General features: G+C 38.8%; 5 protein-coding genes across 15 annotated transcripts in view; 2 read left to right on the top strand and 3 right to left on the bottom strand.

The window, feature by feature from the left end:
• Positions 1-3,631, bottom strand: part of FASTKD2 (FAST kinase domains 2) — a 10,898-nt gene extending 7,267 nt beyond the window's left edge. Inside the window, exons 1-4 of one of the 3 annotated variants that reach the window (XM_035331675.1) lie at positions 3,510-3,631; positions 2,593-3,360; positions 2,114-2,217; positions 714-822 (exon numbers count right to left, since the gene is read on the bottom strand). In XM_035331675.1, the coding sequence (XP_035187566.1) occupies positions 714-822; positions 2,114-2,217; positions 2,593-3,279 (900 nt within the window). In that variant the 5' untranslated portion in view covers positions 3,280-3,360; positions 3,510-3,631. Of the gene's footprint in view, positions 1-713; positions 823-2,113; positions 2,218-2,592; positions 3,361-3,505 lie in introns of all 3 variants that reach the window. The other 2 variants (XM_035331673.1, XM_035331674.1) reach the window with 2 other exon arrangements.
• Positions 3,532-11,509, top strand: MDH1B (malate dehydrogenase 1B). Its single transcript, XM_035331676.1, has 10 exons — positions 3,532-3,708; positions 3,834-3,946; positions 4,930-5,064; positions 5,224-5,366; positions 6,040-6,542; positions 7,054-7,195; positions 8,100-8,263; positions 8,926-9,065; positions 9,790-9,874; positions 10,742-11,509. Exons 1-10 carry the CDS (start codon positions 3,552-3,554, stop codon positions 10,771-10,773), a joined length of 1,614 nt encoding a protein of 537 aa, XP_035187567.1. The 5' UTR covers positions 3,532-3,551; the 3' UTR covers positions 10,774-11,509.
• A 3,966-nt stretch (positions 11,510-15,475) lies between these two features.
• Positions 15,476-32,223, top strand: DYTN (dystrotelin). The gene is given in 16 exon segments (XM_035331678.1): positions 15,476-15,602; positions 17,727-17,801; positions 19,235-19,436; positions 20,677-20,776; positions 21,644-21,733; positions 22,426-22,497; positions 22,822-22,985; positions 23,556-23,667; positions 24,981-25,011; positions 25,014-25,125; positions 26,749-26,938; positions 28,592-28,662; positions 29,682-29,841; positions 31,077-31,560; positions 32,079-32,164; positions 32,167-32,223. Coding segments are annotated over 16 exon segments (2,025 nt in total). The 5' UTR covers positions 15,476-15,583.
• A 4,895-nt stretch (positions 32,224-37,118) lies between these two features.
• On the bottom strand, positions 37,119-44,644 carry FAM237A (family with sequence similarity 237 member A). Its single transcript, XM_035331677.1, has 3 exons — positions 44,504-44,644; positions 41,504-41,925; positions 37,119-37,459 (listed from the first exon to the last, which is right to left on the bottom strand). Exons 2-3 carry the CDS (start codon positions 41,916-41,918, stop codon positions 37,320-37,322), a joined length of 555 nt encoding a protein of 184 aa, XP_035187568.1. The 5' UTR covers positions 41,919-41,925; positions 44,504-44,644; the 3' UTR covers positions 37,119-37,319.
• A 12,855-nt stretch (positions 44,645-57,499) lies between these two features.
• Positions 57,500-71,032, bottom strand: part of ADAM23 (ADAM metallopeptidase domain 23) — a 73,495-nt gene continuing 59,962 nt past the window's right edge. For 3 of the 9 annotated variants that reach the window (XM_035331669.1, XM_035331665.1, XM_035331666.1), the window contains 3 exons: positions 67,258-67,348; positions 65,149-65,203; positions 57,500-60,770 (listed from right to left, as the gene is read on the bottom strand). In XM_035331669.1, the coding sequence (XP_035187560.1) occupies positions 60,642-60,770; positions 65,149-65,203; positions 67,258-67,348 (275 nt within the window). In that variant the 3' untranslated portion in view covers positions 57,500-60,641. Of the gene's footprint in view, positions 60,771-62,608; positions 62,818-65,148; positions 65,204-67,257; positions 67,349-70,762; positions 70,854-71,032 lie in introns of all 9 variants that reach the window. The other 6 variants (XM_035331670.1, XM_035331672.1, XR_004752345.1 and 3 more) reach the window with 5 other exon arrangements.

Raw genomic sequence — 71,032 nt, 5'->3', positions numbered from 1 at the left:
ACTATATACTAATTCTTAAAAATGCAGCAGAAATATAATTAGCACAGTTGATTTACTTTATAGGACTGCAATTACTATTTTGGACATGTGCAAGAGTGGTAAGCTTTCAGCACGATTCAACAGCATACTGAGTGGCATATCTTTAATACAAACACCCAGCTACTGATGTGAACAGAGGCACAGATGATGCTGCAGAACAGACTTCATTTACAAAAGCAGCAGTTAGACTGATATAAGTGACAGTAGAAATGATACTACAAAGTTTAGCTTTACTGGTTATTAAAATGCAGTATTCTTACTGCATGTCTATTAACGGGTAAATACAAAATGCATCTACAATATAAATTACACAGTATTTTGTCAGTTTTCCAGCCACAGTTTGGGCAAGGGAATCACAGAACAGCCTATTAGTGCTTCTATGAAATACCATCTGGCCAACCCAAAGAAAAGGTGAAGGCACTGCTAATTTACTGTCTCAACTCCTTTTGTACCATCTCCATTGCTTCCTGCCCCCTTTCACGCGGTGATATTCCCAGCTCCAAATTTAAGTTCATCTTGTAAATATAGCTGGACTATGCTTCATATAGCAAATGCAGTTAACTTTTGTATTATACATTCTCTTTGTGCATCTGGAAAGAACCACACACAGTTCATAAAACAATGCAAGAGCACAGGCTTTGTGGAGGTAAAAATGAGCCACCAGCCAAGTTCACCTCTAATTTCTTTTTCAGGAAGACTGGAGCATCTTTTCCCATGCATTTCATCAGGTTTTGCAGTATAAAGATGTCTCTGATACTTGGGATTCGCTGCTCTGCTAGTAATCTGATGAAGAAAGAAATGCAAGGCCTTGAGATGGTTTCCTTGTTTCAGCAGAAACTGGTATGTACCCCCATTCTCCCTCACTGATATAGTCCCAAGTTACAGCTGTTATTCTCTGCTCCTCTCCTGCCTACTTTTTTCAAGGCTGGCACAATTTTATGTGATGCAGCTGCAGCACAGATTTTTACACATACAGAAATAATTATATTGGTATAAATATATGGTTTCTTAATGTTTCCTGATATGTAAGTGTTGTCCCTGACACATTCTGAACACTAGGGTCACCTGCCCAGAATACAGGTGACTGCGCAGATGTGAGTGCTGTTAAGCCTCACGGTATTAACACTTTTCTGCGGAAAATATTGCACGTTTTTATCATAGAATCATCTAGATGGAGACAAGTTCTGAAACAGCCAGGAAACCTAGGAATGGACATTGGCAATGACCTGGAGCAAGTGAGAGAAAAAAAAAAGAACAAACTGTGCTGTGAGCTGCAGGAACACAAAGGGATATCATAGAACAGAGGAAACATGAGTATGTGATGAAGGAGTTTCTGTTTTTCCCCTGCTTTCCACCAACCTACAAGAACTGCGTTCCTGAGCTTAGAGGACAACCTGCTCTTTCTGTGTCACTAGCACATCCACCTTTTCAAAGCAGGACCTGACTTGGGACCAAAAGTACTGATCTATTTCAAGTTTTGTGACAGCCTCCATAAAAACAAGCTCATGGGAGTAAGCAGATTGGTTACCCACATACATCTCATCAGTCTAGAGAAAACCATTACAACCAGAGAAGTTATTCCCATAAAACACTAGACAGAAGGCTATGCTGTATAAAAAGATGAAGTCAAAACTTATCATCTTAATTTTTCCTTACTAAACTCAAAGGAAATAGTCCCTGGCTTTCAAACAGCATTTTTCATCATGTTAAATCAAAATAGTTAATGAATTAAGCTAGTCTTATTACCTCCTTTTTACACACAGGTAAAACAGAGGCATAGATATGCAAAGGGACTTGACCAACATCACAAAAAAAGTGGTGGCAATGCAGTCAGAATATGTATCAGCTGGAGACTGGTCTAGCTTCCTATGCCATCAGAAGCCTTTCTGCTTGAAACTGCAAAGACAATGCCAAAAATCACTGTCATGTACAGCTGTTATCTCATGTAATAATTTAAATCCTAAAACCAAAGAATGTCTTTTATGTGTAGATATTCCCTCCATGACTTACGTAAGACATAACATTCAAACAATATTTAAATAATAAGAACATGTGAAAAATGTATTTTTCTCACTGTAATCCAGCTTGAAGAGCGCTCACATTCTTGTCTTTATCCAGTCCTGCTAGAGTAGTTGCCAAAACCGAGATACACCGGTTATCAAGTTGATTGAGCTTTTCCTGTTAAAGAGTTTCACAATGTTAGATTACTTCAGACCAGTAAACATTTCAGAGAAGAAAACTGACCACCTGCTATCCTGCCTTCCCCCCAAGAAGTCAATTCCTAAGACTCCATTGTCCTACAAGGTCTCCCATCAGCCACATTTAGCTGATTTGAAAAGGGTAATGATTTTTCAATTAAATCTGTGTGAAATCAGCCAGTGGTTTCAAAAATGAAAGAAACGAGAATTACACACGGATTAACTAAGGGAGTCCAATTTCCAATGAAGATCAGATTAAACCAGGGATGTAACCCAAATCTCTCTGATGTTGGGCAGCCTCCCAGAACTAACCCTGACACTTCAGCCCAAATTTAGAAGAGATTTTCACACTCACCTGGCAAACCCTCAACAAAGTCTGGACTAGGAGAGTGTTCTGAGGAACACCGAGGTTCACCACAGCATGCAGACTGAACACCAGGTCAGCCCGCGTCATCCTTCTGGAGTCTCGCAGCAGGTGCTGACAAAGCTTGACAAAGGCTGGGTGCTCAAAGATCAGCTGCTTCTCGTAACGCTGCTGGTCTTCAGACAGGCTCTTGAGGAGTCTCCATACTGTAGTTAAACAGTTTGTGAAGTGCTTAACGGAAACAGCAGACTCTGAAGCCAGATCCAGCACATCGCTAGGACAGGTGCATTTCCGGAGACTACTAAAGAAATGTTCGTTATGATCCAGAACAGGCTTCGCCTTGAAGCCCCCAGAATCATCTTCCAAGTTTTTCAATTCCAAGGAGATCTGGGGAGCCTGCTCGCTCCCCAGAGCCTCTGTACTCTTCTCTGGTTGTATTTCATCACCTGTGCTAAAAACATCTGCCTTTTGAGATAGAAACCGAAGAGATGATCCATGTGGAGAGGGAAAAATATTTAGAAAAGATTTTCTGAAGTTCACATTTTCCGGGGGATCCTTGTGCCCGCCGACCCATGAAACGTGTTTTCTTGTGGTGGCTGAATACTTGGGAGTGAGTACAGGACCGCACCTACGCAAGCACCTGACCGTGTTCAACAAGTTACTTATCTTGTTATTCATTTTGGCCAGCGTCTCATGAGCGGATTTGACGCCACAACTCAAGCCAGGGGACCCGACGGAATTCCTCCTGCGGAAACCGGCCTGGAAAGAGAGCACAAAGTCATCTATCTGAAAGGGACGCCATAGCTCAGCGGGCAGACCTTAAACTGTAAACCTGCAGGGAAAACCTTCGGGACAACCCCCCTGGGAGCTGCTGCGCAGGGGGACTCGGAGGGCTCGGCCCCGCCCGCCCCAGGCACGCGGGCGGCCGTTACCCGGCGCGCGGCGCCGCCATGCCGCCCGGCTGCCCTCCGCCAGCCTCGCGAGAGGGGACGGCGCGCGCCGAGGGCCAAACGGCTGAGGCGGCGCGTGCAGCGCGTTGCCGCGCGACGGCCCCAAGCAAGCGGCCGTTGGAGGGCGGCGCGAGCATGGCCAAGCTGGTGCTGGCGGGTGAGGCGCCTGAGGGGGGCGCGGGGGGGCGTGTGGAAAAATTCCGAAAAGTTTTGGGTTGCTCGAGTTATCACCAGCCCGTGTCACCAAATATGACTTTGGCCGTGTTGTTGCTGCTTCCACAGGAAGGGCAAACTGCCCTCACTATGCCAAAGCGGAGCTCCTGGCTGACTACCTCCAGGCTAATTTGCCGGGCTTCAGGGTTCACAAGATCACCCAGCACCCTGACAGATGGGAGGTAAGGCGCTACAAAGCAAGGCGTGGTAGATAGCCCAGTCCTCCACCTGGCAAGGAGTGTGCTTGGCTGCAGTGTGTCTTACTTTTCTGCATTAGCGTCTTGGTGATGGAAGCGCTGCAGAAGCAGCTTTGGCTATGAACGCCAGCCTGAGGAAAAGTTTCAACGTTCTGACTGGCAGAATATGTACATTAAATGAGGGTCACACTGAAAATGTGTTTTGCTTGCAAGAAACTGAAGTTTATGTCTTAGTAAGTACACGACTGTTCAGCCCGCTTTTTTCTGTAAATTTTTTGCATGCTGTGATTGGGTATACTTTCACAGCCATTATTTGTCAAGAGGATTTCTGGCATTCAAAGGCTTTGAATTACAATGGAAGTATAAAATTAAATCTCACATATTGGTTTACAGTGTGAGCAGGCCTTTCTAATTACTTTGCTGTATGCCCAGTTGTTAATTTTACTTGAAGTTTGTTTTACTGTAGTCCATATAAAAATGAAAAAATTGCAGTATTACTTCATGAGACAGACAGTACTGTGCTTGATGTTACCGCTTATACTTTTGATTGACACCTCAGCCAGTTCAACAGTAAAATGAATAGCAATTAACCTCTTCAGCCTACTGACGCTTCTGCAGAGGTTACCTGCTTCTTACCTATTTAAGGAATCCTCAAATTTCTCGCTGCTTTGCAACATTTCTATGATCAGTGTCATTAAGACAATGGAGAAGAATTACAGAGTTAAAACCAAGCAGAAGTTAGTAGGACATTTTTGCTCTTTTGCTGAAATGTTGCAGTATATCATCATGAATTGCTTTGTGTCAATCTGCCGATTTTTGCACACTGGTATGTGGGTAAGTTGTGAGACACTTTGTAATCATGTATTGAGAGGAAATTTAACTGTTATCATAAGTGAACAAGTATTAAAACTTTTTTTATTTTTATTTTTTTTTATTTTTTTTGGGGGGGGGGGGGGTGTTTACATTAGCAGTGGCTCCATGACATTTGTGAAAGGAATGGATGGGAACACAGACGATCTCCGATCATTTGGAGAGAACTGTTGGACCGTGGAGGGAAGGCTCTGCTTCTGGGAGGAGTTAATGATTTTCTGGAATATGCTCAGGTAATGAGCTGCTTTTTATACTGTAAACCCATATTTTATATTTTCTTACAATGTTGTTCTTTATTCCTCCTTCAAATGTAAAATAAAGCTATCCTAATGTTACCTTGCTGTTTCTGAGCTGTCATTTGATTAGAGATCACCTTTTTTTTTTGTTCTTAGCACTATTATGGCATCACCTCAATGATGTTGAGTGCGGAAATGTTCGACATTGCTGAGGAGAACCTACAGGCACACATGGAAACTGAAAAAGAGGAGGAAGAGATTAGAAATCTTACCAACCCTTTGCAAATCTGGATCACCAGGTGAAAGTAAAAAGACTCTCTATGAAGTTTCACTCAGTTTCAGAAGAATGCATTTTTTCTCATCACATATGAGGTGTAACTGTCTGAGGTTATACATGAATCCATGTAATTTGCTGATTTGAATTAGCTTCTGCACCCCTCACTATAGCATTCAGCATATGAATTGAAAAGTATTTCTATTTTCCTTACATTTTGTTCCAATTTAAGTGAGGGATGTGAACAGGTGTCAATGAGCTCACCAGATCACCTTGGAGGGAAAAGCAAGTATTTACAAAATTTTGTAATGCAGGTATCTTAACATTAAATATATTTGGAAATATTTAAATAAATAATCAATTCCTAGCAGGTATAGCTGTAGAAAATTATGTATTTCTCTTAATCCTAACAAAATACCTAAAACAAAAAATTGTGGTTCTCTAAGACACTGGATTTTAAATGACAGTATAACCTGAAATGAATAGGATGGAAAAACCTTCAAATGAAAGGATGCCCCAACTGTTTTTATTTTTTAACATGTTAAAATCAGAGAAAGAGCAATAAAAGATCCAAGCTAATGGTCTATTTAAATATAATCAAATGTAAAGTTAAGATCTTTGTGTTTATTTATGTAATACTTTGAAATGAGCAGTGTACAGTGCTTAACTATGATTTTTCCATACCCTTCTTTTATTAGCGCATCAGCTCCTATATGCTATCAGCTGATACCTCTGTTGGTGACTGGAGAAGTGTTTGGGATGACCACAGAGATCAGTATTCATTTGCTTGACATTGATGAGTTTAAGAATGTTCTTTGCGGTATTGTAATGGAAGTAGAAGACATGGCATTCCCACTCCTCCGTGGTATTTCAGAGCACACTGAAATAGATAAGGCTTTTCTTCAAGCTGATGTTATCATTGTTCTTGATGATATCCTCTTAAAACGTGAAGTCCAGTCCCTTGAGAACTACATCAGAGAAATGAGTGAGATCTGCCATGTGTATGCTCCCCTGATTGAGAAGAATGCAAAGAAAGGGGTCAGAATAATTTCAGCGGGAAAAACCTTTGTAAACCTTAAGGCGATGATGATTATCACATACGGCCCATCCATTAATCCTGAAAATGTCATTGCTGTTGCAACGTCCTGGGAAACCGCAGCTAAAGCCATGCTGGCCAGGAAGCTGAATATGAATGTAGCAGGTGAATGTTTTAGTGTTCTGGTAGCGTTTGGGGATTTCAGTGGATGAACTTCTTTCTTTGAGAGCACATATTTCATAGAACAACTGGTAGGCTGAGTTGCCTATCAGCAGATTATTTGTGAAATTCCTGTTGCACGAATGTGTTTTTTTTTTTCTTTTCAGATTGCCTTTAAGCAATCAGTATTTGCATGTACAGGACTTTAAATGAAACATTGCTGTATGTTTGTGATATGATTTGTTTTATAACAGCTAAATATTAGGTTTTCGTCTAATACATGTAATAACATTATATTAATTAAAGTTCCTTTTATAGCTTTTGGTGAGGTTTCATGTAATGTTATGGAGAACATTGATGCATTTTTCAGATGAAAACATATCTGCTATCAAGGCAGGATACTGAATTGAAGAATAATTAATGTTCAAAGGGACTTCCAGAGGTCATCTAGTCCAACCAATATTGTGAGAGTGTTTGTCTTTCTTTTAATTAATTTATGTATTTTTGTCTGTTGCAGGAGTTAAAGATGTGATTGTCTGGGGCAATATTACTGGCTGTAACTACATTGATTTGTCACATACAAAACTTTACAGATGCGACAGTGCTGTTTGGGGCCCAGCTAATTTTTCACGTCTTTTGATGAATTTGATTTATGATAGGTACTGTACAAATTTGTTTTTTAAAGTAAAATTAAATAACATTTTAAAATTTGTGTTTATCTGAACTGTTTAATGAACATCAGGAAAGATTTTTGTTTACTGTTTAGCACTGTACGTAAAGAAAAACCCAGGCTGAAGTGCTGAGTCTGCAAAAGAAATTGAGTAGTTCCTAGTGCTGTATAGTCCTGACTCCCCTGCCAACTTTGTTTATATTTTCCTATGTATTACGTGTGTATCATATCATGAGCAGGCTTTAAGAAGTAAAGAAAAGCCAGATAGTGACTTAGATATCTAATGTGCATGAGAAAACTTTGAAATAACACTAAACACGTATCTGCTTCTTGAAGTACCTTAATTACATTGAACATATCGCCTGAGGGAACTAATATTGACAATTTCCCAAAAAAGGACTTGTTAACACGTGTTAGAAGGATACATGGCATCTAGATAGCTTCTAGTGGAAAGAGAAGTATCAGAGAAAAGATGTTTGGAGTGAGTGGGCAGCAGAGGTGACGTACTCAGGCCTGGCTGCATGGAGCTCCCACTCTGGTATAAACCTTCCAGCATCTACTGGGTAGCTGACATTTCTATGCCATACTTGCACAGTGCCTAGCAAAGGGGAATTGCAGTTCATGGCTGGGTCCTTACATAAGAGGTAACAAATGTAAACAGTAATAATTACAGAGTTTTGACTTGACTAAGTGATATTTCATAGACAAGCAATGCTTGCTGTCATTTCTTGAGCCACTTTTTGCCTGTATTTTCTGTCTTTAAGTGCCTTGCCTCCAGCAAAGTTTGAATAAGTTTTAACTATTCTCTTCATTTTAGTTCTTTTATCCTCTAGAAAATTACTCTTTATTATAGTTAGTAGTTTTTCCTTCTTTTTTCCTTATTTTGTTGGCAGAAAATGGATCCATTCAGAATTTCTGTCTGCACAGAGTTCATTGAGTTCCCGCGTCTGTTATTGTGCAGGAATGTTACCCGCTCATGCAGTAGCTACTGTACTAAGATACTGGTTTCATGGTTCTCCTCCTGGGGAGATTGTTTCTGTGGGAATACTTAGTGAAGGTAAACCTATTTTTGCTTCACGTATTTTCTAATAGCTTCCTTAGAGCTTTCCCCAGTAGGTATAATGGGATTTTTTAAAATCAAAAATTTCAAATTAGTAAACAATTGTAAATCAGATCATAATATAATAATAGGATGAGAGTTTGTTTCAGCATAAGAGCCTCCATATCTAAGCAGTTAGGCTATCCCAAGCTTGTGATTTGATATTCACTGCTTAAAAGCATCTCTTAGGTTAATACTGTCTTGTTGCAGTTTGTCTCTTAGATTTTTGCTTTAAATGCTTTTCTTACATATATGTTTTGCACATGGAATCTTTATAATTCTTAGGGCCTAACCTATACAAGCAGGTTCTTATGTAGATAGGTGGACCAATAAATGAAAATTTTCACAGCAGTCATGTAAATGTTACATGAAATAAAAGATTTAATTTTCCACTTCTGAAGATGTAAAACTGTCATGTGTAGATCAAACTAAAATTCAAAGTTACAGTAAAAGGGGAGCCTGTTGGTGCTTGAATTGTGCTCTGAAAAAAAACAGTCTCTATGTTAAGATCTTGCACAGCTGCACACTTCTGCATATTTGTAAGGCTTCATCTCAACACTGGTGAGAATGTGTTTATAATCAGAAACAGTATGTTTGAGTAATATTTCCTTCTTCTTCAGGTCAATTTTGCATTCCTGAAGGAATTGTCTTTTCTATGCCAGTGAGGTTCCAGAATGGTAGCTGGGAAGTCATGACAGAATTAGAAATTAATGAAACTACACAGGAAGCTCTGGAACGCTTATCCCATGATTTGATACAGGTGATGATTTCTCGCATCTGATAGTATGCCCGTTCTGCCACCTATGGGTACACTGCAATGTAACTTTGAATACTGAGACCCTTACTACAAATGTTAGGCATGTTCAAGCTGTACATGTGTTTATACACGTGTAAAACTGGGTGGGTATTGTGAAATAATGTAGTATTTATATATGGAAATGAACAGACTATTGTTCTGTTGCACAAAAAGGAGATGATAAAAAATGTTTACATATGGAGATTTAGAATTTGCACTCTCAAGTTCTACAGGCTTTGTGCAAACTGAAATATTAACTTTAATTTAATGTTTCTCTATTCTGTCCGGCTGATCTTGATTTTGCATATATTGTATTCAGAGTTTTTCTATGCCAGGAAATGTATCTTTTGGGATCCTTATGGCTGTGACTCTGCAAGAATGAAGGCCAGGTTTTATTATAATAAGGGATTTTTTCAGAAAATGCAAAATCAGCAAGCAATAATTGCACCAAGAGTTTCTTGTCCCATAGTGAAACAGAAATAATTTATTTTGTCTAAATATTATAAAACTATGTGGACTAGTCCCAGATTCCACATCCTGGCATCATTAAAGTATTTGTGATCTTCAGTCACAGTAGTAACATATAAGGATTATTTTCAGTTGAACATATTTTAAGATTATGTGAGAAATTTCAGTGACTAACAAGAATGGGTGGCATTGAAATTATTATTATTATTTTTATATTCAGGAAAAGCTCGTTGCACTAAAGAAAATAAAGGAAATGCATCCATACAGACGTGATAAAATCACTACTAAAAAAGAATTGTGTCAAGGTGAGTTTTTTCCCATAAAAGATAACACCAAGTTTTAAGTGAGAATTTAAGTAATGAATTCTAATTTGATGTCCCTGTCCATTAAAAAGAATATAAAATCCTTCAGGGAGGAACATGAATAACAAGTGCTTGTCAGATATATCCTGACCCATGCCATAGAAAGGGGAAATCTGCATGATAGAAGCCTTATTTTGATAAGTTTCTTTTGTGTCATTCACAGATTATGAATATAAAAATTAAGCATAAATAATACATTTAGCATTAAAATAAAAGATTTTGCCAATGTAAAGTACACATGACACATTTTATCTTAGATGATAATTATATATAAAATCTTTTTAAAACAAGTAACTATTATTAGAAAAGAACTTTCACCAGATACACTACTACAAGTTTTTGAAACTATTCTTTACTCTTCTTTACTCTCTGGAAATAGAATTGAATTTCTAACAGTGGAAAAAATACTGTAAATTGGAAAAAATACTGTAAATAGGAAAAGACCACTGACACAGTAAGATTTTTCCTGATAAATGCAGAATTTAATTATTTCAGTAGTTATGATCTTGATTAACTCAGTCAGTAGATTCTCACCTAGATATTAAGTGTCCTTCTCTAGACTCTCTAATAGCGTGGCACTCCTTTTCTAGAGCTGCCCCATTCTTCTTGTGGCTGCTTTAAATGCTAAGCAGAGAGCCATTCCTCTGCTAGCAGCTACTTGCTTAGCTGTGACCTACTCTTGTGACATCGGTATCAAATGCCATACTATTCAAGTATTACCTAAGTGCCTGGCTTATCTCCTTGCAGGTGTAACTATTTTAGGAGGTTAGCTAAAATCTGTACAGTTTTTGATTTTTATTTTTTTTACAGGGATGGAAACCTTTCCTGCTGGCTCGGTTTAGCCAGAGATGTCTTCAGGAGAAAATGGTGAAAATTCACATGCTAATACAAAGAAATGCTAATAAACATTGTAATCACTTTTATATTGCCTTCTTCATCCAAAACCTGGAAGTCTGTAGGCAGAAAAATATCTCAAAAACAGTGTAAATATAACAGTTTTAATCTGGTGACTAAAGCAAAACTTCTGACTTATTAATGAGTCTAGAATCTCATTCATGACAAACAGCTTACTTCAAACAAAATCTTTCAAAAACATCTTTTAAAGTCTGAAAAGTCCATACTATGACAATTTTGATCAAAGTTGTCACACACAGTAATAGTTTCATAAATTCAACAAATTGAATTTAATTTTAAAACTACCTCTTTTGGTAGTTGCAAATGTAATGAAAAACAGTTTGTGTGTGAGAATGTATATTCTCAGGAAAGATTGGTTTTTAACACAACAGTTTAACTGAATGCATCTTCATGACAAGATCATTTTTGTCTACATGATTCTATTTCATTAGTTTTGTAGGGACTGCTCTTATGTTTTAAGTTTGTTGCAATCAAATTGCATTAGATATGCAATTAATTAGTCCTTGGCTAAACAGGGTTGTTGAGGATCTACTTTCATTTGCATGTCTTCAGTGTCTTAAAAGATGGAGACTGTGTTAAATGAAATATCATTGTGCCTGCTAATTTTTTATCAGATACAAATGTTTAAAGCACAATAAAAAGTTTAATGTTCTTTGAATCTGATATATGCAATTGAATATTATTGAATATTGAAAACTGAATTTTGAAAAATCATTATTTCTGTTCATGCGGAGGTTCAAACTCTTAGCAGGGATAGACTTCATTTCACTTGAGGAAAGCAAGAGGAGTTTATTTGTTCTTTATCAGTTGATATGGACAGAATGAAGAAGGATGCTATCAGTAACTTTTATAAACCACACCTGGTTTGTTTCATGGCTTATTGTTCTCCAAGACAAGAGAGGAAACGTTAGCTTCTCTAAAACATATTTGAATTTATTTATTTATTTTTCTGTGTGGAATATGATTTGGTAGTCCTTTTAATATTTGATTTCTTTTATTCTACCTGTGGAAATACTAGTTCAACCGCCTGGGTATTTCAAGCACCAACACTGCACGGCTGTTAATGAGAAATACATTACAGAAACAGTTCATGTCTAAGGAGGCTTACTGGACTTCTGAGTCACTACTTGAGACCACACAAATTTCATCTCAGAGGTTTGAAGGAGAAAGACAAAACAAATTGTCTTGGATGTCTCTTATATCCTAAATTATTCTAATGAGGTGTGCCTAGTGGCCTGGAAAAAAAGGGAATTGGGATCTTCCCTCAGGGAAGCATAACAGAATGGGAACTGAAGTTTTTTCTCTTTTGCCTAAGAGAGAAAGAATGAATGAAAATAACGGGAAATCTAAAATATGGTAATATATTCAAAGTTGGTTACATAGTGATAGACTTATTGAAAACACACGATTGTCAATACATGACTAAGTAATTTCTGGTACATGTTTTCTTTGAAGTTCCTGAGTAATGATGCATATGCAGGATATGCTTAGTGTTGATTAATTCTACATTGAAAAATGAATGAAAAAGGGCCTTAAGATAAATGGATATATCTTTAAGAAGTTATATATATATATATATATATATATATATGTTCTTCATATTTTGACCTACTGAAGAGTATGTAAGCTTTTTGGTTGGTCAGAACAATCCTTATTCTAGGACATTATTGCTAGAGCTTACTATTTCTTCTCTTTGTGTTGTTGCAACAACTGCTATAGCACACTGCTTTCTGCATTAGTGTGCCAGCTTCCACCTCCTTTTCAGTCTCTATAGCAACACTGTTTCTCAGCAACTGGGAGACGCTTAGTAAAGACCCCCCAATTTAGAAATATTGCACTCTAATGATAAGAAAAATTGCCTTTGAAACAAAGATCAAAGAAGTTTTATCTTTAATAATTCAAGATATTTATTACTAATTAATTAGCATTCTCTGTTTTGACTGCTTAGACAATTACCTGATACTTTGATCCAGGCTGTTGCCAGGCATTTGATGTGAACAACATTTATTTAAAAGCAAAACCTTTAGAACTGTGTCTTGAAGTCAACTTTTAAGTGCTATAAAGCTACTGGACTTTCTGGTGGTGGTCTCTGACTTCTGGGCCCTTAGAAAGTAGCTGAGATAAAGGTAAGCACCATTACTGTGTTTAAGTGGAGACACGACTATTTCAGCCTTTGAACACAATATAGGATGTTTTCACCCTTCTCAGGAAACAAATGTAACTCTAGTTTATTTTATGCATATTTCCAATGTTGATCATACGTTGTCTGATTTCGAAAGAAAGCTTCTCTGATCAAGTCAATTGGTCTGTTGAGTTTTCTGTCTTACTTCATCTGTTTTGTATTTCTCTGTATTTAATTTAACTACGTAGTATGTTTAAAAATGCATTTTATTTCCTAAGGTACATATTCTGAGGACCTGTATAGAGAGACAAAATATAGCTAAGTAATCAAAGCATGTTACTTTTATTGCACATTCCAAGAGGATTTTAAGAGTAAGACTATTCTTGTTCTGAACTTAACAATAGTTGTGTTAATAGGATCAGAGTTTATAATTGTATAATTTCTTTCCTGTACATTTGGAATTAATTTTATAATTCTTTTTTGTTTTGTGGAAGTGCTCTTAAATATTAATAAAGGGTAAAAGTAGACTAAATACAGCACCCTGGCTGAAATAGTGTATCAGTGAGTATTGTTAGTTCAGATGTATTTTGGTAGACAGATGTTCTTTTATGTTCATATTGCATTCATTATAAAGTAGATATGCTAATGGTGGAGTAGATCCAGCTGATTTCATCTAAACATTGCTATTGCAGTCAAGATCTGGACTCTTCCTAGAGTTTTCTATATAAAAATATAGATCGTATATATGCTTAAGAATGCCTTTCATAATTTTTTACAGGAAGGGTTCATGGGTATAAAACATCCGATGTTGTGATGTTGCACAATGACAACCAGTTCAGTAAAATATATAAAGTTTAACTTTGAGATCCTGAATACTGGAGTACCAATATGTTTATCCATATGGCTAATTGAAAGGGTAGACATTGTCTTGTACTGGATAGAGAGCTTGTCATCTTACAGTATCAAGTATTAATAGATTACACATGCTGTGTAACTCAGTGAAGTCAGTGGATCTACTCTTATTAGAGTGAGCAAATTGAATTCTTATATAAGTAAGTTTAGAATGTGTATTTTTACTTTCACGTTCTTGCTTTATTTTATGTGCCTTTGGTAAAGAGACGAAAGGAGGAAGAGGCAAGTGGTATATTTGTAAGTCTGTCTTTTAGCAAATATGCAGAGTTTAGATTGCTACATGTGGCTTTCACTGAACACTTATGTTTAATTCTTCATTTAGGATCTTCTGATTTCTCTACACAGATTTTTCTGTCAACCTGTGCAAAAGCATATACTGTTGCCCCCATTTTAGGAGTAATTATATAAGCAAAATTTCACACCTAGATAAATGTTGGGCAGAACTGCAATCTTGTAGAACTCAAGGTTGAATCCAAGCTTTAAACCTTAGTAAGGAAGAAAACAGGATAGTGAAAAAGAAACATAGTGGTATTTCTTTCAAAGAGGGACTTAATAAAGATGGTGGCATTATAGTCTATAATGAAGAAATAATAAAAAGCAAATTTATTTTTGCTTTAATTTTTTGTTTGTTTTTGGTTTTGTTTTAAATATTTATAAGTTATTTAGGGACTGAAAGACAAAGTTGCGGCTTTCACCAATTAAGATGGTGAGCAACACCTTTATGAGAGATCCAAGAATTATAGATGACTGAATATTTATCTTAGATAATTGTCTAGTATTCTGTAATGTTTATGACAAATGATCAATGATTCTCACTTGGTAAAATGAAGTGAAAGTTCAGGTAAGTATAGATTTAATACCAAAATAGATAGTTTCAGACAGTTTCCAATTATTTAATTTTTGTTTATTCTATCAAATTTCCTTTTCTTCTACTATAAGCCATTTTTTTGAGTCTCATGTAAAGTAAATCTGTTATACCTAGTGTTTTTCAACTGTAATATTAGCTGACAGTTACTATACTGAATTTGTATGTATATTTTTATGTTTAAAAATATAATGTAGCCTAGAGCATTAATGACGTAAGTCCTGAGGGAAGAATTTGTTTCTGTTGTTATCAGTGACACAATTACTTTTGTTTTCAGAGGTGCATAAAGAAGTAGTTCATGGTTATGCTTCCTTTATTACTTCCTTCTCAGAAAGAAATGATACCTGCTCAGTTTAACCCTTCACATTTGAAAATTTTAGAAAATAGACTTGTAAGCAATTGTAATCAATGGATCTTGGGAACAATCTGGTGTAAAGCTATGCTCTATCTATCCTGAAATTATACACTATGGACTGTGTAGTAATCCTTTATGTAAACACTGGATTCCTGGGTAGTGAAAGATCTCATTTGCTGTACTTGAAACCTGAAACTTGGGGGACAGTTTTCCCTTTCATACAATTTTGCAGGTACTGGAGTTACCCTTGCTTTATCCTGAGCAGTTATCATGCAATTTTCTGGAGTTTCTCCGCACCTGACACCAAAGCTATTATGTTGTTTTATGTAATTCTGTTTAATTTCATCTCTGAAATTCATCCCATAAATTGTTCAGATTAAAAGGTTTGATTTGAGTGGTTTGATATGTCTCTGTCTAGATAATGTGGTTTTACACTTTGATTTGTTTCATTATAGAACGCCTAACACCATCTGTCCATTTCAAATGGATCCAGATTTGCAGGGTAAGGATTTTTCTCTCCTCTTCCCCCCCCCCAGCTTTTCTCAAGAGATATTTCTGTGTCTGTTTGGACAGAAACTAATGAATTGTAAAGAAGTCATAGCACTTCTGGAACCTCTGTGCTATAATGTATAAATGACATACACAGCTGTGTTGCATGTGGCTTTGGATCTGTACTGTCACCTTCCATAGCCGTTACCACCTTGACTCATGAAATGGTCAAGCACACGAAGTTCATGATTCCAAATTTATATATATATATATATTTTCACATGTTCTAGAGTAGGTGTGAAGGATAGCTATACATTCCTTTTAAGTGTAAAATCTTGGGTGATACTTCATCTGCTATATAATAGGTAGTGCAAAATGCAGAATAGGTAACTAGCTGGAAATGCCAGGGAACAGGGAACAGTGCACTCTTTTCTATACGTGTAGGAATTATTTTGTAATCTTTTCAACAAAGGGCATTTATGAGTCTTGAGGTAAAATTTGACTCACTGCAGAACCAGTTGCATGCTAATTTTCTGTCCAAGGGGGAAGTTCCATCCCTATGAGAAACGAAAGTGTTTAGTTGTTCTGTGCTGCCAAAAAGCCTCACATAAATAATAATCCTAAAATATTTTGATTTAATTTGAGCTTTTTTTTTCTTTGTCTGATGTTTACTTATGTGCTCTTGCAAGGTAATTCTGGAACTATTGCTTGACTGGCACAAAATGCCTTACTTTGAGGCCACATATCATCTATAAGGATGAGCTTGAATCACAGATGTAGTAAAAACAAGAGAATAGCAGATGGCTATTAAAACAGACTCCCTCCATGTAGAAAGTCATCTTGCACATGGAAGGTGTTCAAGTTGGATCATGTGCATATTTCTAACATTTGAATTCCTTCTTAGGGAAGGAAAATAAGCATTTGGGACTTAATCCACAGCCTACGGAAAACTGTGGGAGTCAGTCTGTTCCTTTCAAAAAAGCTTTGGATCAAGTTACTAAAGAAAGAGAACTGATACTGCAAGGAAGTAAAAAATCATTTTTCACATTGTATGACCTGCTATACTACATCTCCAAATAATATTACGAAACATAATGTGACGAGAGCAGGAGTAGACAGATGGTATGGCTGATAGAGCTTATTTCTATATCGTAAGCAGCATCTGGGAAACAGCAGAGCTCATAATTTGCTGGCTATTAACATTAGTCTGGCACATTTGGGGAGAACCATTGCACACAGATTGGACCACTTCCAGACTAAACAGGTAGAGAGTTTTGTAAATTATTTCTACTCAATTGTGCATATTTGTTGTTTATCTTTGATCTTTATCAACTGTGAGTAACTCTTCCTCCCTGAACTACAGCAAGAAAGCCTCTGAGGGTACAAGGAAAACTACTAAGTCCCTTTGTAGTTACTAAAGCTAGTGTGATCAAGCCTTTTTTCTTCTGTCATAAAGTTCTGAGTATGTGTGTAAAGTAGCAGTTATAGGTTAAGTTCTGAAGCCCTTACTTCCCACTCAGAAAAATATGCTTTATTGATGTGAAAGGAATGAGCTGAAGTCATTGAAGAGCATAGGATTTAGTCAAGCAGCTTGAGTAGAATTACTAAGCAGAGATGTCAAAAGCCAGTTGCTCTGGTAAATTGCGTATCTTCTGAGAGAGTCCCAGATGTTGATCTTGACAGAAAATTTGTTTAAGGCTTGAAACAATATGCATCCCAAACAATAACCCTGCTGTGCAGACTGACAAACTGTTCCTTGTAGAAAAGCATCTCTACTCTGATCAAGAAGATGTTTTGCCTAGAAATATTATTTCAGTATGATCTTGGCTAAAAGTATGCATAGTGCATATCCTTTTTTCAGGTCCATGAGTAGACTTGATTCCTGAAGAAGCAGATGTGCTTTCCGCGCTAAATATTATTTTTCTGACTCATTGTGTCACTGATCATAAGACCATTTCCCCACAAAGCTGTTGGGGAAAAAAAAAAAAAGGCATTTTCATTTGTATCAAAATTTAACAGAATTCTTCTTCAAAGCGTTGTGGGTTTTGATTAAGTTCAAATTTGATTATGTCAATTTTCCTTCTTTTTCCCTTTTTCCCATGAACCACTCTATTGTAATGTGTGTTTTCTTTCACAGAGGCTTTCAATGATGTTCAGAATTCCATCTACAGAACAGCTCTGAAACTACGCGCAATACAAAGTCTGTGCCAGTGTTAGTAGATGAAGAGGATCTCATACTTTAACAGGGAGAAGAATCTGTAAACGTTCTGTGTTGCTGTTACCATGAGTTATTATGCTACTTTGCTCTGTCATTTTCCACGTGAGAAACTCAGAGTGCATTATAAATACCTAAGAGCTAAATAGTAGTTCATATACAACTCAATTTTTACCCACTTTTGAAAGTCAGTGGAAATATGTTGTTAAAATTCTAAAGGCATTGGAGAACTGAGTTATTGTTACTATCTATAACATTGGTTTATAGACATCACTGGCAATTATGAATCTTTATCTGTTTATTATTATACTTGTTAAATGATTTATTATATATATATTCTTATATACATATATATATTCTTATATATATATAATATATATATATTCTTACAGGATTTATTGGAAATAATGGATCATGAAAATGCATTGACAGGCACTAAAGTATTAATGAGAATTATTATACCATACCATTATAAGTATTATAATGGGTATACTATAATATAATATTGCAAGTATTAATGAGTAACATTATAAGTATTAATGTGAACAGACTAAAAAAAAAAAAAAAAACCTGCCTAGCACTCATTACCCTTGGGTTTGAAGTGAGAATTCTGTGCAAGACAAGAGCTATGGAACACAGCCCCGGGCACCTAGCTTGTTTTTGAAATTACTGGATATAAATTCTATATTGAGCATGAAAGTATTGAATTTTCCACTGGAAACAGTCTGTTGATGAAAACTCCCAGTCATTGCCAGTGAGGTGTTTAGGATAGCATGGGAAAGATGAAAGATTTGTTGGCCCTGGTCATACTTATTAGTGTTTGGAGATGTTCCACTATGAATGTATTTAGTCTGATTTCAGCCCTGATATGGTAAATCTGCCTGGTGCTGTGTGTCACAGCATGGAAGTTCTAGCTCAGACAGACAGTAGTTTTCATTAGCTCTGTTGCTTAGTCCTTTGTGTTTCCTCTAAGTATTCATAGCAACTACCCCAGTTACTCTCTTGACCACTGCTGACCAGAACTGCACTCAAATTTCCAGATGGAGCTTTGCCAGTGTTTTCCACTGATACTTTCTCATCTGCACTGGAAAGACCATTAGTGATATATTCTAGGTTCTTCTCTCCTTCTTCAGCAGCCTTATGTGAAAAGTGATGAGAAATGAATACATGCATAAATTCCAATCTTTTTCTTCCAATGTTAATTCTAATTAATCATGACTCTGTTGTACTGCATGTGACTGTTAAGTCATAGCTCTTTCTTCTCACTGGTTATTAGTTATGGCTAATAGTTATTAGTATTTCACATACTGTTTTAGATTTCATTTTCCAGACTTGTCTTAACGCTTTTAATTGGGGAAGAAAAAAATGTTCAGCTTCTATTCAAGAGGAAGCAAGGATCCTCATTTGTTTTTCCCTTTGTTTTCCCACAGTGGATTTGATTGATGTTTCTCTGATTCAGCACATCTTATCAAGTGAACGGAGCCAGAGGGAAAAGCAGATTTCTCTGAAAGTGCAGCAGCTCTCTGGAATGCTGAAGGATTTGTTCCAAATGGCAAGATTAGAAAAACCAGGCCAGGTAGATCCAAGAGCTGCCAAATTCACATTGAGCCTACTAAAAGCCATGTATGACAGGTGAGAGGAAGCACAAATATGAATCCATCATAAAGTACTGCTAGATTATTATTATTTTTTTTTTAGTCACGTATATAGGATAGAAAAAGCATCTTACATTTTTCTTTTAAGTGTGTTTTCTCTGTGGAGTGCTGTTCTCCACTGTTAACAATGGTAAGTCTTTCAAGGCAAGAGTATATAGGGGCCTTTCCATGTCTGTGTGGTTGTTTACTTATATGCTTATTAAAGTACAATAAGGTATACAATCAAAAACTTTTATAAGTTTCGAGAGTAGCTGTCACAGATACATTTTTACAAAATTTCATTAAACAGCAATGCCTAGTGAATATTCTGTGTGTATTCCCTTTCTCTTCAGGAAATGTTTAGTCTTACATAGCTTTAATCTTGGATTTTCTTTTAGGAAAGTTCTGGAAAAACTAAATGTATAATTGAAAACCTAGAAACTTTTGACCAACAATTTCCCAGATAGATCATACTTTGGAAGCTATGTTACAGCTTTTTGCAATTTGCTCTTTGGAAGACAATTTTATGTAACAATATTTTAAAGTAACACTGCTTTGCAAAAATGATATATTTACATATAGAATACCAAGATTTTCTGATTTATGGTTTCTAATTAATATGTTTTGTCTTCACATAAAGAAGCTTTTTTCATTTGGTGCCTATGCTGCAAACTTGGGTTCTAAATTAAGGTATACTCTTTATGACTTGCATTATTTAATGGTCAAATGAAGGTCCTTCTTCTGAATATATCCTTTTGATTAAATCAAGTTGGAATGAAATTAAAGGAAATCAACCTAAGAGTTGCTCAGGGCAGGTCTGTGGCCACAGTGAAGTTGCCTGATGATATAGTAGAAAAAACACATTGTAGTCCTACTTTTTCTTTCATATTTGGGAAGGCTTTCCACAAGTGAAGAGTAGGATTTTTTTATATATATATTTTTTTTTCTTTAAGGAAAGTATTGTAAAAGTAAATTTGTATCTTAAGTGGAATGTGAGGTCGTTTAAGGAGATACTGTCTTTCTGTTTTATAATTGGTATCTTGAACAGTTAATATTGTAGTCATATTCAATGACAATGGGTCATAGACATAAAGTATCACTAAAATGCTACATCAGTTCTATGCATACAAAAGGATATGAGATTTGAAGTTGTCTTCCAATGTAGCAATATTTTTTCTTAAGAGATTTCAGTTTTTACATTATTGGTGAATATAGTGTAATTTATTTTATTTTCCTAGATCTGGAACGGGTTATATCAAAACTAGATCTGTTGCAGCTGCCTTGATTGCTCTTTCAGGAGACACTCTACTTGCTAAATACAGAGGTGGGAAGTGTACAGTTCTATGCACTGCCTAAAATAACCAAATGTTGAGGAAACCCTACACTGAATTTTTTAACTTTAAAGGAGAATATAGTTCTGCCATGTAAAAAGTACATTATGTCATCTGTTTTGTTGTATGGCTCATGTGGAAGAATACTTTTTCATTTATGTTCATATTCATCTTTGCATAAGCAGTCCCAGAAAAAAAGACATAATACAGCTTAAGATTGCAGAGCTCAAAAATGAAGGCTAAGTTCTTTTTGCCTAGCAAAAACGAACAGAAACACCCTAGTTTTAAATTTCACTAGAGCAGAAAACATATTTTTATATTAGATCCTGGAATTTGTTTAGAGTCCTTTTAACACTAGACAAAAAATGCTTAAAGAGCTAAACATAACAGATGAAAGCGGCCCAGTGCAATGGGCAGCACAAAGATTTCTGCCTGAGTTAAATGCTCAGAACAGAGAACAAATGGACCACAAGTGGCATATTGGCCTCATATTCTCCCATTGCACATTATATATTTCCTTTCAAATTACCTGGAATTGACAATTCACAATTTAAATAGGGCATATCTCGTGTAAACTTGTTTAAATGTATTTCTTACAGCCATGGAAATGAGTTCAGTGTTTCCTTCATCCTTACCAGTCTTAACTGTCATGGATAAGGGATCTCCATAATTTCCTTTCTTTCCTCCCCTTTCCCCTGCCAGTAGGGGAAAGTGTTGTTACAGCAGTCACTGAGACCCTGTGACAAATAAATAACATTTTTGAGAGGGTTACTTGGTAGTTCACAATTATCATGCAGGTAGCTTGAGAATGAGTAGCTAGAAGACTCTTCAGGCTCTGCTAGGATTCTAGTTTCTTTCCTCTGGTTATTCTCAGGTTTTTTTTTTTGCATTTTATGCTGTTCCTGATGGGAAGGCCTTGACTACCCATAGTGCCCTGAGAAGTCTGCTAACAGACTTAAATCACGTAATGCCACTGCAGTGCTGTTAGAAAACAGATCTTGTAGGGGGGTTCTAATCCAGGAGAAAAACACACATGGGTGATGTGTTTTACGTTTGATAACATTATGGGACTGAAGTCAGTAGGGTACTGTGTGGATGTAGGGATCTGCTATGCAGAGTAGGTAAAAGAATAAAACCCTGTAGCTCTTCTTAGTCTGAATAATGTCTGGCATCAGTATGTCTGGCATCAGTATGTCTATATGTTCATTTTGCCTGAGCTTAAAGGTCCTGGGAACAGCTGCATGCAGCTGTTGCTAACGAACTTCTAACTTAGATGTCTACTCAGTAGAATAGCTTGCAGTTGCACAATAATGCCTCAGCATACACGTGTTTTCAGCTGAACTGGTGCTGAACACGGGGTCTGAAAATGACCCCTGGGATTCAAACCTACTGTCCTTCAGTATTCTAGTATGGCAACATAATGTGTTGGTCCATTAGAGTAAGTGAGCTGGGAGCAAATCATTCTGACACATGCTGAACTCTGAAATTGCACACTGAATTGCACACTGGCATGAATTTGAATATATTTTCTTCAGAATAGTATGTAAAGTGGCGTTTCTATCGAAGCTTCACCACCTGTGTGCTGTCACCATCTCAGCAGAGCATGATAGGAACATCTGGTTTTTATTGAGGTGTTTCTAAGCCTTCTTGATGCAGATCCCAGCCATTGTGGGAGAAAGCTGCACTCTGTCTTCTGTGGAAATTGCTACTCACAGCTGTTTCCAAGGGGTGAGTGAAATTCTGATGTCCTGGGAAATGACTTTGAATGTTGCTGGTAAAATAAAATTGCAAGTGTATTACCATGTGGCATAAGCCAATATCTACTTTTAAGGGGCAGGGCTGTTCATCAGTCTTGCAGCATAGGGGGATTGATATCTACAGATACTACTGAAGGCTTGCATTTATTCCAAAACCTTTGAAACCCAGCAGCATTTTATGTGAATGAAAAAACATTACACTAGCAATATCAGAGCTTTTATTAGGAACTGGAGATGAGACACCAGTTTTTTTTTTAAAGCAAATGGCTGAACTTGAGATGTATATTTTTTCCAGGTTCTGAATTCAGCAATTGTTGAAGAAAAAATATTGTCTTGCCTGAGATCAGAGCCTGCTCTTCTGCTGTGACTCGCTACATGTTACAGATTATCAGCTTCAGAAATAGTTTCTCACCAAGTTAGGTGCAGAGTCTGCAAGAATTTCACCATTACAGGCCTCAGGTTTGTCAGTATTACTGTAGTTGTTAGCATCCACATTAATAGTTCTTACTATTGTTTGCATACTCTGGAGGCTATAACTACTGTATTAAACAAGGAACATTTTACCATTAGTCTCTTCTCATTCATAGTAAGCTTAGAGTATTAGGGATTTTTGTTCTGTTTTTTTTGCATTTTTAGCTCTTTGTGTAGTCACAAATCCTACATCAATAATGTAGTAATATTACATTTCCATAAGAACAGTGGATAGAGATAAGCTGGTGCATAAGAAACATATGAAAGTGTAACTGCAATCTCAAAAATTATACTAGAAAGGATGTTTCTTCCTTGGACTGAGTTTCAGTGGAGCAAATTAATAATATCAAAATCATGAGTGGGTTCTGGAGATTTGTCTGTTGTCTGGACAAAATAACTCTTGCGTTCAAAGAATGCTGGTGAAAGTCCTTGTTTAAAACAGAGGTGCTTCTCTGCATTTCAGAACCCAGGGATCTGGACTTCTAGTAGTTAGTCTCACTTTTACACCAAGTTCTCTGTTGCAGGGAAATAACCTATTCCTTCTGTTTATCTTCGTAGGTATCACTGTTTGAAGTGCCTGAATTTTGACCTTTGCCAAGTCTGCGTTTTCACTGGCTGTCTCCGCAAACCACGTAAGAGGTCACATCCTGTTGCGGAACACTGTGTGCAGGTAGAGTCCTGTTGTACTGATTCATTTCCCTGTTCAGGTTCTTTATGTGGGCAATTTGGCAAGAGACTCTTGAACTACACTGATTATAAAATTATGTATATATCAGCCATGGTGCCCATGAGACATTAGTATTATTCATCTGGGAACAGTGAGTCAGGGAAAGGAAAAAAGGGGGCTTCTAACTTTAGGAATGTTCTGTTCTGTAATAACTGAATGGAGACATGAAATGTCATGGTGTGAGTCCTCTTCCCAGACTGCTGTATGGCAGATTTGCCTTTTGCAGCACTTCCTTACACTGGTGGAAAGGTCCTTCAGTGTGTTCCAGTGCTCCTTCCTCCCAGTGCCACCGCGGAATCATTCAGAAATTATTAATCCTGAAGTTGTACTAACTCCTGCATGAAACTTACTTTGTTCTAGAGATTTTCAACTTTATTGTAAAACTTGTAGATTCATTTGTCTCTGTCAGCTGGGGACAGCATGAAGAGCCAGCATAGGCCCAAGTAATCTCACCTACTTGAGCTCCATCACAGGGGCAACTTGTGCTTTCATTGCTCCAGTGATGGACTTCTGCACTGGGAGATTGTGTCTGGTTAAATTTTCACGTTGTCTGTACCAGGGAGTGGGCTGCTGAGAGGGGATTTTAAAAGTCAGCATTGTTTTTCTTTACTGTGCTGACACCTTGTGGTAATGTGGACACCATATTAAGAAACGACTACGACGCGTGCTGTGTATTTTCTTCTGTTTTCCTGTTCAATTTGTCAGGGCTCTTCCAATGTTCAGCACCAATCAGCTCCTGGTGCAGAATTGGTTTGTGTCCTCCCATAATACAACTACGGAGCATAGCTATACGTGAGCCTGGCACTGCTGTGACAAATTGAAGTATGGTTTTCACTGTACTGTGCAAGAGGAGAACATGAAACACAGAAGGCTGTATACATTAACATTTCATACAATTATTAAAAATATTTCTTTCTGTTGATGAAAGGAGAACTTAGGTACTAGTTGGACAGAACTCTTGTTGTGCCTTTGAACTTTATCATTGTAATTGCCAAAACCTTGTATTAAACATTTCCAGGTTGCCTGAATTTGTCCCAGACAGTGTTTTGCTTACATACCAGAATTGGAGCTGATCTTGCCTGTGGTCCTTCATCATCGTCCACCTCAGCTCCAGTTCTAGGGCTCAGACCACAGCTTCAACTGCTGAACAAATGGACTTTTGCTTGCACATGTCTTGCCTTTGCCTTGGGTTTTACCCATTTCTGGGCACCTGCTTGAAAATTCACTCCTTTCTCTTATATCCTTCATTCCAATAGATGTCAGCAAAGGCGAGTGCAAAGCACTTTCTCACACTGTCAGGAACAACCCGTTTCAAGACCGCTGCAGAAGAAAGGAGGCTCAGAGAAGGAGGGCTCTGGAGATAACAGAGGAGAGGCAGTTCCCTACTCACAAAAAGATTGTGTGAGTTTCTGTTTTCAATGAATTTATACTCTGAATAAAGTGTCAGGCTGTAGGATATTGCTTGATTGTGTCCTTTGAGTAGATGACTTTGTTATGACAGACCATGTCATGATTTTTCCATAAAAAATAGAAAGCATAAATAGGAAATTGCTGCACATTGTTCTGTTGCTTAACCACGATTACAATGCTGACAACCTAATGACCAGTTGTCTTATAAAATATAACATGCTTGTGTCTTCCTTCCCTCCTTCCTTTAGCATCTCTTTCTCTCTGTGCCATTTCTTATGCTCAGTCTAAGGTCAAGCATTACAAATATTTAGTACCTGTCACTGAACAAATGCATGGGTTTTTACGCACCTCCTCCATGACAAATTCATTGGAAATTGACTGAATGGTTCCTGCATGTGAACCACAGTGTTTTCACTGAATGTCATTCTACTCAAGTCCCACTGAATTGCAGTCCTGTGGGATTACTCACAATAGTGAGTAGCTGATTTTTTGCATCACCATTACTGTTCCTTTACATCACTTCTGTTTTGCCTGCTTTTAGTTAATTTGTAAACTCATTACTGTGTTTCCATTGATCATAGTAGTTAATAATGAGCATTGGAGGTTGTTACGATTTTCCTTATAGTTACTCCTTTCTTGCTCTGGTCTTTTGGTTGATATTTAGGTGAAGAGAACAATGATATGAAATTAGCACTAAAAAGTATGAAGGGGGAAATTCTTTACTAGGTATGTAAAGCCTTAGCAACTCTCTTGCATCTCCCATTCTCCAAATGAGGATTCAGTGAGACTGAAAAGCGGAAAAAAGGTCTGTCTTCTCTAAAAGAATTAAATTAATTTCTTCCTTATGGGAAGGAAGAGAAAAATCTGATTATAAAATTCTTTGCTACACTGCTAGGTAAATACTAGAAACCATTTTTTTATATACACTAAGATTAGGGGGTGATAGTTACTCTTGTAGAGATAGTTATTCTTGTAGAGAATATTTCAGTGTTCATTCTTTATAATGTGGTGAAATGCAAAATATTTTCCATTGTTAATTTATCCCCACTTGTATTCGGCAACAAAAATTCACTCTTTGTTCTGAATATCATTTAACTCTTCTGTGGGCAGTCATGATTTCTTTGCAATTCTGTGGGTTTTTTCTTACCTCATGCTTGGGTAGCAGTCAATGAGAAAAAGCAGAATTTGGAGTTGCTATTATAGGTGTCACTGTGTAACTGATAGGTATCTGGGCTTTTCCCAGCATAGAATGGCCTGCACAGCAGGGTATCTGGCCCTTTGCTATCCTTTTGTAGTTGAATTTCATAATATCTTTATCTCTTTCTTAATATTAGAAGTTAAAAATAAAAGTAGCAAATTGCACTGATGCTAAATGGATGGAAAGAAGAATCTGCTGTTGAAGTTCTGTTGAAAGAGTGGAATTTGTTTTTAAGTATTTTCATTCTTTCAGCCAAAATATGCTAGCAGGTATAGCCAAATTATACCCTTTTCTAAGTCAATAGCATGGCTGTCTGTCTACAGACAGTGCATTAGCTGTATTTTGATTGTTCTGGGTCCCAAAACCATGTAAAGCTTGATCCTTTGTCTAGTCAGTATTTCTTTGTTGGTGTACAGCCCCCTTGCAGAACTCAGTACTTCACCATTCCCTGGACCTGAAAACCTGTCTCTCCCAGTGGACAGACCTGTCCTGGAGTCACCCATGTTTGTATCTGAAAACAGAACTGTAACATGCAAGAGTGAGAATAACCACAAGACCCCAGAAAAATTCACAAGACCCAAAAATTCAGGTGAGTGAAACATGAAGGTGTAATAATACTAAAACTGGGAGGAAGACCTACCGTGTTAACTATCTAACTGATGTCTAATGACCAGTGAAAAATAATGGACAGCTTCACTTTTTTGTTAATTTCTCACTTACAGGAAAAAAATGGGGAATCTGAAAACTTAGTGAACAAGACTCCTTGACTGCCATGACTTTCAGAAGCATTTGTAGGAATATTTGCTTTAACTTTTTTTTTTTCTAGTTGTGTTAAAGCAGCACGATAAAGACTGCCTAAGATTAGAGCCCTCTCTCTATTCTGACAGCAAAAAATGCCATCATGTCCTCCCACTGCAAGCAAATGTCAAGGAAGGACATCTTAATTCTTAATAGGCTTGGACCTTGTTTGTCACCATAGCAATATAAGAGGACAGAATGGGCCCTTCTTAAGGATTAACCCAGAGTAGTGTCCACTCCAACTAAAATAGCTCATGCATAAAAGCTCTCTACCAATCTATTTCCAGGTTCCCTGCATAGAAACAATGCTAGAGGAGTAGAAAGGATAGTGTAAATAAAAATAAGTACATAGCAGGTTTTTTTGTTTCTATATTTATTTGAGAGGTTGGTAGTTCTGCCCATACTCGGAATATACAGAACACTGGGTTGTGTTCAAACCAGCTTGTGTCATCCACTTATCCTGTTCTTCCCAGAAGCCAAGAGTGCAGTAACTGAGAACTACCCTGTATGTGTCAGGTCACTTCCTTGGCAGCTTCCTGTGCTACTCCTTTGGAATAACTGTCTTCTAGGACTCTGTCCAGCATAAGGTATAGTGCCAGCAAGCACATAATCTGCAGTAGCAATGGTGGGCAGATATTGCTTAAGCATGTCATTTTGATGGCTGGCATTTGTTGGAAAACACTGAGACAGGACTGTAGTGGTTCTCTGTCATATGCATTGCAGTCGTACTCATTTTCCCTCTGGGCTGAAAATTCTTTTTGAGCAGTTTTATACTGATTTCCAACATGTTGGAAAATGAGTATAAATCTGTTAATGCAGATTGCTTAAAAAGATGCAGATTGTAGGTCCAATGCAAGGTAGCTTTTAAAAGAATCCATCAGCTTTTGAAGGTCCTGGGGTCTCAGCTATTAGTCTTACAATTAAATGGCAGACCTGATTACAGACCGTCTTATACCATGCCTCTAAGGCAGTTTACTTGGAAAGTTTCTCCCTGACTTCTGTAACTACTGTCCTGCATGACCCAGAGATTTCTACTTTCATCCAAAGATCAGAGGTTTTTCTTCTCCCTTAAGCATCCAGTCTGTCTCCCTCCATCTCCTTGTTCCAAAGCAGTTGTGTGACTTGGGAGAGACTGTTCCCAAATCAGAATATTCTATTTTTCAGAAATTCCAAGGTATGAGGTTTTGTTCTGATTGAAAACAAATTCTGAAAACACTTAGAATGTGCCATAGGACACAAAATTTGTTATGTATTGAGTAAATTTTCCAACCTTTTCTAATAGCCATTAGAAATGCATTAATGCATATGTTGGTTGCAATCAGCTGAAAAGTTATCTAGTAAATATATAAAATGGACCAAATCTCCAATTTACTATGCCTGTCTACAGCAGAATTTGCCTAGAAAATGAAATTTTATTGCTGATAAAGTTATGAACAGATATTTTTCTCTTTTTTATTAGAGGCAATAGCCTCTTTTGAAGCAGATATGTTAAAAATGCATGATTCCATCAAAAGAATTCACAATGAAAGCAGGTAGTTAAATGCAATAATGCAACTGAAGACTGGTGGGCAATACTGCTCCAGTGAAGAATGTTGAGATTTTAAATATTTTCCTGTCAAATTAGGATGAATGAAGTAGCTCAGCAACAAAAATTGCAAGTGAAGATCACTGGAAAAACAATTTGTTTTGCTTTCATCAGCATTACTGTAATTATTAGTTTAAATTTCTAACAGCCATTTTTAAGGGAAAGAATGACATTCAATACTAAAATATCAAAACAGCGTTTTCAATTTTTTGTCTAAATAAAAGTTAATCAAAGTCAACTTGGTAATTAATTTAAGTTTTTAAATCAAGGTAGGATATCTCTATAAAAATATACTTTAAGTGAATTAGAGATAACAGGCCTGATACAGTAACAATTGGAAAAAAAATGACTTAGATTACCACAGAAATCCCTTCTGGTGTTCAAACCTTTGACATGGTAGAATATTATTTTAATATTTAATACTTATTATTAGAATATTTCACATTTTATGTTTATTTTTCTTTTGTGCGTATGGTATGGGCTTTGCTGTAACCATGCTCACCTTTTTCAGTCACTTCTGTTTTTCTGTCCGTTTTTTGTATATATATACAAATATGCTGTGGATTTAACCATGTCTGTAACCACTGGAACTAGAGAGTCTGCAGGTCAGAGATCTGCGGTAAGAGTTGCCAGAATAGTTGCTCCTAGATAGAGGGACTACTATTGTGTCTCTTCCAGTTTCAGCCACCTTTTGGGGAAGCATAAAACGCCAAGATGTAAGGCATGGTTCCTGGCTGCACTTCTACTCAGCTCATCTTTCCTCTAGAACACTCCTGTTCTTGATAATTCTGTTTATACAGCGCAGTTCTTGAAATACTGACCTCTAAGCCAGAAGCTATTTCCTGAACTGAAAAAGAGATGAAAGTTTGTGCTACAGTGTTTGCTCTATTCTGTGATTGGATATATGTGTGTGTGTAATGGGTTATCTGATCCAGCAAAATTCCCACCCTTCTGTGTCCCTGTAAGGTACATGAAGAAGCAATTCAATAAATGGAAGGATGAAGTGCAATTTCTTCACAGCTGCCAGGAAGACAAAAGCTGCAAAACAGAGACAACACTCCAAAGCTTGAGAGCAAGCCATGAAAACTTGCAAATGGAGCTGCAGCAAATAAAGCAAGATATAAAGGTATCGTGATAAATGTATGAAAAATCTTTACAACTATGGACAGTTACTGAACACTAACTACTGCTTTTCTTGCAGACCAGAAATCTTGGTACTATTTCATGCATTCTCTGCTTATTTGCTCCATTTTTTATTTTCAGAGAAAGAAGATAGGCTTATTGCAGCAGGGATTTTCTTCTCATTCTGTATATATCTAGAAACTACCACAGACAGACATGTCTGGGATGTTTAGATACTACTGCAATTAAAATAGTGAGAGGAGTTTCCAATAAGAGTGAGAAAATGGTTTCCAACAAAAGTGTTAGATAATTCATTGTGGTTGTTCCTTTAGAGAAGAGTCCCATATTAACACTGAATAAATAAAATAGTTTTCTGTCATTCCTAACTTTTATCTTGTACTGGGATGTAATACAGACCTCTTACAGAAAATATTTTATTACTTTAAGTGAACAAGAGTTAATGCAATTTAGAAGAATCTCTAAGGTTCTGAAAAGGCCCTGTTTTATAGGGATTTCATACATGTTTGCCACCTACAGCATTTTGTAGCATTTTTGGCCATGCTGCTCTTAACAGTGTTTTTCAGATCAAACATACAGGAAGGCCAGACACATCTGTAGTGCACAGAATGATATTGCTAGCGCATGGAGTCCACTGTGACCTGGCGTATCATACCATCCTCTGTGTATACTATGACACTGTCCCTAACGTGTAGGGTTGGCTGCACATGTGCAGTTAGTGCATCCCAGTTATGCATACTCAGTGTTCATTAAGTTTTTAAATGTTCGGTATTTGCCACCCTGGTTCCGACTAGAAAATTTCAACTACAATTGGGGCACTGACAACCAGACTGTTTTTGGAATTTTGAACGTTAAAAGGTTTGAGATGTTTGATATGTGTTTAATATGTTTTTTTTCCCTTAGTTTAATTATTTTAGGATGATTTTCCTGCAAATTTAGACTTTGAACATTATTATTGCCACTTTTCAATGGCATTGAAGCGTATGATGTCCTCAGATCAGAATTGTGGAAAAAATGGACACACAGATTGTCCAAACTTGAAGTTTCATTTTACTGCAGAGAAATACTTTATTTGTGGAAAGAATTGGTTTAGTCTGTGAGAAATTAAAGAAATAATCATTATTATGATGACCCCAAATAATTTTTCCCACCTATTTTATCTCTACCAGTAACTGAAACATCAATTATTTTTATGTGGTTTCTGTCTTTTGTCTGTTTTAGACAATGTTACAGTCAACCACACATCCTTCTTTTTCACTGTGTCAGAATATGATGCCAAGAATTCAGCATGTCCTTCTGGAAAGGAGAATGCAGGTTGGATTAAATCCTGCCCAAATAAAGCCCACTTCCAGAACATGTGTGGACTGGAAAGCTTTGAATCGTCCCAACTCTGAAAATAGAATGCAGCCTTTAGAGACACCTGAGGCTCCTGCTACAATGAACTTTATATTCTCAGAAGACGCAGTGAAGTCAGTGACCCTGCAGAGTGACAGACTTTTTATTGGTCAGTGTAAAAAAGCAAAAGAGAATCAAACTTATCTGCCTGAATTGATGGAAAGCTCCTGCAGTGACATTATGGGGAATACAGCTCTTACTCCCACTGCAATACAGATACCACCTGATGAGAAGGAAGTCAGTGAGGAAGTGGAACTGCAGCAGCTAGTGATGAAATTGAAGGATGCATCGTCTCTTCAAGCCCAACCAGGTACAAGTTCTCCCAGTTATCTAGACATGTTTTCTCACCTTCATTGAGTTTACTTTATAATATCATTCATCATAATTTAACCCTCAGAGGAAACTCAGAATCTTACCTTTGCCATTGTAGAAATACTCCAGGGCTATACTATAGGATGGAACACATTTCTTTAAGGTGGAACATAACCTGTTTCAAATTACTCAAGTGTTAGGGGCTAAGTCAAAGCACGTAAGAGGGAGTCAGTCTCGGCAGTTGCCCATGCTGTGACACAATAACTCTGACTCTAGTCCCAGGCAAAATTGCAGCAGTACAGAATGCCTTTGTAATCAGTGGTCTTACTACAGCAAAGCTTTGTTCAACACTCATGATGCCTCACTTTTGATAATGAGGATGTAATGAGAAGAGCGACAGAAAAAGCTGCTGTTCATATGGAATTGTGTTAAATTAGAGATTTATAAAGAGTATTGCAGAGCTCTGGCAGGAACCAAATGCTCTGAAAGACAAAAAAAAAAAATATTTCTTTTCAGCTCAACAGTCAGCTTTAAAGCAGGATTTCTTCTCTGCAGCTGAACGTGTTTGCAGATCCTTCTCTGACCTCATCAACCAAATAACTTTGCCAGCTTGGAAGTGATGGAAACTGCCATTCACCTTACAGCTCCTCTGAACTATTGAAGGTAAATAAAGCCATGTCAGACACTTCAAAGTATCTCAAATATTGCACTGTAATAACTAATCGTAACAGATTTCTGCATTTGCTGATTTCACCAGGAACCATAAAAAGTGTTAGAGAATAAGGTTCCCTTTCTATTAGTGTTTTCTAGCTCATGTGTAGTAGATGTAGGGGCAACTGATTAAAAAAAAAAAAAAGTATGTCTTCATTAATGCTACACTGGCTTTCACAACTGTCCTGTACTCTTTTTTCACTGCTATTTAACTGATAATGACTTGTATTTCAGAAACATTTTTTCTATGAGACAGCTTGAGTCAGTTGATTTCAATGCGGTATTTTCTATCACGTCACTTTTTCTTAGTCTGACTGGAAGGAATAAATTCTTAACTATCGGACTTCTCAATACTTGATACTTAGATAGTCACATTTTTCCAAACTGATAAATTCATGATTAATGGAAAAGATTCTTTGCACAGTTAGAGGAATTTGATTGCTTTAGAGGAACCTTTACATTATTGGTTAATATATATATAGCTGTAGAATGGTTAATAAGAATAGCATGCTTAGTATAGAATGGTTATTAGGAATATAATGTTATCTGCAGCATCAAAAATGTGAGAGAAGTCATTTTTTGTCGGTTGTTAGCACTGTAAATCTAAAACTTCAAAAGTATTAAAAATACTTACCAAGCCTGTACACATATGTACAGGCATATATACACATATAAAAACATAAACACTGTGGAAGTTTGGAAATCGATAACTGGCTGTAGGTAGCAGATTACTTGTTGAAGTTAAGAAAGCATCTATTAGGCCTCAGCAGCAAACAGTCTGGGATTTGAAGAGAAAGAAAGGTACCAGACAAAAGAAACATTGCATACTGCTTTGGTCCATTCATCCTACCGTATCTTATCTATCTTATGATGATGGGTGAGTAAAAGCCTTGGAAAGAACTTAGATTATAGTTAGGAGAAGAATAATAGGTGTTCATTGCTTTCCTTTCATCGCTTCTTGTTGGCTGCTTGTTTTACAGCAGTGCAACACCAGTGATTTCAGTGAGATACTCTGGTATAATGTGTAATGATGGAGAGTGTCCTCAATTGTGTATTGTCTTAGTGACAGCAGTTATGAAGGTTGAGATAATGGGTGAAGATGGGGCATGCTGAAGATTTGTATATTATTATTAGATGTTTTACTTTTTTGTATGAACTAGGCAATACAAACTCATGGCAAAGGTGTCAAGTGGAATTCCTAAACAGTGCAAATGATTGCCCATTTCTCCCCCTTAAGCTGTTGATTTACTTGGTTAATGTAACACATGGTTGAGTTACTTAACAGGAACTGCTGTACCTCTTCATAATGATGGCAGCAAGGAAAACATTTTTTTCTGATAGTGCACAGAAGTATTTTAAAGATCTGAGAAATGGAAATGATTCAGAACCAGTTCAGAGAGAGAAATTGTAGATTGTCTTATCGTGGTTCTGCAGAAGGTGCACAAAAAATAGTGAATGAGTATGTGCACGTGGGCTCAAAAACACTCATGGTTCAAGAACAATTTGCATGTTTTTAAGGACTCTAGTTGAGTCATTGGAACTATTCCAGCTTGCCAAGAGAGAAAGACTCCTGATTTTTACAGGAATTTGTCTGTGATTACTAAGAAAACAAATTTAGTTTGGGTGAAAGCAAAATATTTTTGGAAACTGGGGAGGGGGGGATAACAGGTAAATTATATATTCTGGTGCTTAGCTTCATGTATAATATGATGCAATAAGAAATGCAATAGGAAGAAGGTGGATGAAAAGTAGTGCTGAAGAAAAGCTGCTCAACAGACCGCTTAATTTTCCATGTTTTCTTTCTCTTCTATTTTTCATAACGAATTATAATCACTGAGATAAAGGAGCTGTTTGGCTCTTATTAAAATGGTTAGAAGTCTTGTTTTCTTTTATGTAACACCTCAGCCACCTTCTTGAAAGACGTTACACTCTGGCACTGGTGGTAATGAACATTCCTGTTTTTTTCTGCTAGTTTAAATCACAGAAACCCTTGATTACATATAATGCAAACATCCAAGAATTACAGCAACTAAGAGTGGTATGCAACTGAAAACTAACAAGCGTTTTTTCTCTAGCAAATGAAGGGTGAAGAGGATGAAAGGTAAAGAAAATAATTGAGGGAGAAGGATCTCAGAAAACAGGAAATCACTAACGATGAGTTTGCTAGGAAGTGCATATATCCATATTATCACATGAATAGAATGTAGGGTGAAATAGAAGCTTAGTAGCTTTTGCAATATACCAGTGCCAAGAGATAAAAACAACGATCCAAGGAACATAACTGATGGTTATGAGAAGATATGCAGCAGCTTCTGATGAGGCTTTGAATACCCTTCAGAGCAGGAGCATCTGAATTAAAAATGGTTGGAAACAGTGACAGACGACAAATTGACAAATACTGGTTTGGTCAGATACAGTATGGGACAGGTATGGAACACAAATGCTTATAGATAGATATGCCTGAACCTCTTCGTATTTAACTCTTATTTCATGGCAACAGGTAAAAACTCAGGGAAGTGTTTTCCCATGTCAATAAGCAGCTATTTAGCTGCTTATTTAGCTTTCGTCTGTGAGATGAAAGGGGCAAAGTCTCAAGACCTTTATTTTGTTGTCACTCGGTCCAGCTGATAGTGAAGTAATCTCAGTCAGAAACGTTCATCCCATCCTTCTCCTGTCACATTCAGACTGAAAAACAGCAAGCCAAGAGCAGTATCTGCAAAAACAATCCTGGCTCATCCCAATTTCTGCAACGGAGTTCACAGGGGAGAGTGTTAGGAGGCAATATCCTGTGTTTAACCACAGGACAATTTTGAATTATTCTTTTGAGACTGTATAGCAAACCTTCTTGCATCTCATACTGAGAGCACTTGCTTTTTCTTAACACAGCCACCCTAGAAGGCCCGAGTTTATAGTGAGTGTATCAATAGCAAACAGCATCATCTGGTTGTGTTTTTTTGCCAAACTGTTAAGACCTGAATAAAAATAAGTAAGACCTATGTTATAAAACAATTTTAGCTCCAAGTCCTTCAGAGAGAAGAGAATATGTGATGTAAGAGTTCCTTTAGGAATTTTATCACATGGAGGTTTACATACAATTGCATCCCCTTTTTTATTTCAGCACAATTAAAAACAACAGGTTGTCTCCTTTACATCAGCATTTTCCAAACATTCTCCATAGGGTAGCCTATGCTAAAGATTCATGTTTTCCTAGTCTTTCTTCCACATACTAATCCTTCCCTGTCCATTTCCTCAAAGGACAAATGATGCTACAGCCTGTTAATTAAGGAACTTGCTGAAGCAGAGCAGTATTGCAAATTTGTTTAAGCTAAACATAAGCATGGCCAGCAGTGGTATTTCTCCATTTCTGTTGCTGTCTGACAGAAGGAAGAAGGCTGCCAGCAGCCCTGTTCTAGGGATCCTGTTGGAGGAAGAGGATATCAAGATGGGAAGCACTAGCCTCTTCCCAAAGGGCTCTGTGGAAGAGTCTAACAGTACCTGTTCAGATTGTTTGTTTTTATGTTTTGTAGTTTGAGAGCATATGGGAAAAGATAACGTCCACTCTAGTACAATACCGATCCTACTTGACTGGCATCCAGCCCCTATCATACTCTGTTTTTAGTCTTCGTAGCTATAGGGACTGTGGGTGAAGACTCTCTCATGTTAATACAAAGCTGTGCATAATGGGGCTTTTAGATATATTAATACAATTTAGATAATTATCAACAGTAGAATAAGAGTGAGCAGAACTCCTGTAAAATGCCCTTGCCTCCCTCCCACATGGTAGCCAAACAGTCTTATAGGCAGTGGCTGCAGGCAGGGATGTGCTCCTGCACTGATACTGCTTTAGTGTTCCCTCCTCTGAACATTTCAACATTTAAATGGTTTGTTGCATGCTTAACTTTAAGCACAAATTAAATTACATTGAAGTTGATAGGCTTCTTGAGGTTTGCCATCTGCTTTCATTAGATCAGGATTTCACCCAAATTGGACTATGTTTAAGTTTTGTTTTGTTTGGGCCCAGTAACCATTTCAAGATTTCATTTAAACATTTTACTACTCAAACTTATTTCTGCAAGATGCTGAACACCCAAAATGCTTCTGCAAATGAGGTTTTCTTTGGACATTTTGAAACTAAACAAATAAATTGCCACATGCTCAAGGAAAGAAACTTTGAGTGAGCAACTAAATGGACTTGCCCTGGAAAGCTGAAATGTGTTTGCGTTCATCTGGCCAGGCTTTGATGAAAGTAATTCATCAAAGCATCAAATGTTATATGCCCAAAATTTGGTTGCATTAGGTTTATATATTAAATTGTGTTAGAGTTATCAATAAAAGTCAGAGAAAACTTGGTCACAAAGAGCTTGCCAACTAAAAAAGAAGCAAATGCAAGTTGTGTGTGGGAATTCCTTTGATTACATACTTTGAGAGAATATGTAACATTTTAAGAAGCACTTTTATAAATAAAAAGCTGGGGGAAATACTATAAAGAGGTTCTGTGAAAACAGAGGAGCTGGTAACACCTGTTAACATTTTTATTTTTGCTGGTAAACTGAAAAGATTTTTTAATGATATTTTTATTATAAAAATACATACTACTTTTCTTGAGCAGGATGGTGTCTTTCAGCAGCAGTTGATTTGCGTGTGCATGTAACTATGCACTCAGTAAAACATCACCACCTCAGCTCAAATCCTGTCCTGGAGCTGGTGGAGGTTTTTGGCAGCTTCCTGCTCTGTTTGTCTATATGTTATTGGAAGATCACTTGTTTCCTGTTTTGCCACCCAAAAGATAAGGGTTTGAGTAGGTCACATGATATACATACAGATTAAAGTAGGCAACTGCTTATAAACCATGCAGTTTATTAAGGTGACTAAATTAATAGGCAGTGTAAAAAAAAAAATAATACACAAAGTTAATCAGAAATACAGTGCTCATGGTGGAAGAATAGCTACAACTATGTAAATTAACATCACTGAGAATTAAAATGCAAAAATCCAAGAGAAACAGTTCAAAAAAAATCTACAGACTGAGATCTTGAAGTAAATGTGTCATTTCCTCTTTTTCCCTAGCTCTCCAATGATTCTTCCAAGTAATGTAGATCTACTCTTACTCATGTGTATATTTATTAAATCTTCAAACATGTCTTTCTTCTTCAGAACTGGTGACCTCTGAATATGAGAAAATGTCCCTGAAAAGTGACATGAAAACTCATATAAGTAATCAATTTACAAATGGCAGAGCCGCAGTTTCCAATATCCATGCTTCCCCCATCTTTAGCTGCTACTGTCCCTATTTTATCAGCAGTAAATGTCTGTCATGACCCCAGACCTCTTGTTTTGATGATAATCTGTATCCTTCCATTTGCAAGTTGCCTTTCATTGACAAATACTCTGGTCTTTCCCCCCATCACAGACCTTTTCCTTCAGCCTTCCTATAAATTTTTTCCACATGTAATTAGTGGGGTCAGAACATTCATCTGCTGGAGTCTGCTCAGTCTTACAGACTTACTTGCTTATCATTGTCTTTGCACAGTGAATGAGATCTCCCACACCATTTATCAGCATGTTGGGTATTTCCTTGAGGAACTGTATGGGATATTTTCTTAGCAATTCATCTTCTCAAAAATTAACATTTTAACAGAGTGTATGTTTAATTACCAGACTAAAAAAAGGTTAATACATTAGCTTTTGTCCCACAAACCTCCTTGGCACCCTGCAGCCCTGGCAGAATTGGGACAGCAAGTTGTATCTTATCCCTGGCAGCTGGACCATATGCAATAGCTGATCTGAGCCCAGTTACCTGCACCTGTGAGGGGAGCAGTGCACAGCTGTTGCCACTCTTAGAGGGAAGACTGCTGGGGGAGGAGGAGAGAGGTAGAAAAGAGGTAGAGGGCTTTTTGTATATGTACTCTTCAAACAGTGATGCTGAGGTTGTGGTATGTGTCTTCTGGAGGAGGATCTTCTACAATTACTCTTCAAGAAGAGTTGCTGTGAGTGCAAAAGTTGTGTTTTCCTTGTGTTTTATAATTCTTATTTTGGCTAGTTGAGAGTTGTTACAGCTATGATGTATCTACTCTGTTGTGATATATAAGAAGTGCTTTTTGAAACCTGCTTTTTCTCACAGTGTTTAAGTTCTGGAAGGGGAAAGGAATGGATGACTAAAAGTGCTTTGGTTGGGTAACTGTAAAGGACCCTCCCCCACTTGTCTCAATCTAAAGCTGACTAGCACTTCTCTGTGGGCTGTCTAGGGGATTAAACATGTTGTTGTACTTCTAGGTTAAGTATGGTGTCAATGGATGGAAGCAGTTTGTCAAGTAACTTGTATAGCAGTTCTGAGTTTGTTGTGTTTTTTCATGGATTGTGTAGAGCTTGAAGAATATCTTCAGACCCGTTGGTAACTACAATCGGGAGCCTAGCAGGACTATATTGATTCAGAAAAGGGTGTTTGAAGCCGTAAGTCTGGACCTGGGATACTTCTACCACTGTTTTGGTGTGCAGTTGAACAACCTTGTTTCCTTAAAATGCTAAGTCTAGGGAACTGTGGAGGTGTTTCTTAGGTGTGACAGGATAGTTCTGTTCAGTACTATCTAGAAGCTTTACCAAGGACTACTGTTTGTTGTTGTATTTCGTTGGGTTGGTTGTTTTTTTGCTTGGGTTTTTACACTTTTCTTAGACAAGCTCAATTTCTGCTACTCAGTTATCACAATAACCTCATGGGATTTATCCTTTAGTTCTGAAACCTGACACTGTTGTAATAAATGCTACTTTTAAAGTATTATGTCCCATGTCCAGAACTGTCTTGATTTTTCTATTCAGCATGCTTAAGGAACTACGAATGAAGCTTATAGATCATCCCTGATTTGTGACATCTTGACATTCAAACAGATGCAATTATTGTAAATATTTAAGAGGAATAAGGTAGAAAAACCTCTGGTAAAGATGTTACAAACAGTTGTAAAAGTAACAGGATAAAGAAAATAATAATTGCTTTACTGTTTTACTCCTTTAAAACAAGCCTACTGAAAGCTGTTTGTACCTGCCCATGTAGATGTGGAATAAGAAGAGAATATCAGGTCACTTAAATGCTGTTAATGTTTCTCTTTGGGCTAAGAAAACAAGCTTGTACATCTCTTCATGCTTAAGAAGCAGTAATTCCGTTCCTTATTGTCTGCTAGAATGTGATGTCTATCTGCAATTACTAACAATTGATTTCTGCTTTCACTGACTAAACAAGGCAGTAAGGTCAAGGGTTACCAAGATTAAGCAGCTGGCTTTGTTAAGAAACTGGGAGATTTGGATAGGAGGTTACGTAGTTCCTCCAAGAAATAAAATGTAGTCTGTCACTGCTATGAGTTGCCTGCTACCAACTGATGTTAATCAAAGGTATGGAGAAACGAGATGAGCTGATTGCAATTCACCAAACAGATGTAAAGGGGGGTGGGGGTGGAAATCCTTGTTTCCCTTAAAGTGAGAAAAATTAGTAGTGTCTTTTATTCCTATACACAGAGATTTAACAAAAGTCAGTGTTAATCATAAAACAAAACGTACTTTAAGACACATCATGTTGTGACTCTTAATCTTGACCATTAGTCTTGAAGAAAAAATGTTTGTTTAGGAAAATCACTATGGTATGGATGTGAAGAACTAGTTGCAAACAAAAGGCTCAGAGGGAATTTAGGCAGCAGTATTTGAAGTTATATTCTTGGGGGGGGGGGGGGGGGGGAAGTGTCTGGTGCTTTAGCACGGTGGTACTCTTAGGTTTTGATATTACTTCTGGCCTGTGTGTGTAAAGCTACGTTCTGCTTGTACCTAGAAGTGCATTAGCCTGGTCAAGACTGAGTAGTTTGCCTTTGTGATATCTAAGGCCATTTTAAAATACATCTGGGGTTGTTTGTTCAGTTTAGAATCTGTCACTGCATGAGTTCCTTTTCAGTCTGGGAGATTGATTCAAATACAATTCCTAGCTTAATGGCTAAAATACTCTGCAGGGAATGGGTGTAAGGACCTCTTAATCCTTCCTATTGAGTCCTGTCTTCCAATGCACACAAAAAAAATCAGATTTAGGGGTAGTAGCTGGAATGTCCAATGGTGTAGTGTCCCCGGGGCAGACAAATCCTGAGTTCATGTCCCTCCTTCAGAGGCACCCTAATGGGTAAATGCCCAGAGAGGCTCTTCAATGATCCACAGACACTGTCCCCCAAATCCTAATAACTAAAGCTCTTATCTAGGAAGTGGAGATAAGGGTCTGAATCCTTTTAAGTGGAAAGGCAGCTCTACCTTTTGTCCATAGGCACTATGCACTAAACTGTTGGTGATGGCAGCAGCACTCCTACCCTTCCATCAAAGCATAGCACCTGCCTCTTGTTGAAAGAGGCTATTCTCCAGGGAAGGATGCATCTGCTGGTAGCAGCATTAGGACTGAAGCCTTGGAGAAAACTAAGATTTAGGAAAAACTATGCTATAGCTTCCTGCTGGGAATGGGGAGGCTAAGTGACGTGCTACCTTTTGTACATCCTGCTGTGAAGTACCAGCTCTCACCTTACTGTGTGTGGAGATGCTTTAAGCCTATGTATTCTGCTCTGGGGCAGGGAACCTGGAAGTGAGGAACTGCAGCATTTAATTTCATAGATCCTGTTCTTCTTCCTGAATCCATAGCTGTGCCTGAAACCATGTTCACACCTGAGTCCTTTGTCTGTATGTTGGACTAAGTTAACAGAACTAGGAACCATCTAGTGGTTGACTACCAGATGGCAATTAAACATACCCTTACTCTTCTGCTGAAAGAGTGCCACTCTCCCCTGCAGCACTGGTGTGACTGTTCCTGGGTTAATGCAGTCCTCAGAATGGGGAATTTGGAACTAGCCTGTCCATGGCACAACAGTGGTTAATTGTTGGTGTTGAAGAATATCTCTTGTACGTTCAACTGCTGAGCTGTCATATTTATTTGAATCCTCCTGTGTTTAACTTTCTATTTCTGCTGCCTCTCCTGCCCTCCATCTCCCAACACGCAACCCCCCAAAATAAGACTTAAAAGCTGTCATTAGAGTTCATGTTATTTGGAGGTCAAATTTTGAATATTAACATGAGTCACTTTGAACATTAACATGTGTTCTGTACCGGACTGTGTGTCACTGACTTCCAGTGCTGTTACCACATAGTACAATAAGCCTGTGTCTCCTTCCTTTCCTATTAGACTCTATTGCCTATGAGATGTGTATTAAACAAGTAGTAACCTTGGTTTCTCCTTGTGTACTGGGAATGTAGAGTAGTGATCTTCTGCTCAGCTTCTGCAAGCTGCCTTCTTCCTAGGCCATGGGTTCTGGAGAGCACACAGTCCACATAGATATCCCAGAAGAGCTGAGCTAGGTCCCAGAACAGAGCCCCATGTTTCAAGTTCTCTGATGATTTCAGGAAGATCATGAAGTCCCAAAAGCCACTGACAGAGTCAGAAATACGAGGCTTCCTCATTTCCAGTAAGACAGCTGAGGAGGATTCCCAGCATTGGGGGTCTGCTCGCCCAAGAGCCAGTGGATCAATTTGGCTATGGCAGAGGAAAGGTGTCACACAGAACACTCCCATGATTAGCAGAGAGCAGGTGAGCCTCATGTTGTTGTAGTGGATTCTCCTCCCTCTTTTACCAAGATCCATTGTGTTACTGAAACATAACAAAACCAAAATAAGCTGAAAAACTGTTCCTGTGTCACTATTAGATGCAGGAACAAAACCCTAGCATCTTACATTATGTAGAAGGCTCTAGATGATGATATTTGTTTCTCTGTTATTTAAAAATTCATGTATTTTTTTGCATGTATGAATATAAATACAGTGGAATTGCATTGTTCTGTGCAGAAGAAGGGGGTGTGAAAAACTGTTAATCATCCTCAGATCCATACGATGAATTCCTTTATCTGGAAGCTTGTATTGAAAGTTTTTTGGTCTTTTTTGATTTGCAAATTCTTGAACTTTTCCAGTAAAGATCCATTATTCTTTACAGAAAAAATTAAGCCTGTTGAAAGTCTTGCTTTTCCTCAAATTTTATGAGCCCTTTAAAATAATCTGCATACTCCCGAGCAAGCAGCAAAGAGAGAACTATTTGTTGAAAGTGTGTTCTAATGAATTAATGGTAGCTTGTAAAATCATCCATTGACCAGGAGTGTTTTACCTGCTAAAATGCAGAACAATTCTGAAAAGGGGGTATAACAAAGCCCCAGCATAACACCTGTATTGTGCAGCATGTATACATGCACATGCATAAATGTAGGGATGCTTATCAGAGATAGCTGACAATAAGCTGTTAGGTTAACAGTGTGAAACTTCATAAGTAGCTGCAGAGGGAGAAATCCAGAGAATAATAACCTTTCAGGGACAGAAAGGCTCAGTTGTCTCCATCAGATTTCATTTCTAGTACATGTTGTGTATTTTCTAGTATGTTTCTAGTATTTGTAGTATATTTCCAATACACCTTTCTGATGTGGAACAGTTTGGGAGTTTATTTTTAGTCTAGATCATAGTGTGGGGAAAACCTCCCATTTGCAGAAATCAGAGACCTTCAAAGTCAGCTTTTAGGACAAACAATTCTGTTTAAAAAGCAACAGCTCAGCACACATGTTGTGGTTGTTTTGTGTGTGTGCTCTTTTTGAGGAAGAGGCTACCTCTCTTAATTAGACTATCTTAATATTTTCATGTAGAAAGCCTCCTCCATGAGTGCTCATCAAGACCAAAAGCAACGTCTCTGCTATGTGATGAAAAATGTCAAAGGCAGGAGGAGGTTTGCATGCAGAGGTACTGTGTGTGAAATGTAGCCCAGCCACAGCCAGTGTGTAAGAGCAGGGAGCACTAGGCTGCTTTTACAAGTGTATTTCATTGCAATTCTAAAGAACTTTTGGGGAATTTTAGTCCTCACAGTGATACTCTTATCTAGCCCCCTATGTGGCTACATGGCCAAGTTCTAGGAACACTTTGGAGGCTTTTGACTGTAAAGCAGTTGGAGAGTAAAGTCTATATTCAGTCTGAATTAAGATCCCATGAGGAATGTTGGCTTGACAGCCTTGGATCTGAGCCTCACATTTAATGAAGAGGGGCAGCACACACTTCCCACGCTGCTCTGCCTAGTGGGCTGTCGTTTATGGCATCGGTGGTAGTAATGGGGCTGTCCTTGTGCTGCTATCAGGATCTCCAGAAACATCATTCTTCTGTACCCTGCTGCTCAAGGCAGCCTTTGATTGCTTTCTGAGAGGTGAAGCTGAAGCCCTGCTGTGGGTCGCTGCCCTGTTCACCTTGGCTGGTGCATCACAGGTGCCAGCTGCCCAGTGTAGGGCTGTGCATAGATGTTGGGCAATGTGCACCTACATCTGCTTACCTTGACTTTTTCAAAGGGTGTAACTAACTTTGTTTAGTAAGCTTATAGTCTTCAAGGCAACCTGGCAATCTCAGATAGGATCATAGGGGTGGGAGGGAAACCAAGCAAATATTTTAAACTAGGGAGTTTTACTAAAACGGGGGTTTAAGGAGGGTTCTGTCACTTGGGCGGGGGTTCTTTTCTTTTCCATGGGCTGTCAGCCAGTAACTAGTTACTTTGCTTCCTCTGCCTTCCCAGCCCCCTTTTGGAAACTTCCTAAGTTACAAAACTAGGTAAGACAGGGAGGATGGATTCTGGACCTGCCAGAGGGGTGGATGGAGGGGCTGCTGCTGGCGGGGCATTAATAAGAGAGTCTGTCCTGCTTCAGGCACTGCTTGGGGCCAGCATCCACAACTGCTGGTCCTTACAGTCAGCTTGAACACGGGCAGCACTTTGCTCAAGTCTTCTGCAAGCCTCGGTAGCTGTTCCAGTGGCCAAGAGCCGGGGGAATGTCCAGGAAATCTGTTTCCGTTAGTACCTTACTGGTGCTCGTGGTGAATGCTTCCATCGAATCCCACCCCTCACACTCCAGTTCTTAGGGTCAATCCCTCCATAAACTGAAGTTCTCTTGTGTGTGTGCGCGTGTTATTTGCGCCTTGTGGCTCCGACTCTTCCTCCTCCCCACATCCCTCCTCCCGTAACGAGCGGTGCCGTGCCGCAAAGCGCGAACCCCAAAAGTTCGCCGCAGCCGCCAGTGCCCGGCCCTCCCCCGCCGCGGCCGGCCCCGGCGTGCCCTCGCGGGGTGCCCTCCGGGAGCAGCCCCGCACCGCGGCTCCCCCGAGGCGCCGGGCACCCCCGTCCCGGTCCCTCCCTCCCTCCGGCCCTTGGCCCTTACCTCGGCGCTGCGGCGTGCAGGGCGGGCCGGGCAGGGCAGGGCGCTCTCCGCGCCCGCCGCCGCCGCCGCGCTCCTTAAGAAGCCGGGGCGGGCAGCCCCGCTTAGTTTCTACGTCAGGGCTCGGGGAGCAGCCCCCACCCCCGGGCCCCGGCCGCTGCTCCCCGGCACCCGGCGCTACCTGCCTCCCGCCCCGCTTCCCTCGGCGGAGCTGCCCCCGCTGCGAGGCGTGCTCCACTCCTCTGCCCCCCTGCGGGGCTCCCGTGTCCCCCCTCCCGGGGGCTCGTCTGGCGCCGAGGGGCTGTCGGTGGCAGAGGAGCCGGCCCCTCGCCCCCTCTCCTGGCAGTTTGCCGCTGAGGGGGGTCAGGGTAAAAGCAAGTCACCGTGCTGGAGATCCGGGGGTCCGGACCAGGCTCGACCACCTGGCACCGTCCTTGCTGTGCCTGGCTGCTGGAGGTGTCTCCCTTCTGTCCTCCACGCTTCCATCTCCCCTGGAAAAGGGGTCTGTGTGGCAAAACTAGGGGCATTCACTGGTCAGGCTTCAGCCCATGCAGCAGCAGGTCCAGCTCTGCTGGCCACTGAGGTGGAGACCCAGAAAAGAGCCCAGTGAAGGAATTAACTGCAGCTGTGGGGCTGAGCTGTTAATTGCAGCTCAATTCACACGAGTCAAGGCAAAGGAGAGCTACCTGCGGGGGGGGGGGGGGGGGGCTGTGTGCCCTCCAAAAGGGCTACATTTCTCCCACAGAAAACAGAATTAATGTGGTCTGTTACTCTTGCACTTCTTCTCTGTGAGGTTCTCCGATGCATCTCTTTTCCGCTGCCCCCCCCCACTTGAAATGGCTGCAAAACTTTGATGCACATGCCAGAACAGGCCATGCTAGTAGGGGAATGGAAGGAGGACACTGGTGAAAAGGCCCGTGCTCAGCTCTGTAAGTGGCAACTCACCCTGTGCTCACTGTGCCTGCTGTAGCCACCCCATGGCATGCATAAATCATGCAAAGAGCTGGGGATCCAGGAACAGGCTGCTAACCAGTGCCCAGCATAATTTTTTTAACAGTAGCTATTTGAAGCAAATAGGGCAGGTGAGACCATTCTTCATAACTCTGTAGTCTGCAGGCCAAATTATGTAGCACACTGCTCTGCTGAATGCCTGAAGTCAGTGCAGCTGCACCAGTTCATACCAGCTGGGAAGTAGCTCCCCCCCCCACCTTTTTTTTTCTTTTCAAGACTAACTTGCAGTTCCCTTTCTGTCTTTGCACTTCTAACTGTAATCCTTTCTCCATGAGGTAACTCTGGTTTGTAGTATCAGGATTTTCTTTGTTATAGTCAGTGGGGCCACATTAGTGGGTCTGCTGACAAGTTGGCCTAAAACGCTGATTTGGAGAAGCATATTCTTTTCCTAAGTCATGATCTTAAAATGTACCCATGGCCATGAATGGTTATTCCTTCTGATGCTTTATTTCTTACTGTCAATGAGCAATCCATGTAAAAGTGTGTTTTGTGTTAGTAGTGCTGCTTTATAACAAAAGCAAAGGGAACTTAGGGAGAGTGAGAGAGCATCTGACCCAAACCGATAGGTAATTCTGTTTCAGGGCTTTGGCAAGTTCGCAGATGTTCCAATTCTTCCTCAAGAAGTGTGGGGTTGGGAATGGTGAACACCAACTGCAGATAGAGACTGCAGGAGGAACTGAAGAGTGCAATGGCTTGCCTTTAAAACATGACAGAGCAAAGCCTTCTTTGATGTAAGAACTCCAACATTTTTTTCTTTGTATTAACAAACACAGGCTATTCCAGTACCCTGCCTTCTCCCAGGCTCTAGGACTAAAAAGATGCTGGAGCATGTTTTTTAAGTCACCTCCTTAGGAACTGATTTTGGGCCCTTGTGCTATCTGGAGTGCCCTTAGCAAGTGGAATAGTTGAGTAACCAGCCTGCTTCTCTTAGCCTTGGTGTTTGGGGGTGGAGTGGGATGAGAGGGAAGGGAAGGGAAGGGAAGTGCAGCTATAAGACGTGGGTGTTGAGGTGTAACCCAAAGGCAGCTCTAAAGTAGAAAAGGTTCTGTGTGTTTTGTTGGTCTGGGCACCGGAGGCCAGACCGGTGTAGGACTAAGGCGCCATAGCAGTGTTTTTTCTTAATGTTGCTGGGTCTGTGCTGAAGTGCTCTAAGGAATCTTCTTCATGCTGTTAAGTGTAGAGCAAAAGGCTGCAACTGGAAAGGAAAAGGCAAAATGTTTCTTGTGAGTTGATACATGTCTGCCAAGCTGGAACCTTTCTGGATTCATTGTTAAGAAGTGAGTTTATTTAATTGAGTCCCCTTCTGGGGAGCACTTTATCTGGTTTTGGATCATGAACAACATCGGTTTCATTCCACTCAGGATCCTTCGGGTAGACCCAAGGGTGCTGAATGAGGGGTTCTCAGAGAAATGAGAGTCACTGCTCAAGGGAAGTACTGCTACGGATAAAATACTCAGCTCCACAAATACTTCCTGAGCCTCTGTTCCCTCTGAACCAGAGCACTCACATTCTATTTCTGGGAAAGACGCTTTTGTTAATTGGATTCATCACCTCAACCTCCTAGAGGAGAAGAAACATAGAAGGGTGGGCCTTCTCATTCAGTTCCACAAGCTCAGTAAAGCTCTCTGTGTCCTTTTTAGGCTATGAATAATCTTTATTTCACTGTACTGCATGATGTATTCCCCTGACAGCTGATGTTCATGTCTTCAGTGGGTCTCCATATCTTATGAATTAATTCAGATGGGCTGTCGTACAGATCCACAGACATTTGCAAAAGCAGACTTTTATCAAGGAAAGTTTATTCTTGAACTCATAGCTGAGAGAGATATTTCAAAGAAGAAATGGTTGTGTTTTTTTTTGTTTGTTTTACCAGAAAAAAAAATACCAACAAAATATAAGCAAGTGCTGAGATGATCAGGCTATAGGAATTGAGGGTAAGAAGAGAGAAAATTTGAATGGTATCTCATGGGTATCTCTGTTTTGAATAAGGGCATAAACATCGGTGCAGAGTTGCTCCCTTGTATGTGCTCCCTGCAAACCCTCCATTGTGGTTTACCATTAACAGTTAATAGGCAATGGCTTATAGTTGCTTCAGCAATGTAAGCATTTTTACAGATAAAAAATCAGCACTGAGACTGAGAGGCAGCAAGGTATGATGGTACTTGCTGCATATTGCTTGCGTGTAGATTCCCTGAGCCCATGAATGCAACACTAAACTTTATGAAATTATCTGCATGATAAAGGAGCTAAAAAAAAAGCTTTTAAGGAATATTCTTAGCTGAAAGTTTGTTGTGCTGAATTGGGTTCTAAATTATCCTAGATTTGTCTGAAATCAAGCCAAGTGACAGCAAAAGCAAAACTTAGGAGGGTGAGGAATCCCAAAGGTCTGTTAGTTTGTAAGTCTGCGTTACAGGGGAGAGACTTTATTTATTTATTTTTAATTATTATTTTCCTTCAAAATCCACGAAGGCAAAATGACAATCTAACTCCCACTTATACATTTGCAAATTCTCTTTTAAGCAGGAGATTAAACTGCTTAAAATTGGCTCCCTGACAAATATACCTAAGAGCTTCTTGGAAATGAAATACTTACGCTCAATCCAAAGTCTGTTTGTGGATATTTTTTATTAATTTTTAAAATCGTAGTTAGAGGGCTTTGAGTCAGTACTCAGAATTTCACTACTGCCTAGTAAAAGACAGTGAAAGCCTCTGAATGCGGAGTTTGTTTGAAGAGTACGCTGACTATTTCAAAAAATTAATTTCAGCTAGGAACTCATATGGGCTAGTGAGCAGTCTGTATCCTATCAGTAGGAGCTTGATATTCTGTAAGTAGAAAGGGGGGTAAAAGTGTGTGGGGAAAATCCTTAACCAAATGATTTGCTCACACCTATACTCCCACCCAGGCTGGCTTGTGTAACTTGATAAATAGTCTGTGCCAAAGTACTAGTGTTGTATCAAAGCATGGTTCTTACACTTTTAACGTCAAATATATTTTATTTTTTCCTCTCTCCTGTACCTGCTTTCCAAATGTGGACAAACATGCATGACATATGCAAATGTGGACAGACTTTAGAGAGGACTGTGCTTGTCCTGCTGGTTGGTTGCCTCTGTGTGCAGCAAGATCTCTTGTGTTTGGAGGATGCAGGTATTGCAAAGATGCCTTGTCTTCCAGCCCTTTTAGCTGAGGGATGGAGTATGTACTGCAATGTCCTCCTGAGCTCTGTAGGTGTTTGTCCCACTATACCTTAGCATTGGATGCAGCAAGAAACCCGAAGATGAAGTGTTCTAAAGTTGAGCAGACCACGTATCCATACTTGCCAGCAGAGTAATGTTCAGTCTAACTCTACCTCCATAGAGCAAACCTCCAAGCAGCCTGTGTTTCTGCTTTGCTACAGGTCAGTTTCTTGCATAGAGCAGTGCTGGGGAACACTGCTTTGTTTTCATGCTCTCAGCTTCCACTTACTGTGTCCTGGTTTCTGAGCAGTTTTTCCTGAGCCTACAGCTGTAGCATGAGTGCTCTGCCTTCCTTGCGGAGGGGTTCTTGCAAGCTACTTGCAATAAATAGTTTATGCAGCTACTGAAGATAGATTTTCATATTGGCAAGTTGTGGAGGGCGTTGTGACTTTGTTTGGGAACCTGCCCTAGCTACAGTCAGCAGCCAAATTCCCCGGGTGGATTTTATCCTCTGTGCTGGGATTTTTATTGGAATGATTTGAAGCTGACAGTTGACTACTGGTGGGTGTACTGAAGCACTGGTTTGGTGGGTTGTTTGTTTTGTTTAAATTTTATTGTTGTTGTTCCTAGCTCAGTTTGCTTAGAGTTGCATCCTATATTTGACTTCATAGTGCCGTTCTTGCTGCTCAGGTGGGTCATCTCAAGACCTTTTTCTAGTACTGTACAGCTTTGGCAGATCACACCAGGGCTTGGTGCCTACTCAGCACCCTGTTTCACAAGATCATTATTTAAACCCATTAGCAGGGCTAGCCAAAGGGACACTGGAGGCACAGCCCTGAGGTTGTCCCTGTTAGCAGATGACATGGGCTAAGATCCCCCACATCTACTTCTTAAGACATCTACTTCTTAAGCTCTCCGGTTAACGTCACACTCCTAATCAACTTCCTAGTTTCTCCTGTGACACAAGCTGGTGGATTGAATCTGCAGCCAGAAAGTATTTGATGACCCTGCACTGCTCTTCATGATCCTCTGGACTTGTTACTCTCTGATTAAATAGCCAGCTGGGAAGGTGGTGGACAATACCAGTTCTAACTAGTGAAGACATAGTTGCTTAAACGGAGACATCTTCAGTGTTACACACTACTGGTGATGACCTGAAATGTCTCTGTAGAGCTAGCAGACACAATATGGGACTGGCAGGAAACCTGTGTACTTGTGGGCCAGGAGCTGGAGCCCTCTGGAACACACTGGGATGGCCCTGGCCTTTCTTGAGAAGCAGACTCAAGCCCCTGAAGACTTACGCAAGGTTTGTGGTGCTCTGCTTCTGCTGTTTTCCTCTACCACCACAGTTCTGTGCTCTGCTGGATTTCATGAAGTTTGAGAACTGTTGGTGAAAGCAGTCCTCTGGAGGTCTGTAGTTCAGACTTTGACTTTAGGCACATCTATTACCAGCACTAGATCAAGTCAGCTGTGCCTTTCTCTAGCCAGCTCTTGAAGGCCTCCAAGGATGATATTTCAAGAGTCTCGTTGGCTACCTGTTCCAGTGCCATACCATGCTGCTGGTGGAAATTTGTTTTCTTACTATCTAGATGGAGTTTCCCAATTTGTGACTGTTGCCCCTGTATGGTTCTACCAAGAAGAATTTGGCTGTTATCTTTGCAGTTAATTGAACAGATGTTACAGACATCCATTAGATTATTCTTTAGTGTCCTCTTTGCTAGACGCAACCAGCTAAGCTACCTCAACCTGTCTTCACGTGCTCTAGGCTCCTGTGTGAACATTTAATAGTGCAGTCAACAAAGGGCTTCAGTATCTTACCTGACAGCTTGTCAGTGCTTCTATCGCTTGTCACCTTCTTTGGCTGCACCTTAGCCAGTTATAAGTTGCAACGTTCAGATATTTCTTACCTGGTGCACCCTGTATCTAGTTCTCCCTGCCTATAACTTTAGAAGGCAATATTTTCATTGCTTCTAAATCTTGTCTTTAAAAGATCCTATCTTTTAAAACTGCCTAGAATGTGAAGTATTGTAAAGGATGATTTGAATGCATGGACTTGTGGCAGTTCTGGAGTTCAGGACACGTAGGCATGTGTTCATGGTATTTGTCCAGAATACTGCTGTGTTTTGCCCATCGCTACTAATTGGTACTTGCTTTTGAATACTCAGACAAGCATGCATGCAGATCTTCTGTGAGCTGGTGTGCAGGTAGCACTGCATGTAAGCAAATCGGGTCAAAGCCAATCTAATGATTTGTATTTCTTGATCTGCATCAATCTCACTCTAGGTGTCTAGTGGTGTGGCATGCAAGCCATTCAGTCTGTTTTGTTTTCTTCCCCATTTGTCGTTTAAATCAGTTTTATTCCCATTCTGCTTTTTCCACTGTGTGGCAAATATATAGATCTTAGCACTTAGAGGTTTAATTCTTATTGCTAGATCTTCTCATCCTGTTCCAGAAGTGTGAAGGGACTCTGGATATTAAGGTCTTTTGAATCACTGGTAAATTTTGGACTTAATGGAAATGAGCGGAGTGTGCATTCTTCTCCACAGGCTCCTGCTTCCACTAGAAGCCAGGGAGCTGCAGGTCTTTATTAAAAGAGATCCTTAATAAAGACGTTGTCTTCTCTCTACAAATGTAGTTGACACAAACTTTGAAAATACATCCAGAGCAGGTATTTTTTAAGTGCAAACTCAGAAAAGTTGATTTGAAAAATTAATGTATATATTTTTTGAAACATAGTTTGGTGACATGACACTAAATGCAAATGACCTTTGTAGAAAATATTACTATAAGTATCCAATATTTTATCTAGATATGCTAAAATATTCCAAGAAAATAAAAATAAACCCGTTTGATAAATGAACTCATTAAAATCTTAGTATTCTTGTCCTGTGGGCAGGTTGTCTACCTTTAACCGTTCAGTGTAGTTCTTGGAGAAACTCTTCAATGACATTCAAAATAGTTATATTCAGACAACTATTAGCTTCTGAAGGAAGGGATGTCTCTGTTTTTTGGGTGCTGCTCTGATACCTCCATGGTCAAGAATAAAGGCATTGGTTCTCCCCAGTTTTTCCCCTCTCCTTTCTCAAGTATTCCCAGGCACTAAAAGAACCCACCGTCAGGCAGAAGGAAGAGTTGCCCTGGGTGGTGTGTTATGGTTAATAAATAAAAAAGGAGCAGTTGAGTGAAACGTGCTTTGGTAAAAACTCTCTCTAGTATTTGAGTAGAAGGCAAACCTACTATGGGATGACTTTCTCCTGGTGTGCTATATCCAATTCTTCTGGGGGGAAAAAGCGCATTTGCAGTGTGCTCTTTCTTGGAGGACTGTGATGTGGTTTCTTGTGTCCTACACTTTCTTGCTCCAAGGATGTTTCTTTTCTGCAGCTGTTGGCAGAGAAGGGTATTTGAGCATGCTTGCCTCAGGTCAGCATCTGTACTGAGCTGGCAAGGCACTGGGGAATGTGCCATCCCTGTGTTCTCCCACCTGTCCAGCAGCACTGGCATGTCCCTGGCCAGCCAGCACCTGATGCTGGGACCTTGCCTGGGTGGGAGGCTGTTTGGGGGAACTAATCTACAAGAAGAAATTGGAGGAAGGAGAGTAGATTATTTAAGGCCAAGAAAGAGGTTGCAGGAGGTTCAGAAGAGAGATGAGACTATTCTGTCTCGTGTGAAAGGGATGGACTTGTGAGACTGATCTTTGGCTTTCCTTAGCTACCCGCTGATTCTCCAGCAAACAATCTGCTTCATGATACATTCTGCCACCAGTTCTGGCCTAGGGTTCCTTGGCACTCATAAAGTCTCCCTAACCCAGAGATGTGGTGGTGCCTTATACATATGCTACTGCTGCTGTTAGAGGAAGACAGCTCTTTGATACAACATCCAGTTAGGAATATCGACGTGTTGTCAGGCATAACTTACTGGCAGGGGAATTCACCTTCTTTAAAATCTTTCCAAGTGTTGTAGTACAAGCTCTGTTAGTCAGAATAGTTAGACCAGATGAAAAAAACAGATAAATTTTCAGTAAGGAGCAGCATGATAGAGGCAGATGAAGCATTGTTTTTTTATTATTATTTTATTATTATTATTATTTAGTAGCTCAGTTCACTCTGAGAAGGCCTTTGAAACCCCTCTGTTTCTTTCACAAATGTATCCTTTGAAACCTATTCTCAAAGGGAAGCTACAAAGGTGATACTAGAGTGGAAATGCTACGTAGCAAGTTTATCTTTAAATCAGCTCTTGAGCATTTGGAGAGACTCTACTTTTATTTAACAAGGTCTTCTTTCCTGTTCTGTTCTTCATTAAGCATGCTTAAGGAGCAGAATGCTCTGTGAAAAGGTATTGTTTTGAATGCCTGTGTGCAGGGTTGTAAAAACAGTATTAGGCAACCAGCTCTGCCTAAAATCAGAGAACCCTGGCCTAGGTGCTAAAGATCATGTTTGAGTAATGTGGTTTGTGTCCTAGAGATCTTGTGGTTTAAGTGGAGAATACCCAGCCAAATCAGGAAGGAAAACTGAAGCAAAATAAAATGGGACCTAAACTTTTTGCCTACCTGTCCAGCCCTCTGATCCAACAGCCTGTAGTCAGGATCCTGCTATGTAAGGGAATTGTTCCTTACTTCCTGTGAATAAGGCAGTTTTGAGTCTTTGAGTTCAGGGCCTCCTCATTAAACAAGGGAGAATTTAAAATCTTTAATTTCCTGAAGCTTTTCAGTGAATGCTGTAGGGTACTATAATAGTTCCAGTTTCTTGGAACTGCTTTCTCGTTACACAGAAATCCTAGTCAAGCATGTATTGTCTGTAAACTATGCCATTGTTAACAGTATCTTCATAATGGAGCAAGTCTAGCAATAGCAATATAGGGTTCAGATGTACCTGAAAAGAAACAGGGGAGAAATGAATGATTTCCAAACAGGCTTGCTTGTGCACAATGTCTGCATCCATCTGATTTCATTGTTGTGCCACCCTTACTTTTAGAGCAGGGCACATTGACAAGGGAATAGGTCTGGGGAGGAAACAGATGGTGAGAATATGTCAAATGCCTACATAAATGTCTAAGTGGAGTACTGAGTCTTAGACCATTGTCCTTGTATTATGAAAGTAACTTGATCTTTCTCTTTGAAAGTGCTGATCGATACTGCGTAACACTACTGCAGGCACTGCTGTAGCAAGTTCTGTAGAGTCATTCTCTAATTATATAGTTATTGGTGTGTTTGGGAAGAAATTAGACTGCTTTAAACACTGATTTGGGAAGAGATTCTTGTTAGGAAGATAAACATATCTCTGTTTATATAAGCTGCAGAGATGGTTGGAAGCATACTTTGTGTGACTACACTAAGGCCGATGTTCAGGCCTTGCCAAATGTAAGTGCTGCAGACAGATGGAACTCGGTGTCCCTAATGCTGCTGCCGTGCAGCTTGGCATGAGTGCCAGTGGAAAGTAAGGTGGGTGTTGTGCCAGCACAGCCTGGGAATCTTCCTTCGGCTTGATAGCAAAAGGTGTCATTCAGCACAGGTCCTATTGCCTATGTGCTAGCGTTCTTAGGACATTGTCCAAGGTGGGTCAAAGCTGCAGTGTCACAGAAAATCAGCTGCTGCTCCTACTGCCATTTTCTTCTGTAATCCCTTGAGCACCCCTCCAGCACTTCTGCTGGAGCAGGCCTGTAGCTCAGGTAGCCCTGAGGCCGGGGAGGAGTGTGCTCATCGCCCCGGGGGTGTCGCGTCTCCTGTCTGAGCTCCTCTGCGTCACCTGGGTGATGAGGGGGTCCTGCCCTCCCTCCTGCCTGGGTGAGGCCCTGGAGCTTTGCCAGCAGTGCAGGAAGGTGGTCTTGCACGGGACTGTGCCCAGAAGCCTTCTCGTGTACAGGGCTTCCTCTGGGTACTTGTTGCAGGTCTGTAGCAACTGGGAGTGCCTCCAGGAGCTCTGCCCTGTGTGCTCACACAGTTAGCTGGGGGTAAAAGTTCTCTCTCAGTGAAGAAAATGCCTCTGCTGTTACAAGTCCTGTGACTTATTTGGCTGTGCTGCAGCTCCACGAGGCGTCCTGGTGCTGTTGTTTGCATTGGACACTGGTGGCTGATTTGTTCAGTTTTCTGGAATACTTTTTCTGGGAATAGTGGAGCTTTCATGTAATAGTTAAGAACGTTTCAATGTTCCATGAATCTGTAGCATCCTAATGTGTATTGAGGAGCCTCTCCTAAAGGGTGGATATTTAAAACCACAGCCTTGATAGTCCAAAGACCAAATCAATGGAAAACTGTCTTGAATTATTAAGGTCAGTGCCTATTCTGTTTCATGGCAAATTCTCAAAATTATACCTCCGATCTAATGTGTGAGGGCAAAATGCTTGAGAGTATGAATTCTTATTTCCATACAAATTCAAGTGTGTGCAGAATACTTTGAAAGGAATCAAAGGGGAAAACGTGGAGGAGCTGTCACTTGTCAGCCCCTTGCTTTTTGCAATGGGTATGGAAACAAGTTTAGCACAGCTGCTGTGAAGTCCTTGTTTTTCAGTTTCTCCTGTTTTCTCTGAAACTTAAGCAATGGGAATAGCACTAGGTTTGAGTTAGCCAGATGCTTTTCATTCCTGATAAGAAAGCTGGAAAGAGGTAACCAGTCAAAAATGCTGCTCATTTGTGTGGTTACTTAGCTGGACATTGTCCAGGTTAGACTGCGGAGACTCCTCCCTGCAGGAGGGGGGAAACTGATGTTAGGGACCCTCAGCACATAGCCAGCCTCTAGAGTAAGGTGTGTGCCATGTGCTCATTCCTTGGTCCTCAGTTAAAAGCATGGCTTTAATAAGCTGCCTTTCTCTCTGGACTTCTCTGTGTTCAGGAAGTTCTGTGCAGGACTGCAAGCAATAGACAAAAACTGCAGATGCAAACTTACTACTTCTCTGTCCCAAAAGCAGGCTCAAAGATCATACTGGTCTGATGGCTGAGGAAATCAGTAAATGTATGATATGAACAGTAAGTGTATGAAATGTGAACAGTTAGGGGATTTTTTTCAAGTGGTGCAGTGTTGTGCTTGTGAAGCCTGAAACCTGGACTTGGACCACGAGAGTTGTTCAGGTTTCTGCCTCTCCTCAGTTAAGTGTCACATAAAGGGGACCGATTTCACTGGGTTGGCACATCTGACTAAACCTGGCCTTTGGAGGTTGCAGGAGATTACTGGGAGATGTCGCACAACCTGGGGAGTTGTCCCCAGGAGCTGGGCACGGCTGTGCTTGTGAAATGGAGGTAAAAACCACTGAGCTGTTTCATGCCTTGAGTTACCAGGGTTGGCAGGGGAACTCCTGTACTGGCTCAGAAAGCACGTACTACAGCACAGCCTAATATGCTACTAGTGGTAAAACTGAGGGGCATCCCGTGACTTACGATAAAATTGTCTTTTAAAATAGCTTGTTTTTAACAGGGATTTTAAGTGGACTGGTATATGATCACTGTGTTTCTACAATCAGAGTATTCAGAACAATGTTGCCTTCAGCAGTGCGCAGTTGCTCAGAAGTAACACAGTAAGTGGATGCCTGCACTAGCCTGATAGTCCTTGCACTTACCTAGAAGCCACATTATCTTCTTGTTTTACATGCTTCCACTAAATAACTTTATCAAAAAACCAAACCTAACATCTGAAGATGCACTGCTTTGCTTGCTGAGCTCTGAAGGGAATTGTAGTATGTGCAGCTTTAAGATAATCTCATCGTGTGACCTTTTGCTTTCAATAGTGTTGTTTTTAACATCATTACTTACTAAAATTTCTAGTTATTTAATTTTTTTCTTCAAGCTTTCTGGAGGCACTTAAACAGTTGCTATTGTATTCCTGATGAATCGCGTTTATTTTTTCTGCTCCTGTGGGTAGGAATCTATAATAAGTGAATCTGGAATAAGAGGGTTTTTCTGCTTTGAACAATATGACTTGCTGCTTTGTTTTCTTGGTTCTTAACAGTAAGTGCCCCAGGAAGATCACTCTTCAGTATTTCTTGGTGTATTAGTGAAAGGTTTCTAAATTTTAAAGAACAATTCATGTTTCTTGCAAAATCAAAAGCATTTATGAATCTGTTATTGCTTTTGTGTTTGTATGCTGCAAAGGGCTTAACTCCTATCTTAGGAATGACTGTCTACTGTAATTATAGCAAGAATGTCTGCGTGGTAATATTGTTTATAGACAAATCCTTCTATGTTCAAAGGACAGGAAATAAAAGTGGATGATAGTAGATCCATGAATGATAGTTATCCCTCGCTCTGCACTTCTAAATCAGAAGTGTGCTCCTGTATGTAACTGTGGCAGGACTAAGACAAGAGATTAACTTGTTTCCCTGTCTGGAGCTGGAGAAAGTGGAGTTAGTCTGGGGGAGGGGGGAACAAAAAGAGTTTCATTCAATAATCCATTAAAATTAAGACCTAGTATCTACTAAGGCCTTTAAAACTTTTTTTTTTTTTTTTCAAATTACTTCATTTAGACTTAAATTATTCAGATTTTTTGAAATGTGAAAGGCTTTTCTCAACTAACTAATGCATACAGCTCTGCTTCAACTCACTGAAGCCAGCAGAGGGGCCTAAAGCAGGCACAGCAGCCCTCCTTCCCTGCCTGCTCAGCCCTGTGCTCTGAGGCTTGAGCCCCATGTGTGTCAGAAAGCGTGTGCGCAACAACCATCCTCTTGCAGAGGGACCCTTGCTGTGAGATGTGACAAAGTTTGAGATCTTAAAGTCAAAGTAAATTCCTGTCAGTTTCCACTGCTATAACTGTGATGATACCTTGCACAAAATCAAATAAAACTGAGAGAATAAATAAGGAAAAAGTGATTGAAAATTTAAAAACTCCTCCATTCCATGTTCATGATGTTTTTAATACTCATCTTGCTAAGATGCAGAACAAAGACTATTGAATTTCCATTCATTAGCAGCCAACAAGATATGAATGAGTATTAACCGCAAACAAAAAATGATTTATAACATCAAGTTGTGCACTAAAAAAAATAATTACAAATCACTTCTAAAAGAAATAATAACAGTGGAAGCAATAATTAATATAAAACATGATTGAGTAGACTTAAAACAGAACTTCAAGTAGTCTATGGCATTTCCTCAGATGTTTGTCTTAAATTTCTTTGTGCAATACCCATCTTTGCATAGTAAAGAAAAACTTGTTAAATTCCAGCCTTAAGTAATCAGTTTCTTTTAACATGCACCTATACGTCTGTTAATTTGCCTAGCAGACGTCTCTTTTAGGAGGATCAGATCAATTCAGTGACATCATGCAGCAAACTGGAATGAGCTATAGTTACCAGTTTCTTGTCCAGATGAACAGATAAATAATGGAGCAAATGTACAGTGGGTACGATGCAGACATTGCTGACCATATCTTCTTTTGATGTGATGAACAAATTAAATGCGTATGTACTTTCCAAAGCACAGCAAAGACATGTAGAAAATCAACACCTAGCTAAAACAACTTTTATTGTCTAATACCACAGAAAGCACTTCAACCTGGACCCACTCTGTGCCGTGTTATCACTTACATTCTGTACACACGGGGCAGAAAGCGAATGTGTTCTTCCACATACAGGCAACGGCTTGTGAGTGGAGCATAAACTAGGTCAAGAAATCATAATTCCTATGAAACTGCTGGTGTAAATTAAAAGTTACTCCAGCACTGAATATATGTACATAGTATTTGGGGACCACTGTGGTCTGATTTAAAACATCACATCGCACATTTACAATGTTGTTTGTGAAATGCTCCTCAAAGGTTTATTACACAGGTAGCTTACATATATTCAATTGCTTTTATTTAATTTTTGGTAACCACTGGTATTTCAATTGGGGTTACAACTACTTTGGGAGCAGAACTCTTAAAGTTGGGAATTATGTTCCTAAGAAAACTAAGTCTAGAGGATGTTGATATACTTGCAAGTATTTTGGTTTGTCATAGAATTATTGTCATCAACTTAATTCTGCTTGAAGTCAGGCAGGAATTTTCCAAAAAATGACATAGTATATGTCAGTATTGACTACCTGTGTGCAGCACCTTTAATCCATAATGTAGTAAGTGTTTAATGTGATTATGTTAAAGCTGTTTAGAAACATTAAATAACTGTCAACCAAAGCAATACATTGTAGTTCTCTTGTGAGACTGTGGATCCAACATCATAATAAGAAATATAACTGAAATGAGAAAGGTTTTCTTCTTTGATGTTTTTAAGTCATGAGAAATTTGCAGCATTTTTTTCTTATGTTCTGACTCTTAAAGCTAAATCAAGAAATAGATTTTCAGTGAATTAAGATGGAATATGTTGTAAAAGTGGACTTTCATAGTTACTAACATCCAACCTTTAAATTTAAAAAAATTACAGAAGAATCTTTAATTGATCATGTGTTATATAGCAATGAAATTTTCAGGCCACTTCACTTACATAATTTATTTCATGGACGTTTAAAATCAAGATAAAAAGGGTGAGCCAGACCTTACAGATCTATACTTTAAGGGAGTCCTAAACTAGCTCTCTTCATACCTTTCTCATGTCAGATATACCCAGGGTAGCCTGGTTACTACAGGAGCAGTACTGCTGCTCGGCAAAAATCTGATTGTACACAAGGTATACCAAAAAATAATAATAATTGTTTTTTACACACAACCTCCCCCTAAAATTATATGGGGTTTTTGCACATTTTGTTACTAGGTATCAGTAGCCAAGTGTCAAAATACTAATTTTGTGTTATACCTGGAAAAGTGGAATGCATCAAGGAGATACAGGGAGTGAGTCAGAAGTGTCAGTCATCTTTGCAAGTTGGCTTTGGTGGGCAGAAGGGAAGAGAAGAACTTGATCCAAGTTTTTAATATTGTGAGTATTTTAAGGCTTATTTAAGTTTTTACTTCACAGAATCTAGACAAACACACACAAAGCTAGTGTTGTTTGTTTTTTTTTTTTAAAAAAAAAAAGCTTGGCACTTTTGTGATTAATTTGAGGGTGTCACTTTCTGACATGGTATTACAGAAAATCTGCCAAAAACAGCCAAAATAAGAAGTAATCCAGACTTAAAGTCAATACATAGATATACACTTATTTATTGTTTTTGTTTTCAAGCATTCAAATTTTAGACCATGTATGCTTGGTGTCAGAACTCCCTGCATCTGCATGCCATTCTCTTTTTTGAGCAAGCCCAGAACACTGGCTGTACAACATGCTACAGAAAAAAGGGGGAGCAAAGAAAACAAAAACAAACCCAACATCAAAAATAGATTTACGTAAAGAATAGAACCTTTTTATATGGAAATCCTTTTTCTCTCTGTGTATATATATATAATCTGTGAAAATGATACATCAAAATCTTATTTCCATATTTACACTTTTTCCTTCTTGGAAGAACTACATCCATCACTCAATAGCTTCCATACGCAACAGACTTCTGGCCCAGGAGATCAAACAAAGCGGACAGCAAGCTCATAGAGCAGGGAGCTCTGAAGTCCAGTGACAGCATGCTGTATGGCTGGGAGGTTTGCCAGAGCCTGGTACCAGCTTTCCAGTGGTTTGTATTTATCGGGCTGCAGATTCTGCTTGGGGTCAGCTTGCTATGTCAGTTGTTTGTGATGTGAGCCATGCAGGTTACCCTTTTGTAATTAGCTCCTCATGCCACTGGAGTTTTTTAAGAAAAAGGAAGTCATGCGAACCCAGGTGAAGTTAGAGTGCCAGCAGGCTGGGAAAAAATCTTTTGCTATTTCATTACTTCGGAATAGTTCTCTTATTGTACTTGGTCTGTGTCTTCTCCTTTGTTTGAGGAAAAGGGGGGAAAAAAAATGATTTTGAAACTGTTTGCTTGTAGTGCTTATCAGTTAATGTTAACAAGAGAAAGGTGAATGGAGGAAGTATTTTGAACTTATCTCCAAAAAGGACAGTTTTTTTTTATCTTCTCATTTCCTAACATCCCAACATTGTGGTTGTAGCTGTTGTTTCTTATGTTCTTCCTTATTTAGTTCCTGCACAGCCACAAGAAAGATACCATACCCAAAATCCGGTAGTGCAAGAAGCAGCTTTTTGAATTACATTTTTTCAGATAGGGCCTTGTTGACTTGGATCGAACCTTCGTTTTTTGACATTTCTTCCAGGTTGCATCAAAAGGAGTAGAAAAGAGGGGGAGGAAAAAAAAAGCAAAACATTAGTTAGATATTACACGAACAAAGCCAATGCTAAGGTCATAGTGAAGTAAAAGGCTCACACTGTGTCAGATTAACAAGTCACCTTTCCAAGAGGTAACAACTCAAGGAATTTGGTTGCAGGCTTCCTGTAGCACAGTATCAAGTATTAGTTTCCTTATGAAGTTTAAAGATCATGCTGGCATACTGAATTCAATATTTTTTTCTGTACCACTTCAAGTAATACTCTAAATTTGTAGAAATGTTCAGACCATAGTAATGTTTGTCTACTAGGCCAAGAAAGCATGCATATACCTAAGTGGAATCAAGTCAATACTAAATATGTAAGCACATGGAGACTTTGGTTCTCATAGCAGGTGCCCACCTTTGGTTATTCCAGAATTTAGTTTGCATGTTCTCATGCAAGGAAAACGTGAGTACCTCTGTGAGCATTTACCACACTATTGACCACAACTGCTGTGAATCTCAGTAAGGTGCAAAATATAGCAAAGACGTTGCACTCGAAGGAGACTGGACAGTTTTTATACATCGTGCGGTCAGAATTTAATGTTAATAGTGGATAGCGACCTGGTAGGTGATATCCAGTCTCCTACGATACTGATATCCTATGTCAAACAGCACGACACCACAAAGCAACAACAAAAGTTAGGTGCAACCTCCCCAGTATCTGGCTTTATGTGGGGCATCAAGCAAGGGGCTCATGCATTTAGTTCTCACATTGGGCATATGCACCACTACCGCCACCAAACTGACATGCAAAAAATATGAAACAGGAATTCATTAATTCCCTAAAAGCTACATATCATCCCCAGGACTTTCTAGTTTCTGCAGCCTGCTAACTACCATCACTGCTTCCATGTTAAACATACAATGCACAAAGTTTTCCTAGTTGATTAAAACACTAATGGATGTGTGCAAAGGCAACTTGTCTTTGAGAAGACTGTCAAAGACTGGTAGTTCCTAGGCATCCTTTGTTCTGTATTTGCATTTCTGTAAGGTGCATGCTTTGTAAGAATTGTTGGCTTTTGAGATATTGCTATATTCACTTTTTTTTTTTCAATCATTTCCCCTCTAGGAGTACTGTGCTAACACTTTGTTTGAATTAAGTTGACTTTACTTCAGTACCTCAATCCATCCTCCTCTGTACTACTGTTAAATCTGAGGTAAGCAAGTTTTTATTTTTATTTTTTCAGGCCAACTTGCAGAAGCTGCATGCTAAGTAGTATGAATACAGTAACTTGGTTAAATGTGACTTAAAATGTGCTTTGCATATGCTTATCCTGGCTGTTTCAATGTGAGACATATCTGCTTCTTTTTCCTTGCCCCTCCTTTAAACACTGTCTAGGATACCCAAATTCAAACACTAGTGACGACCAACTAATTAGTCAGTCCCTTAAAGCAAATCATCAAAAAAAAATCTGGATGATGTAACTTGTCCTTTTACTCTAGGGAAAGTATCATGTTCCAGTTAGTTTTAAGTGTACAAGTCAGTTAAACCTGTACTGAATTACATTCTGTTATCTGAACTTATTTCAATTAAACCAAGAAGTAAATTTTATTTTATTTTTAAGTCTTAGAGCAAGCTACAGAGGCCAGATCTGTATATGATATCCATCTGAAATACACATTTCAAGGAATAAGACACTAATCAAATTACTGCCTTTCTTCACTTAGGGTATTCTGCTGTGAGTGTTGTAAGAAGGGGGAAAAAAAAAAACACCTGAGGAACCAAAAGAATACTTAAGACAGGAGCCTGAAACAGCCTCTGAAACACATCAGTTACAGTGTCCATAAGGCAGCATAGTACATGTGCAAAACATTAAGAGCTTGCTACAGCTCTCTGCTGCAGTCTTAGTACTTCACAAAGGTAAGCAGTCAGGTGCTTCCCTGACCCACCTTAACAACTTCATCCTGAATCATCAGGCATTTTAATGCTAAAATGAAGGGAGCAGTGTTTCTTAAATCAGCAAATGGAACCAGTTGCTGTCTTTCCTAAGAAAATTAGAATGCACAGAAATGAAACTAGGTGATTTTCAGATACTGGATATTTGCAGCCCACACCATTTTATAGCTATGTATTATAGTAGCAAAAGTTCTCACACGGTGTTAAGCTAAACTTCAAGTAAGCTTCAGCACAATCCTTTTGACTGATCCAATCACATCATCTAACTAGACACATCTCCAGGGCCTGTTTCATACATACTGTTTTCTTGGGCCTGTGTCCATGCCCAGTCAGACACCTGTAGCATTTGAAGAACAGAGGCTGTGAGCGCTCCGCCCAGGACACAAGCAGTGCTGCTCCGCACTAGTGCATGCTGAAAGCTGTTTCAAACACCATACTGATAGAGATCAAGACACAAGGTAAATGGATGTCTGCCTTAGAAAAATTATTGGATATTTCAATGTATGACAGCAATTATATGTGATATACAACTCAACTAATTACTGAACTAATCTCCATTAAAATTCTTCCCTCTATGTGACAATAAAACAAGTTTGCTGTCTTTAAGCAGTGTGTTCAAAGCAAACTGGGCACCGTCTGTGGGTCCCAAACCAAATAGTAGGACAAGCAGAAGAGACCTGTAGGAAGGCCACCTAAGAGAATGATGCTGTTTCCTAGCTTGTTGTTTTATGTGGAAAATCTTTAAGAACATAACTACTTTTTGCATTTAACATTGTAATGCCTAGTTAAATAATGATAGTCAGACTTTCAGCCTTGTAATCTGACCAGAAAAAAGTCTCTAACAAAAACAAAATTATAGATGATCCTGAACCAAAAACCATGCTACACTATAATATGATCAAGTATAACACTGAATAACATGGTTATTGTTACAAATGAAAAAATATTTCAGAGAAGAAAAAATGTTTTTAAAAAAGGCTGGATATATGCAAGAAATACCTTTCTGTAATCCTCTGCATTTCTTTTCCCCACTAATTAGGAATGTGGTTACATAGTATATTACTTGCAAATCCTTTACCAAAGTATTTAGAGATTTGTCCAAAGCCAGTATTTTAATAATTTAAAATAGCCAATGCTGTCATAAGCATTCTTAAAGCATGGTTCAAATGCTGGTCAAGAGATAAAATAAATGACCCTTTTGCTATTAAGATTGAAATTAACAAAATGAGAGGCTAATATTAGTAGCTTAAAATAAAATGCTGACCTGCTGTTTATTGCACTAGTTTGGAGAAAAAAAAGTGAGAAAATACATAATTCGGTTCTCATGCTGATGCTTATGTAGGTAGAAGCTGTATCTAGGTCCTGGTACATGCTTTAAGGCAGTGCTGCATGAAACCTACTTCCTCACAAGGTCTCCAATAGCATTCTTAGTACCTTACCTTGCATAAGCTTTTGGGGTCTACATGCATCTGCATGGACCAGACAAAAATACAGCATCTCTAAGGACTAAGCAAGCTTTTAGTTCAACCACTAATCCTCCATTTAAAAAACAGAAAACCCTGGAGCTCTTTAGCTACGAAACAATAGCTGTTAACTATAACTATATAGAATTGTACCTACAATCAATTATTCTCTATCAACCGCTTATGCCTTGTGATATAACGAGAAGCAGTTTTGCAAGCGCATTTACATTACTTTTACTAGCATTGATTCTTAGCACCGTTACTTTAACAGTAAGATGGTTATTAGTAATAAAGTCGATAACAAAAGCATGTAATTGGCTTATATTACTGCAATAGCTTTGCAAACGTACATGAATATATGCTAGAAAAATAAGCAAGCATATGCCCCTGAAACTGACATTGCAGCCAATGCAGAAGGCCCACCTAAACAATACTCTCATTGTAAAATTGCCCTATGTCGGTCCTGTATAAAATGCCATATACTGAAATCTTGCACAGACTTGCTACATCAAAATCAGTGTCACGTTTCATGAATGCCTTATTTCTGTATACTGCCTAGCAGAGTTCTGATAGAAATACATAGGACTTCCTTTAATGCAGTCTAAACCCCAGCAGCTTCAAAAGTACTATGCACAGCTCAACCGAAATAAAATCTATTTCCTAACAAGGTTTCCACTCACAGCTCTGCGGCAAACAACCAGAAAGGTTCAGAACTCCAAACAACCAGAAAGGTTCAGTAAGGCTCTATGCACCCAAAGATTCTGTCAGACAGCTTTTTTTTCTTCTCTATTCCATCTACATGTCAACTTCATTAGAAAAATTAATCTTGAATTCATTCCTGTAAATTGACTTTAAATTTCTACCTCTAAACTTGCATCAAGCCTACTTTTATGCTTCCTTTACAATCCTCCCCCCCCCACCCAGTTCATGAACAAAATTTGCTTAGTTGCAGCTTACGTTTGATTTGGACTTGACACCACAGTACCGTATGTTCATATGAAAATCTGATAACCTGTGAAACAGAAATCACATCTCCCAGTTTGTAAAGTATTAGCTACCTTCTCTCATATTTGCATATCACTTGCTTAAAAAGGAAAAGTTAAAGTCCTCTATTATCCTCATCTGTCCCTCCAGATATATTTAAAGCAAAGTATCAGAGGGTCTGCGTATGCAAGACCTCTTTTGTATACAAGTTGAAAAGCCTCCAACCCCCAGAAGAAACATGCACTTCAAGCTGTGAGCTAGGCCAGGCCAGTGTTTTTGAGGTTCTGCTACAGAACGAATGCTTGTATTTGGTCTTTTGAGAATAGCAACTTCAAGAGACTTTTCCAATATAGATCCTCTATAGGTATAATGAGCTTTATATTTGGGCAAAGGATTGACAGCAGGATGCAAAGCAGAACAGGTGCTACAATGCTGATGAAAAAGAGCTTCAGTCCAGGCCAAAGGCTGGCAAGGCACAAGACAGATTAAAAAAAAAATATTAAGAGTTTACCTAAAATTCAGGATTACAAATACTGGAGACTGAACCAGGGGTATTGATTGTACAAGAAAATGGATTTAATTTATTTAACTGAGAAACTGTAAAAAACAAAGCATCTCAAGGTAAGTCTATCAGCAGGTATTAAAAATGCTTGTAAAGATCATACATGTACACCCAGGGTTAAAAATTGACTGATGTTTTTATACATTTTGTATTTCATCTTTTCTTACCTGAGGAGCACTCAACACCAGCTCTGACTCCCGCTAGGGCCTCTGCAGCTTGCACCAGTGCCAGGGGAAGCACAGGGAGCACTAATTCCACCTGCTTCAGGCCAGCTCTGGGTGCGAGGCATGAAGCCCTGAGCAAGTGTTTAGAGAAATACCAAATGAATGCAGCAGGGGTTAGGTCTTTCTGCAAACCCTGATACTGACAAGCAGTGCAACAGGAATTAATAATTGTCTTTTCCAGCAGAGAGTGCAAGCACTGTTTTCAGCTGGGCTGAAAGATATTTATTTTGCTTCTATATACAGGTGTAATTAAGGTCACCAGACACTATGAAAATTTAATAGTCAAACAGAAGTAAATGTTTTCAGGTGACCTTTGAAAGTGAATGAACAGAGAAAATAATGATCGGGTCATCTTCATATTTTTATATCCTTCTTAATCAATTAAGATTTTTTTCTCAAGTCAAACATGGAATATGAATATAGATAATATATAACATTATTTCAATTATTATAAAAAACCTGATTATTGAGGAATTATAGTTCATTGTCCTATCATGACTTTCTTAATTCATGTTACTGAAAAGCAATAGCGACTTGAATAGCATGAAAATTTACTTTTTTTTTCTGTGCTTCCATGAATTGTAAGGTTAAAGCACTGGTTCTAAGTTTAGATCCTTTTTACCAAATACGGACCATGCATGCATATAGATGTGACACTACAAAAAAAATCTGTAATTAAGTATCTTTGTACAAGACTCTCTTTAATGGTCACAAATAGAACAACTATCAAGTTACTCTTAATAATTATAAGACAAACTAGAAACGGGTGAGAACAGTTCTTATCTTTCAGGAAAACTTTGAGCTTTCAAAGTGTTCTCTCTAAAGCTAAGCTGAAATTTTATTAAAATTGTGATTCAGTAATAAAAAACAAGCAGCCAGAAACAAAAGTAAGCTCTGGTATTTATGACAACTGTTTCAGTAATGCATATTTGTTACTGAAAACTATTTATGTACTGCCAACACTTACCATTTTCACTTAAAAGATTTTATTAAAGCACCACCACTAACTGAAAATTAAAAAAGAGCTTGCTTGCTAATTGCTAGGGTGAATTCGTGCATGAAAAACAATAAAAGGAACAATTTAACAACTTTGCATCCTGATGACACTGGCTGGTTTTGAATCTATTTCCTCCTCTTGTTCAGCAAATGTCTAATTCTCTCTCTGCAAAACAGTTTGTTACTGTTTGTGGGAGGGGGTTACTTCAAAATCTTGTAGCAGGAACTCAAAATTTAGTGATGTAAGCAAGAAATAGAAATGCCATAGCCACTGAAGAGAAGACATGCGGCATTGCTTACTTAAAGCCCCATCCTGTCCCCCCAAGGACAATAGCTGCTACCAGGATGGCACCAGCGATGGAGCCTATTATAAGATTGGTGGCACTAGGACCTGTGATAAAGGATTATGGTAAGAAAGACATAAGAACCAACCACTGTATTCACATTAAGTGAAGCAACTGAAGGGTAGTCAACAATTCAAGAACTACAGACAGCACACAAGGTGGTATCTGTAGACAATTTCAGCAGGCCCAACTTACTTTTAATAGTAAGAATGAACAAAGCTGTTGGTCTCTGCCCTGTGTGCTATGTTGACTTCTACCACAGATAATATCTAATATTAGACAGCAAATTCTGTCGTGACTTACTCCATCATCTAGTGAAATAACTTTAACTGAGGACACTAAGAAATCTGTAAATAATTCCTTAACTTAAAGGTAACATTATAAATGCTATATGTTTTATGACTACAGCAATTGGAAAAAAAAATCACCCCTCCTATTTTTTTAAGTAGACCCTGAAAGGTGGTCGCTATTTTAATTTGAGCTGAGAGCATCTAGCACCACTTGCTAATCAGAGTCCAGACTCCCTACCGTTAACGTCAATGCTAAATTTACAAACTGTTTGACAAAGGAAAGGATTATATAATAAGGAACAGAAGTTGACATAAAAGCTGTATTCCCATTAAGCTTTCCAAACATCAAAGCATCTCTTCATCATCCTCAAGAAGCTACTTAACAACAAAGTGGGGAAAGGTGGAGCAGGAAAAAAAAGCAACAAAAAGCAGCAGCACAAAATATATTTGTGCACTTTTCTGAAGAGGCAAGAGAACACCTAAATAAGAAATTCATAATTGACCTGTAAGTGCTCTATTTACACAGGGTGGAAGAAAACGGACAATAGATTTGAGTATTTTCCCATTTTAATTGCTGTGCACAAAAATTACCCATCGAGTAGTCTTTGATGTAAAGTTAATTGCATCTGAGCTTAAGACAAAATAAAACCAACACAACAGTTCTTTTGCAGCATATTGCACGCTGTGTTTAAACATTTAAATATCCGGGAATAGCCTTCAAAAACAGTTCATACCTCCTATCCCAGTCTCTCAAAATCAACACTTCAACACAGCAATAAAAAAAAATACTACTTTAAATGTTCTGAAGCTGAGTTTTGAAAGCTATCAGACAGCTAAAATAAAAATGAAAAAGTAGCAGCCAGGGATCAGTAAAGGAAAGAGAAAGGGCAACTGCAATAGCTCAAAGTTTTAAGCTGTTACGTCTGTATCCCAAAACCTTCTGTCCAGTCCCAAACACTACAGTAGGAAAATACCCTAAGTTTTAAAATGTAGCAGGGTTACCTAACTTCATTTCAGCCATTGTACGCTCCCCAAATCAGTGCTGTTGAATGTTAGATTAGCTAAAACATTTTTTTTTCTCAGATTTTGTTTGTAACATGAAGTGGTATAAAAAAATTACTCTGCAAACATGTCATGAACTGATTCATGTCAATATACAATTCAGGAATTGAAGAGTATACAAACACTGCTGAAAATAAATATGGTTTAGCACTCTGAATTAGTATACACAAAAATCAGGTACACAAAAAATTACTTTCCCCTCAACTTCCGTAGGAAAAAAAAATTGCCATGAACTTAAGCTGAATACTTTCTTTTTTGAGGACCACACATTTACTTTAGGAAGACTGTTTGCTACAAGGAAGCGTAGCAAAATGGGGCTTATACATTCTCCTAAATCTTTTCAAACATTTGCTGTAAAAATTGTTTCCAGCAATTCATATACAAAGAGTAATCAGGAATATTAATAAAAGACTTAGACTGAAGAGAAATGAGGTGAGTTTTACAGATATGAGCAGTACACAGATTGGACAACAGTAATTAAAAAGGTAACTTTTCACAGTTTGGAAGAAAATATCTTATTTGGTCTTACTTACCTTTAAAGTCACACCTGGCTCTAAATCAACAGGAATAAGCATGGTGGAGGGTAAATGAATGCCACCTGACAAGCATTGTACTCGCAACTGAGACTTGCTATGAACAGTTCACAGCTGTAGCTCAAACAAGCTACTGTATTTCACTTGGATGTGCATCTTACTCTGGATTTTATCAGATGACTGCACACAACAAAAAGACTGAAAACACAGCAAGTAATTTACCTGTAAGAAATTTCAGAAGCCTTGATAAACTCTAATGCTGATTTCTTTCTAGCCATAAAATGCTATCTTCCCATTAAAGAGATACGATGATTAACCGATTGTAATGCATTCGTAACTTAGATAAGGAAGTACACCAAAGGGCCACTTTTTAACATCTCTCTTCTTTCTGTGTTCCCTGGTTGTTAAGTGTTTGAAAAAAGTCTATTTCGTAGTGGACATTCATTCAACAAAGAACAAACTTCTGTTCTTTCAATACAGGAAGCCAATACTGTTTTTATTCACTTTAAATATGGAAGAATTCAATGAAAGTTCAAACATAAGACAACATACGAGACAATCAGGCTAAGTTAATGGAAAATTTATTAAATTGTGTTACATAATAAAGTGGGTCCTAAACAGCTATTTTTCATAGACTGTTTTGGGTTGGAAGGGACCTTTAAAGGTCATCTTGTCCAATATCCCCCTGCCATGGGCAGGGACACCTCCCACTAGATCAGATTGCCCAAAGCCCCGTCCAACCTGACTTTGAACATTTCCAATAATGAAGCATCCACAACTTCTCTGGGCAACCCGTTCCACTGTCTCATCACCCATTGTAAAAAATTTCTTCATTCCAGCTGATCTCAATCTACCTTCTTTCAGTTTTAAAACCATTGCTCTTTGCCATGCAACTACAGGCCCTAGGAAGTCTTTCTCCGTCTTTCCTGTGAGCCCCCTGTACACCTATGACAAGCAAATAGCCACTATTAAAATTGAGGTAGTGGGCTAACACTTAAGATTACAGCTCTCCAAAATTATGAGAAGACTTACTTACACATACTCTTTATATATGAAGACTACACTTCAGCATTCTACTGCCTTCAGGTAACAGAATGTTAGCAACAGGATATTTGAAAGTTAGAAGCTTTTATGTAAAACTAGTTATATACACTGTTATCAGCTTTCATTTTTCTAGCTAGATTGTGTGAGCCATTATTAGACTGAAAGCCCCAAAGAGTGTAATAAACAATTTGCTTTTTATCAAATAGTCCAGGTTACCCTGATTCTATTTTGCAAAATAGTAAACTCTTTTTTTCTATTACTTTTGTAATTTGTCATAACGTGAACATTCAGACATCTAATTTTACTGTGACAATGCAAAAATTCACAAACTTTTTGTTTTATGCCCCACATTATCCCAGACAGGAGAAGGTTCAACACTGCATGAGCAAATCACACGACACAGACACAGTCAAATCACACGACAAATACAATCACAATATGACAAAGCTAAAGGGGTAATACACAGAGGGCTCAGGTGCATACGGTTACCTCACACACTAGGCACCAGACATAAACTAAGAAAAATGCTTACTCTATTCCCCACCCTGTGCCTCCAAAAATCACCCCCAAGGCCAGAATGGTCCCTGCCACTGCACCTATTAGCCTGTTAGTGGCCATGCTCACTGTGTGGAGGGAAAAGGGAAGATTTTTTAAGGAAATGATCACATCATATATGTCTGAAATGAAAACATAAAATAATTCCTCAAAGGAATATTTTACTTTATAATCCATCATCTGATAAGCAATCCAAACCTCCAACCAAACTTTTATTTACCAAATACCGTAGCTTTAAAAATTCTGA

Source organism: Oxyura jamaicensis, chromosome 7 (assembly GCF_011077185.1).
Source record: "Oxyura jamaicensis isolate SHBP4307 breed ruddy duck chromosome 7, BPBGC_Ojam_1.0, whole genome shotgun sequence".
NCBI lineage: Eukaryota > Metazoa > Chordata > Aves > Anseriformes > Anatidae > Oxyura > Oxyura jamaicensis.
The sequence above is the reverse complement of the archived record's forward strand: the minus strand, read 5'-3'. Positions and strand labels throughout refer to the sequence as shown.

Bases quoted from the DNA above. Each gene is read 5' to 3' on its own strand.
- FAM237A (XM_035331677.1), bottom strand. From the start codon at position 41,918: ATGGATCTTGGTAAAAGAGGGAGGAGAATCCACTACAACAACATGAGG. The intron at 37,460-41,503 runs GTTACTACTTGT...GTCACTTTTCAG, and splicing joins GTACACAAGGAGAAACCAAG to GGACATTTTCTCATATTCAG.
- MDH1B (XM_035331676.1), top strand. From the start codon at position 3,552: ATGCCGCCCGGCTGCCCTCCGCCAGCCTCGCGAGAGGGGACGGCGCGC. The intron at 3,709-3,833 runs GTGAGGCGCCTG...CTGCTTCCACAG, and splicing joins GGCCAAGCTGGTGCTGGCGG to GAAGGGCAAACTGCCCTCAC. The intron at 5,065-5,223 runs GTAATGAGCTGC...TTTTGTTCTTAG, and splicing joins ATTTTCTGGAATATGCTCAG to CACTATTATGGCATCACCTC.